The 72,089-nt window shown below is 34.9% G+C and overlaps 3 protein-coding genes and 1 non-coding gene across 20 annotated transcripts; 3 read left to right on the top strand and 1 right to left on the bottom strand.

Moving 5' to 3' along the window:
• The first annotated feature begins 9,058 nt into the window (after positions 1–9,058).
• On the top strand, positions 9,059–11,465 carry LOC112720625 (uncharacterized protein At4g06744). Its single transcript, XM_025771620.3, has 2 exons — positions 9,059–10,198; positions 10,580–11,465. The coding sequence occupies exons 1-2, from the start codon at positions 9,192–9,194 to the stop codon at positions 11,199–11,201; spliced, it is 1,629 nt and encodes a 542-aa protein (XP_025627405.1). The 5' UTR covers positions 9,059–9,191; the 3' UTR covers positions 11,202–11,465.
• Positions 11,466–14,235: 2,770 nt separating this feature from the next.
• LOC112720626 (microtubule-associated protein 70-5) lies at positions 14,236–18,773 on the top strand. Of its 17 annotated transcripts, none has more exons than XR_011867465.1 (12): positions 14,236–14,472; positions 14,688–14,795; positions 15,078–15,163; positions 15,244–15,309; positions 15,411–15,581; positions 15,649–15,819; positions 15,927–16,048; positions 16,932–17,189; positions 17,295–17,350; positions 17,542–17,576; positions 17,768–17,909; positions 18,453–18,773. XR_011867465.1 is itself a non-coding variant. In XM_072206680.1 (8 exons), exons 2-7 carry the CDS (start codon positions 14,747–14,749, stop codon positions 16,002–16,004), a joined length of 621 nt encoding a protein of 206 aa, XP_072062781.1. In that variant the 5' UTR covers positions 14,236–14,472; positions 14,691–14,746; the 3' UTR covers positions 16,005–16,048; positions 16,932–17,351. The 17 variants fall into 17 exon arrangements, 1 of the variants encoding a protein (XP_072062781.1); XR_011867456.1 differs by having other exon boundaries at positions 14,691–14,795; positions 16,932–17,208; XR_011867459.1 differs by having other exon boundaries at positions 14,691–14,795; positions 16,932–17,194.
• An 8,419-nt stretch (positions 18,774–27,192) lies between these two features.
• On the top strand, positions 27,193–27,300 carry LOC112725016 (small nucleolar RNA R71). The gene has a single exon (XR_003164148.1). It is a non-coding gene; the product is annotated as a small nucleolar RNA R71 (small nucleolar RNA).
• A 20,036-nt stretch (positions 27,301–47,336) lies between these two features.
• Positions 47,337–52,206, bottom strand: LOC112720628 (formin-like protein 6). Its single transcript, XM_025771633.3, has 4 exons — positions 50,488–52,206; positions 50,167–50,369; positions 48,481–48,722; positions 47,337–48,400 (listed from the first exon to the last, which is right to left on the bottom strand). The coding sequence occupies exons 1-4, from the start codon at positions 51,951–51,953 to the stop codon at positions 47,603–47,605; spliced, it is 2,709 nt and encodes a 902-aa protein (XP_025627418.1). The 5' UTR covers positions 51,954–52,206; the 3' UTR covers positions 47,337–47,602.
• Positions 52,207–72,089: the final 19,883 nt, after the last annotated feature.

The raw sequence follows: 72,089 nt of genomic DNA on the forward strand, positions 1-72,089 counted from the left end.
AATTTAAACGTTAACCGAGGATAATTTGTTGGTTTAGAACTATACTTGCAACGTGACATTTTTGTGAAATTCTTTACCGACAATTTTTCTCCATCACACGGCGGAGGGAAGAACAATGGTTTCGCGCCCTTCCAGTTTCCGTTCGCACGCGGGAGCTAAACGGCAGAGGAGCATATCAGTGACGGGGAAGGACGTAGTAGCTGGAGGGGAGCTACACAGTGGCAAGGATTCGAGAGTGTGATTCGCGCCTTTGCTTCCTTTGGGTTCGCACGAAAACGATAAGACCATCTCTCCAATGTTGAAGGCGAGGGTTTTTATTCAGATCGATAAAATGTTATTTGTTGTTGTTGGAATACCAAACCAGCGCTATTTTGATTGATTTATAATGGAGCTTAAAAATGCTAATGGAACCGCTTGTATCCCACCAATTCACAGGGGTTCAGGAAATGGCCGGCAATTTTCTGCCAGAATTTTCCGTGCGTGTTATAGTGAACCTGAGATACTATGAATGTTGGAATTTTAGAATTTCTTAACTTGAATACTATTTATTTTAAATTATTAAGAATGGAAGCATACTTGAATTCATGATCAATATCTTGACTTATTATTTTTTATTCTAATGTGTGGTTCTTTGATCTTTGTCAACCAAAATCTACTGAATTCTTAATTTAAGTTAAAAAGAATTTTAAAATAATTTTTAATATGTTGGAGACGAAAATCCTAAAAATGTATCTATATTTGATTATTGGTTCTTATTAAATCCTAAAAGCTCAAATAAAAATAGAATAGTATTGGTTTTATTTTTACTAAACTCAAACTAACAAATAATTTTGACTTATTCTTTTTCTTTTTAAGAGTCAGTTTGGATTGACTTTTGAAAAAATTATTTATTTTTTATTTTTTTAAAAAATATCTTTTTTTAACAGATAAAAATTATTTTACATTTAAATAGATTTTTTTTAAAAATTTTAAGTATTAAAAACGTCTTTTACTTTTACTTTCTTTAAAAGCAAGGTATTGCTAACTTTTAGAAAAACTAAATAATTTATTTTTGAGTAAAGGACATTTTCGTCCCTGACCTTTTTTTTCACGGACATTTTCGTCCTCAAGCAATGAAAAATACATTAAAGTCCTTGACCCCTGAAAAACGTGGACATTTATTTCCTTCCGTTGAATTCAGCCGTTTGCACTGGACGGAAAAGGCTGAGCTGGCAGAGGTGGCGCTGAGGTGGCAGATAACGGAGGCCAGGTGGCATGGAACATTTCGTAACAGGACATATAAATCCCTGGAGATGGAGCATTTCGTAATAGGACGTATAAGTCCCTCGAGACGAAAACGACGCCGTTTCGTCTCCTCCCCCATCTGCTCTTTTCTTCTTCCTTCGTCCCTTTTCCCTTCCATTCTTCTTCCTCAGCCCCTGCCTCCATCACCGCCACATAGCCACGCCTCCGTCAACCACCATCAACACCGGCGACCTCCTCCTTCCTCTCTTTTTGCGTCTTCTTCCCTTTCGCACTCCCTTACTCCCATTAGTCTCACTCTCCTCACCCTCCTTTCACCCACCATTCATCCGCGACAACCTTCTCGGCGACCCACTATCGTCGCGCCGCCGCCTCTCTGCAAAAATTAGTCTCAAATCTCGAGGGGTTAGGGTTTTCCTCCGCACCAACAATAATGAATAGTATCGGATCGGGATCCTCGAACCTCTGCATAAATGACACTCTCACTGACGACGAGCTTCGTTCGATCCTGGCGATGGTTTCACATGCTTGCTCGAATTGGACCTTGCCCAGTCCGTTTCGCGGTCGTTCTATCCCAACGTCACCGATTCCGACCTCGACGTCATCGCCAATGGTTTCACATGCTTGAGGATCCTCAATTTGCATAATTGTAAAGGTGAACTCTTTTTCCCTTTTGTTTGTTTTGCGAAAAAACCGTTGAAATTGACCTTTGGGATGTTGCTTTTCTTCTGATGGGGAGTGAAAATTTCAATGAGATTCACATGGAATGTTTTTGACTTTTCCCCTTCATAGATCAAGGAGAAGGACACTGCGTGGTTTGTCAAGTTCTGCGTTCCCTGGTGCAAGCATTGGTAATTGATTCATTCATTCTCTTAACTGCTTTTATATTGTTGAGCTAAGAGTGATTTCTAAGCTGTAAAATGATTATGCTTATTATTACAGTAAGAACTTGGGGACATTGTGGGATGATTTGGGAAAAGCAATTGAAGGAACTGATGAAATAGAGATTGGGGAAGTGGATTGCGGTGATCATCAAAGGAGCTTTGTGGCATATGCTTATAATGTAGTGTCGCATGTTTCTTAAAATCTCATGCTATGTTTGAGTCTACTCTGCACTCTGCTTCTACATTTATGAGTTCAATGATTGATATATTTTGTTCTTGTAAAATTCTGAATTGCATTTGACAGTTAATTGAGTATCAACACTGTCAAGACACAAGTGCGTGAATAGAGAAAAATATTTTTGGATGATCTTGGATTATTGGATATAATTTATGTGTGATTCTTTACTGCTTTATCTAATTATCTAAGCAGCCATGAATGAAGAAAGGTATTCTTTAACTCAATGAAAAACATCATGGCTTTTTTCACCATCAATTATTAACTGATTTATCCACTTAATTATTTATTTGTTTTACTTGCTGGATGCATGTATTATCTATTCCCCATTGCACTCTCACCCCATGTGTTAACCAACGTTTGAGGGAGCATTAATAGATCGAATTTTAAGTTTACATGTTTTTTGAGTTGCCAGGTTCAATGGATATTGATTCATTGAAGAACTTTGTTTTGGAAGAAGCTGATAAGGCAGCAACAAATGCACAAGCACAACAACTAGATAGTGATAGAGAACTATAACTACTTTTTGAGGTATATCTTTTGCTTCAGCTTTATTTTTATATTCTCTGTCTGGACCCTCCAGTGTTATCCCTCGACACATGGAATATTTTTTGACAAATTGACCTTTGGTGAAGGCTGGCAAGAGAGAGAGACTAATGGGAGTAAGGGAGTGAGAAAGAGAAGAAGACGCGAAAAGAGAAGAAGGAGGAGGTCGCCGGCGTTGATGGTGGCTGATGGAGGCGCGGCTGTGCAGCGGTGATGGAGGCAGGAGCTGAGGAAGAAGAATGGAAGGGAAAAGGGACGAAGGAAGAAGAAAAGGGCAGATGGGGGAGGAGACGAAACGGCGTCATTTTTGTCCCCAGGGACTTATACGTCTTGTTACGAAATGCTCTGTCTCTAGGGACTTATACGTCCTGTTACGAAATGCTCCATGCCACCTGGCCTCCGTTACGTGCCACCTCAGCGCCACCTCTGCCACCTCAGCTTTTTTCGTCCAGTGCAAACGGCTGAATTCAACGGAAGGACATAAATGTCCACGTTTTTCAAGGGTCAGGGATTTTAATGTATTTTCTATTGCTTGAGGACGAAAATGTTTGCGAAAAAAGTCAAGGACGAAAATATCCTTTACTCTTTATTTTTTTAATAAAAATACTTTTTTTAAAAGACGTATTTGGTTTTAAATTAAATAAAAATATTTTATTTAAAAAAATATTTTTTTACTAAAAATACCTATCCAAACTAGTACTAAATTAATAATAAAATTATTTTGTATAAGTTATAATATAAATAGTTAATATGGTTATACTTATTTTTATATATATGTATTAACTCACAAAATAAACTAAGAAAATAAAATTTCCTAACATACGAAGCCAACAGTCAAGGTATTGACGTAGTATGTAGCCAGCGTGGCAGCGGTAGTGGGTATGTAACTGGATATGAAGAAGATGATACATGGAATGAAGATATTGTGCGTGTGGCTGTGCCCTAAAGCAGTAAAGTGAGTAAATCTAATCCCTCTCTTACTCTCTCAATTGGATTGGTCTATTTTACCTGAGCTATAGACTTGGCTAATTTTTTTAAGGTGTAATTACTCTTTTGGTCCCTATAGTTTTGTGAAATTTTTAATTAGATTCTTATATTTCTTTTCTTTTTAATTGGGTCCTACACAATTTTTTTTTTCAATTAAGTCTATTTTGATAGTAATTGACTTAATTGTATAAAAATTCAATTAAAAAAAATAGTGCAGAGACTCAAATAAAAAAAAGTGTAGGGACTCAATTAAAAAAAAATTGGTGTAAAAACTCAATTAAAAGGAAAAAAAGTATAAGGACCTAATTAAAAATTTTACGAAACTATAAAGACCAACAGAATAATTAAATCTTTTTTAATATTAATTAAATACGTGTAATATGTTGTTATTAAAAGTTTGAAATTTTTTATATAATATTATTTTTTTAAAATTGATATTAATCAAATCAGATAGGATGATCCTATTTGTTTAAAGAGAAAAAATAGAGAAAAGGACAAATCGATTCCTAACTTTTTTGTTCGCGGATATTTAAGTCCCAAAAGATTTAAAAATATATTTAAGTCCTTGACCTTTTCAAAATATGGACATATCAATCCTTGAGTCTAATTTGTTTAATTTTAAAATCTCTCTCATGTATGCATCCGTATCAACCAGGTCAGTACAAAAGGTCCTACTTGTTTCTTTCTTTGTTTTCTTTTTTTAACTTTAATTAAGGTGCTTCTTTTAAAATGGAAAACATATGCCAATCAAACCATCAAAAATTGATTTTGAAAATTTATAATCAATTTTAAATTTTGTATCAATTCATTTTTTCTTTAATTTGTTAAAAATGGAACTGGAATCCATACTAACATTAGCATTAATTCTATTCAATACCGCTTACTAGAAAAAGTAACAAAAAAAAAATTAAAGTCAGAAGTTTGATAAAATAAAAAATTAATTAGCATTAAATTTATCATTCTTATCGTGGGAAGTTTTATTATCTTAATTCAAAATACATATGTTAGTCTACCAATCTTACTTTAAAACACATTTTAGTTAAGTCACACATATGTCTTACATATCTAATTTTATCTAAATAAAAAATAAAAATACTTATTTAAACACGATTTATTTTTTAAAATACGATACATTATTCTTAAATTAAATTTAGAAATAGTATGTACTATTAATTATTAAATAAAAATTATATAATATTTTTATATAATTAAAAAAAAGGTTAAAAATATTTTTTTAAAAAATATGAAAATTAAAACTATAATATTTTTTGTTTAATATATATAGTATGCCCTATATATCTAACAAAAATCTAAAATTAACATATTATATGTTGGGTATATCTAAAACGAGCACAACCATTATGTGCTTATTGAATGCGCTACATTTATATGGACCATTAGATTTGATTAGATGAAAATCAAAGGTTAATATGAAAGAAGAGCATTGATGGACTCTAATAAATACAGAATATCTTAGTACATAAATAAATACTTTAAATGATAATACTTTAATACACAATACTTTAAATGGTAACAGAATCTTTTATTCTTAAATAATTAAATATAAAACATAAATACAAAAATATGAGTATTCTTTATTTAATAAGATTAATTATTATACAAAAATTTTTTATGATATTAAAAAATCATATTAAAATAAAATTTTAAACTGTAACATAAAAATATAAAATAATTAAAATTTTATTTTATATTACTTGACAAATAATTAGATTATTATATTCAAAATTTATTAATTAACTAATTTTGTTAAAAATATTATTATATAAAATAATTTTTTATCAAAATATTTTAAAAATATAATTTATTTAAAATATTATATATAATACATAAAAATATTAACCCTTTTTATTTTTTTTAATTTTTTTTAGAAAAACGGAATGAAAATAATATAATTCTAAATACATGTCTATTACATTATATATTTACTTATATTAGTAAGACCTAAACTAATCAAACTTACATAATTAAAAATATAAAATATATAAATATAAAAAATAAATATTTTTTATTTATTAAAATTAACATTTAAAGTTTCATATATATAATATTTAAAATTATATATTTATAATAAGATCATTTTTTATTTTTATTATTTTCAAGTATTTTTTTATTGTTTTAGTTAAATTTTTTATTCTCTATTTCGACCAAATGTATATATATATAGGTAAATTCTACCCAACACTCTCTAAAACAACATGTAAATTAGCTTCTATGACATGACACATTTTAATTAGATGTTTAATTTTAATTTGAGTTAATTTAACTCAATGAGAGTAAATATCTTAACTAAAGTAGGACCATTTTATAATTAAATATTTTTTTTAAGATGGATAATTATATAATTTTTGTAAATATTAAAAAGTAAATTTATATTCTTTTACCAAATCATTATTACTTAAATTCGTTCCACCCTTCTATTGAAAAACACATTTTCTGTTGACTGAAGTATATTTCCTCCCTTCCACTATTCCTTCATAACCCAAGCACGTTGAAGGAACATACACTGTAACTCGAAGCAGGACGGAGAGTAAAGATATAAGTATCCTTTGAATATCTAATGCAACGGATCTTATGTACGATCCAATGATCCATAACCATTCCAAAGAACGGCTTTGATCTAATTGATATAGTCCAATTTAAATTCTAATAGACGGATGGATCAAATGCATATCTAATTCAAGCATCACTTTAATATATGTAATAATTATCTATCATAACCCTAAATCATAGATTAATGTATCCTGATAATCAAGAATTTATATGTGACACGAAATTATGTGAACTAAAGAGTAAAAGACAACTACAAAATAGCAGCATGACCAAATACATTCTCTTCAACTAATCGCAGATCCACTACAAATTGAAATCAATACAAAAAAGCAATCAGAGAGAGAAACAACGAGGTTGCAGAGAGCAAAGATTTAGCTTTTAGTATTTTATCAAATTATACATTTATTCTTTTAAATAATTTTTTAATTAGAAAATAGTTTAATCATAGTTAACATAACAACCAATTAGAAAGTGACATATCATATAGGATAATTTACATGTTAAAATATAAAGAATAGAGTAGAATTTACCATATATATATATATATATATATATATATATATATATATATATATATATATATATATATATATATATATATATATATATATATATATATATATATATATATATATGAAAAATTAGTATACAAATGTCATAATATTTCTAAAATACTTTTATTTTTTTTTATATTTATATGTTTTATATTTTTAATTACGTAAGCTTGATTACTTTAGGTCTTACTAATATAAGTAAATATATAATATATGATATGCATGTTTTTAAAATTATATTATTTATTCCTTTTTAAAAAAAATAAAAAGGTTAATATTTTCATGTATTATATATAATATTTTAAATAAATTATATTTTTAAAATATTTTGATGAAAAATTATATTATATAATAATATCTTTAATAAAATTAGTTAGTTAATAAATTTTAAATATAATAATCTAATTATTTGTCAAGTAATATAAAATAAAATTTTAATTATTTTATATTTTTATGTTATAGTTTAAAATTTTATTTTACTATGATTTTTTAATATCATAAAAATTTCTTACATAATAATTAATCTTATTGAATAAAGAAGACTCATATTTTTGTATTTATATGTTTTATATTTAATTATTTAAAAATAAAAGATTCTGTTAGTATTTAAAGTATTAAATTACTATTTTTAATTATTTAAAAATAAAAGATTCTCTATTTAAATCATATTTTAATATAATTTTTTAATATCATAAAAATATTTAATTATAAAATGGTCCTACTTTTGTTAAGATGTTAACTCTCATTGAGTTAAATTAACTCAAATTAAAATTAAACATCTAATTAAAATGTGTCACGTCGTAGAGACTAATTTACATGTTATTTTAGAGAGGGTTGGATAGAATTTACCTATATATATAAATTTGGTCGAGTTAGAGAATAAAAAATTTAACTAAAACAATAAAAAAATACTTAAAAATAATAAAAATAAAAAATGATCTTATTATAAATATATAATTTTAAATATTATATATATGAAACTTTAAATGTTAATTTTAATAAATAAAAAATATTTATTTTTTATATTTATATATTTTATATTTTTAATTATGTAAGTTTGATTAGTTTAGGTCTTACTAATATAAGTAAATATATAATGTAATAGGCATGTATTTAGAATTATATTATTTTTATTCCGTTTTCTTAAAAAAAATTGAAAAAAATAAAAAAGATTAATATTTTCATGTATTATATATAATATTTTAAATAAATTATATTTTCAAAATATTTTGATGAAAAATTATTTTATATAATAATATCTTTAACAAAATTAGTTAATTAATAAATTTTAAATATAATAATCTAATTATTTGTTAAGTAATATAAAATAAAATTTTAATTATTTTATATTTTTATGTTACAGTTTAAAATTTTATTTTAATATAATTTTTTAATATCATAAAAAATTTTTGCATAATAATTAATCTTATTGAATAAAGAATACTCATATTTTTGTATTTATGTTTTATATTTAATTATTTAAGAATAAAAGATTCTCTTACCATTTACCATTTAAAGTATTATGTATTAAAGTATTGTCATTTAAAGTATTTATTTATGTATTAAGATATTCTGTATTTATTAGAGTCCATCAATACTCTTCTTTTATATTAGCCTTTGATTTTCAACTAATCAAATCTAATAGTCGATATAAATGTGGCGCATTCAATAAGCATATAATGGTTGTGCTCGTTTTAGACATACCTTTATGGGAAAGTATAGGTTACCAACATATTATCTGTCAACTTCTGTTAACTCTTATTTACAATTATGTTTCATGGAAGTGTGTTCGTGGATGTGTCTAATAATGAATATATTTTAAATATATATATAAAAAGACACATCTAGAAAATATATCTATAAAAATACTTCTATTAAACACAGCTATAAAAAATACATTTTTATTAGACACATCCATGAACACACTTCTATAAAACACAATTATAAATAAGAGTTGGCAGAAGTTGGCAGATATACTGTTGGTAACGTAGCGGAACCGTACCTTTATATGTTCAATATCATGTACATATCCATTTTGTATGGTTAATAGGTGTACGGGATTATTTTTGGTGATGCATAATTGCATATATATAGTACAGTTTATAGGACCAAAGTTGATTATTTAGTGCCATAACTACATTGCATGTGGCACAGTTGTGTCGAGAGAGAAAGATGGGCACCATCACATCCATTAACGCCTTGCTCTTATTCATGCTATCTACTTTCTTGCTTTTTTACTTCCCATATTTCGCCATCGGCAAAGATGAGGCCGGGCGGCAAAGACAAGCATTGGAGATTATCATAGGACCAGGCGGCCCCGGTTATTATTATCCTGGCCCTGCTCCTTCACCCCAATGTCCCCCTCCTCTTCCTCCTCCTCCTCCCGAACCGGCATGTCCTCCTCCTCTTCCTCCACCGCCGCCGCCACCACCACCACCTCCTCCTCCTCCTCCACCTCCACCTCCACCACCAGCAGCGTGTCCCACATCATCTCCACCTCCGCCGCCGCCTCCACTTCCGACGTGTCCCCCTCCATTACCACCACCACCACCACCTCCTCCACCTACTTGTCCCCCTCCATCACCACCGCCGCGTCCTCCTCCACCACCACCACCACGACCACCACCTCCTCGTCCTCCTCCACAGACACGGTTGATAAGAGCACGAGGAGTACTTCTAAAATTCAAGAAATTTGAAATCGTTGACAAAACAGGGTACACTAATAACTGGAAAGGCTCAGATCCATGCAAGTACAAGGGGATAAGGTGCGCCACATATCCAAACACAAAGGAGAAAGCTGTGGCCGGAATAGACCTCAACCAAGCCAAGATCACCGGTGTTAAAAACGGAACATTGAAGCTTTCCGATGTCTTGGGCGAAATTCCAGAGCTCACATTCTTCCACGTTAACTCTAACGGCTTCGGCGGCAACCTCCCAGACTTATCCGTTAATAAGTTCAAGTATTTCTACGAACTTGACCTCAGCAACAACAAGCTCTCAGGTGCGTTCCCAATACAAGTTCTTCAGGCTACCAATCTAACATTCCTGGACATTAGGTTCAACCAACTCTCCGGCCCAATTCCACCGGAACTCTTCGTCCAAGATCTCGATGTTATCTTCATCAACAATAACTTGTTCTCCGGCAACCTCCCTAGTAATTTCGGCTCAACTCCTGCCAGGTAAGACAGAAAATATTTTGGTTCAAAATATGGTATTCAACTCTCGTTCTTACCATGAATAAACACTTAAAAATAGTTTCTAAAATATTTTGACTCAATATTCCCAATAAATTTTTTTATATGGTCTGAGAGTTATTTTTATCACATAAATTGATTCTTTCATTCTTTAGTTATTTTAGAGAAAAATTAATTTATCTTATAATAATATTTTTGAGATTAAATTGTTAAATAACAAAATTTATTAAAAAATTAATTGAAAATTATTAATGGATTAATATGTTCTATGGAAATAATTTTTGAGTATTTTTTAAAGATGAATTTTCGTGTTTATTCTGTTACGATTTCCCGATCAAATTTCCTTAAGTTCCTCCCTCCCTCCAGGTACCTCACGTTCGCCAACAATCAATTTAGCGGCACGATCCCAAGCAGCATTGGTAAAGCTTCGAAGACGCTAACCGAAGTGCTGTTCTTGGGGAACAACCTTGACGGGTGCCTGCCCTACGAGATAGGCTTGCTCGGCAAGGCGACAGTCTTTGATGCGAGCAAAAACATCATTACGGGTCCCATTCCTCACTCTTTCGGATGCTTAAAAAGCATTCAGTTCCTCAACCTTGCAAGCAACCAGCTGTATGGTCCAGTTCCGGAGATCGTCTGCATTCTCCCGGGGCTCCGCAACAACGGCAACTTGTCGTTGTCGGACAACTACTTTACCCAAGTTGGTCCTGAGTGCTTGAAGCTGATAGAGAGCAAGGTTCTTGACGTCAACAATAACTGCATCTTGGGGCTTCCTAATCAAAGATCACCGGAAGAATGCCACATGTTCTTTTCCAATGCGAAACCATGCTCTAACCCCAAATCTTTCCATTACATCCCTTGCAAACCGTACTACTCGCAGTTACACTCCCAAGCCGTGGCGCCGCCGCTGCTTCAAGAAGATAGTTCTTTCTATTCTTCACCGCCTGAGCCGGTAACCTATAAGACTCTCAGACCTCATCGCTTATGATTGTGATCGCAATTAATGCGCCTTTTTCACCTACATAGTACACTATACACTGTAGTATATAGTCAAGCATTATTGTCCACTAAGTCAACAAAAGATTGTGGTCAATTTTCATTTTATTTAACTATCATGTATATCTGCTTAATTTGCTCCCAACTGCACCTGCATGTGCACTTGCTTTTCTTTTTATAAATATCTGTGTATTCGTATCTACATTATGCAATATGTGTGTGGTGAATAATGAATAAAAATAAGTGTATTCAAGTACTTTCATCGAAGCTAAACCTAATAAATTTGGTTTCAGCTTTTTCGGAGACACAAGTCTACCTGCAAGTTCATGAGTCGTTAGATTCAAATTTGTTTGGATTTTTATTTTTTACTTTTTCTTTTCAACTATTACCAATAATAATAATAATAATAATTTGTGATCTTAAATTTTAACTATACTTTTTATGTGTTATTAAAATTTCATAACTATAATAATCTCGTGACAATAATTATCATAAAATAAATTGATCATATTAAAAATATTATTTTTATTGACTACAAGATTATTTTCTTTATAGCTGTGATATGCCAATTTTAATGCAGATAGAAGATGATGGGAAGTTAGGATAATGTAAAATTATTTGATTCTGTAGGTCCCATGACCCATGTACGTAATCATTGGATTCTTGTCTTTACTATTAGTTAAAAAAAAATAATAATTTTGTTAAGTAGAGAATATCTTTTACGAATAATGTGAATAATAAATTTTAAAATTAGTTTAATAAAATAAAAATATATTACATTTTAAATTATTTATCTAAATTTTAATATTAAAATAATTATTTATATACTTAATAAATTAAACATTCAATATATTAATTATTCATATTATTTAATATTTTTATTATTTATCAATACTTTTTCAAAAGTAAAAGAAAGCAAAAGAAGCATAAAATAATGATACGTACTTCTGCACTGGTACTAATAAATTCACTTGTTTTCCACAAACACAAAAAGATGCACCGACAGACAACCGAGGACCCAAAAATGTGTCCCAAAATACTAAATACTGAAAATACTTACATCTAACAAAGACAATATTGTTGTCAAATAAATACTATTGAGAAAATAGGTATTACTACTCATATTAATGTTATATAATCACAAATAATTACTCATCCATCACCTATGCAAAAAGTAGCCATTAAAATACGAAAAGACCAAATATTTACATTTACAATTAAATTTTATAAATAATATAATATGATTACTTTTGATTCACACTTATAATCAAATTTTCTAAATAAAATAATTAAATTGTATTTATATTTATTATTGAAATTAAAATAAAAGTATAAAAATAAAGTTATAGTTATTTGCTATATTTATAACAAAATTGAGTATATTGTTGATTATTCTACTATAAAGAATTTGATTATTTTATTATAAAATATGCGAAAAAAATATATATAAATATTAGTCATTAGTAATTTCTGATGTTAATGAAATATTTTCATTTAAAATAAAAAATAAAATCTCAATATTTTTAGTATATTGATTCCACCTTCTTAATTTTAGCATCTCTCCTCTCATGAAAATCAACAAATGAAAAACTTATTTTGGAATTGAAACTGGGGAGGATTATGGCGTAAGAAAGTTTAGCAGAGAGAAAAAAATTAAAAAAAAAATTAGAGAAGACAGAATTTTAGTGAATATATGGTGAATTTCATCACTATAACTATATAATTCTGTATTTAAACTACTATTTATATACAAAATAGTTGGCTTGCTATATTTAGCTATGAGTAGTTTGTCACTCTTAACAAAGTAACAAAACAACCTTAATTAGCTAACTAACAAATCTAGATTAGTTATTCTAGCTGAGTTAGTCTTAGCTTTCCTAACTAGCAACATTTAATCCTAGATAAGTTGGAAAAGTTATTCACACACACACACACTATATATATATATATATATATATATATATATATATATATATATATATATATATATATATATATATATATATTTGTGGGTATTTTTTAAGGAAAATTTTTAAAAACTTCCATAATATATTTTATCTATGATATTTTAATAAATTCCCATAAAATAATTAACAATAAAATTCCACTGTTACCTACACATAATTAAAATTCTTTTAAAATTTTAGAAAACACTCAAAGAGAAAGAATAGAAGGGTGAGAGCTCACCAAAATCCTAAGCTCGCAATAGACATTTCCACTGACATATCCATCGCACTTCTGCTGCCATTGTCGCCCTCGCCGCCGCTAGAGTTCACCTCCTTTCTGCTTTTGTCATAAATCTACTGAGATCGAGTCAAGGCACCTCTTTCATCAATGTGTTTTTAGATCTAATCGCAACGCCCAAGCGTTTGAGATCGAGAGAAATCACCTCTTCGGTCAACTCTCCTCCGCTAATGACTCTCGTGTTCTCCATCGGCATTCTATCCCTTCTGTATGCTCTTTTCCATTTATTATCAGTTTCTGGTTCTCTTTCTCTTTTTCTTTTTTATTCGTTTTCTTTGTTTTTCATTCTCAAATTTTAAATGTTTTACTACATGATATAACATTCGATAAGTTTTATTATCTCTTAGTTGATAACATTCGATAAGTGTTTGATGAATTATTTATTCTCTTAATTATTTTATTAATTCTTATTTGGTGAATGACATTGCACTTTACTTGTTCCTTGTAAATTAAATCTGATCATATAATAGATTACTAATTGAATTAAGTAATTATATGTAAGGAATTAGTGATTTTTGCTAATTTTTGAATTTTGATTTTACGACACTTTTTTACTTTGATACTAAAGTATATATTTGAAATCCTGATAAATTGATTTTATTTAGAAATAACTATGTTGCATCACTACTACATTTCACATATTTAGTAACATTTATCTTGTAACATTTATTAAAATTTTAGTAATTATAATAAAATTAAATATTAAGTAACATTTTTAATAAAATGTTAGTAAATGGGTTTAATTTTTATAAAAAGTTTACAAAAACGGTTACCTATTCCTAATTTCATAAATAAAAAAATTCTTACTACTCTGAAATCGAATCCACCATCACTCTCAGTCTCACTCTCAGTGCTCTGAATTTTTCAATCTCGCTCTGCCTCCTCAATCTCTCAGTTCTCTGAATCTCTCGATCTTGTTCTGCCTCTTCAATTTTTGGTTTTGTCTCTTCACAATCTCTTGCTCTGCCTCGTCGATCTCATGCATGATTCAATCGCAGACTCAATCTCATTCCAGTAAGGTAAGATTTGAAATCATAGGTGATTCTCTTCAAATTCCTAGGGTTTGATTTTCATAGTTGTTGCTGATTCTTCAAATCTCTTCAAATCGGAAGAGTCTGAGTTTAGTAAAAATGAACTAATTCTCTCTTTAAATTTGTAGAAGTTTTAATCCAATTAGTTCCGTGAGAATTGAATAGCTAATTGATCTTAATGAATTTGTTGACTCGTGATCTAGCAGGTCAAATTAAAGGAGATGTTTAATTTGAGGAGGTAGGAACTCTAAAATTGATTGCGATGAGCGAGGAAAGATTGCGATTCGAAGGATCGACAATTCAACGAGCCGGCAAGTAACATTTTCGAAGAGAAGGAATGGATTGCTGAAGAAAGCTAAAGAATTATCCATTCTCTCTTATGCTAAAGTTGGATTGATTGTAACAAAAAATACTTTTGTTTGTTCATCATAGGAATCATTAACTTCAATTATATAATAAATGAGTCACAACATAGGAAAATGATTGCCTATACTTTTGTTCACTCTAAATGAAAATGAATATGGTATGAGAATTTCATATCTCAATGTGTATTCATCTATTAACATGATAACTAAGTTGTGAAACCATTGCAGAAAAGAGTAAGGAACTTGCAACTTGCCAGGGTGAAGTCAAGGCCTTAAGGGCAACTAAAGCTCTGAAGGATAAGGCCATAGAAGAGGTACTTTTAATGCTTAGTTTATTTATTTATTTATGCTTACACTATCAGTAGATTGAAACTTAATTTTTCTCCAATTCCAGCTGAGAAATGAAGTTAGTAAACTGGATCAGAAACTTAGAACAACTGAGAATCATCTTAAGGACAAGGTACACTGATATAGTAATAGTATAGATTGTAACATAGATAGAAGCATGTCAAACAATGCTAAGTTCTAAAATCCATTTACTTCAAATCTGTTCTTGTGAAGAATCTAGAAATAAAGAAACTGACAGAAGAAAAGAAAGATGCTTTGGCTGCGCAATATGCAGCAGAAGCAGCTCTTAGAAGGGTACATTTAGATCAGAAGGATGATGATTATATTCCATTTGAGAGTGTGATCACTCCTCTTGAGGATGAGATCAAGTTGTATAAAAATGAGGTATGATTATATTGAAAAGTAGGAGAATTATATAAAATGATAGTCCTAACACCCATCTTTGCTTCAGATTAAAGCACTGCAAGAAGATAAGAAGGCATTGGAACGGCTCACAAAGTCGAAAGAATTTGCATTGCTCGAAGCAGAGAGGATATTAAGAAGTGCACTAGAGAGGGCTCTAATAGTTGAGGAAGTTCAGAATGAAAACTTTGATCTGAAGAGACAGATTGAGATTTGCCAGGCATGAGTTTCTATGATTCTTGTTCACAATTGGTTTCTATAGTGAAACTATTATGCTGTTCAATCAATTTTCATCTTACCATTGACTGGAGGAGAACAAAATCTTAGAGAAAACGCATCACCAAAAGATCATGGAAGTTGAAAAGCTTAGCCAAACCATTCATGAACTTGATGAGGTCATCTTAGCTAGTGGAACAACTGCTGACGCCATTCGAGCCGGCAAGCACCAGGTAATTAATTAATTAATTAACTCTTTATAATTACTTAGTCTCCTTCTTTTCTCTTTGATTTGTGGATTGAGTGTGCTTAGTTATTTTATAGTTGATCAGCTTTTTCTTCTTTTTTATTTTCTTTTCTTTTTTTTTACTGAGGAAAAATATCTATTCTTAATTAAAGTGAATAATTAATTAAATATGAACACATTGATTGTGTTTCAAAGATATATTTACATAGACTTAATGGTTGGGGGTCAGTTGTGCTAGCTGTATGGAACATTTTTATATATTGCCACTTGCATTTAGAAAAATGGTAGAACGAGTCCAGATTCCCTTGCCTTGCTAGAGTTTGATGACAGCCCACCAAGAAAGAAAAATAAGGAAATGGCTTCTACAATGATTGAAATAATGGATTATAAAAGCATTCGTTCCTTCATTTGTTGGCAATCTAATACCGGATGATGAAGCTCATAAAAGATGGAGATGGCATTACGAATTGAAAGTTAATAATCCAATGCTTTTGAGATTCTTTTCATGACTTTCTTTTTTATCTAATTTTTTCTGCTCAAGCATGCAGAACAAAAATAAAGGCCAAAAGTTTAAAATAAAGTAAGTTTGAACTACTAATTCACAAGCTCATATGTTATTTCCTTGCATGAAGTTGCTGTTGTAAATTAATAAGTTGAATTGCTGAGTCTTCTGTATCTGGAAATTAAATTATTTTTGCAGAGGCTTAGGAAAAAAAGTAGCAAACAAAAACGAAGATGAATTTTACTTTAAGATGATCAAGACAAAAACTGTTGATGGAGTTTATAAACTAGAGTATTAACTTTTTGTGCTTTTTTATTTGTCTATTGCTAGTTCAGTGATTGTAACTAATTGTAATTAATTGTTTCAGGAGAGGTTCCTTACAGAGAAGGACAATCAATTAGAGTAATTCCAGATGGCATTGACAAGAATGGAAAGCCTCACAAGCTCGGATTGTATTCTGTTGCTAGCAGTGCTCTTAGTGATCTTGGTATTGTATTCTATTACAGAGAAGGACAATCAATTAACTTATTCTTTTCATTGTTTGCTAGAGTTGCAGGAGTCAAGCAAGTACCAGTACCATGAGCAACTTTGGGATTGTCCTTTCAGCCATGCCTTACCCAGCTGAGTTAGGTTGCTTTAGACATGTAAACTTGCATATTAGTATGAGGAACCCTTCATTATTTAAAATTTCCATAGGAACTTCCATTATTTATTTATTTGGTGATTTCAGGATCCAGTGACAAGAATTCTGACTTGGCATCAAAGGCCACAATCTCCTCTAGTAATGTAAGCGCGAACACAATTCAAAATTTGTCTATCAATTAGCTTTTGATACATAATACTTGAGTTTTGATACAACTTGATGATAAAACACCTTTAAATTGTATATTTGTGTGATACATACATTTAAGTGTCTTTTGAACGGCTGTGCAATACTAGATCTAGTTTTTGTGCTGACTGGGTACATTGTTCAACAGGTATGGGTTTAGTAAAAAAGTTGTTGAATGCCCTGGTATGTTTTGTGGTCTTTGATAAAAGCTTCTCTTTCACTGCATGACATATATATATATATTCATGATGTTGCCTATTAATTCATGCTTTACTCTTCTTCTGCCTGCATCTATACCCTTTCTTTAATTTTATATCCATTCGTAGCAAATATCCTGTATTAAACCATAACGTTAAGACGGTTTCATATGACAGCTGCCATAACTTTCTGAGAGGTGAAGAGTAGATCTCTGATAAATGCTCATAATAGTTTCATCTGAAATCTATTTTGAGTTTACTAGGTAGGAGAGATTGGAAGAATGAAAATGAGGAATGTATCAAGAGTTCAAGACCCGTGGTGGGTTTAAATAAGTATCTTTATAATTTTGTTTCAACCAAGTATTCTCATACCAAAAAGATCTTTAACCTTTTAAGAGAAAAAATATTGTGATTAATTCTTCATTATTTTGTTATTGAGAAATGCAATGTACTTAAATCTATTTCCTTATTGTTTTATTGACATGTTCTTGAGAAAATTTGTGTTCTTGATTGGTTTATAGTTCCTCTAGTGTTTTTTTTTTTTGGTAAATTATTTATTTCTTATAGGTTTTATGTTTCAACACTTGACTAATGTTAGCTCATTGATAGCATACTGGCCATCGAAAGTACGGGTTTGTGGATTTAATAGTGTAACTTAGGAAGATATTAAAAAAGTTGAGTAATTTAAGTTAGAAAAATAATATATGTATCCTCCTAAACCATGCGATATCTTAGACATTAAATTTCCAAACAAGAAATATACCAAGTGCTATATATGATATAGTGTTATGTTATGTATATGGTTTTACTTTTACTGTTTTAGTAAGGAGGTAGTTTACAGTTTTTTTCGTAATTTTTTCAGGAAGAAACTCCAAAGGATATTCATAAGGATTCAGAAGATAGATATCGAACATGGTATTTTCCTAAGCATAACTTCACACTGATGATGCTGTGGAGCAGGTTTATAATAGTTGGCGAGGAACAAATGATAAATGGTTCAGCGTCTGAAACCTTTGATGATAAATTCCAGTTTTAAAATTGTAAATAGGTTACTTGAATTTGTATATAGGACAATTGTTTATGCTGTTGTCATCCTAAAATGTGTTCTGTTCCATAGTGCTTCATTGGAGCAGGAACAATTTTCACAGTTTTTGCAATATTGAGGAATGTTTATAAAGTTTAAGTGCTATAAGTATTTTTTTCTTTTTCCATTTTATTTGCATCACGAAGCAAATTTGTATAATGATTATTGATTAATGAAAGTGACTATAAAAATTTCATTTTGTAAATTTGTGAATTTAATGAAATATTTCATGTTGTAGTAATTAATTTTAGTATATTTATATTATGTATAATATAAAATAAAAAATAAAAAATAGTATAATATAACTAAAAAAATGTTACTAAAGATCTTTTGTAACATTTTTTAAGTGTTACAAAAAATATCTATGGTAATATTTTTTGAAGTGTTACAAAAAAAATCTATGATAACATTTTTCTAAGTGTTACATAAAATATCTATTGTAATATTTTTTAAGTGTTACAAAAAATATCTATGATAACATTTTTCTAAGTGTTACAAAATATATCTATTGTAATATTTTTTTAAGTGTTACTAAGAAAGGTCTATTGTAACATTTCTCATAATATTACTATAGAAGATCTATTGTAACATTTTTATTAAATGTTATTAAATCTTTAAAAAAATGTTAGTAAAACTCTTTAGTAACATAGGGTATATTTAACATTTGTTAAAATATTACTAATATACATTAGCTAACATTTTAATATGATTTGGTAACATTTTTTAAATATTAGTAAGTCAATTATGTAGTAGTGCATGAGGTATTTGTTAAATTGACTATTATTATTACTATCTCCCAGTATGTTATTCATCTTTGGTATTCTTTTTGATGCTATAAGCATCTTTTGTTCATCACTTATCAAAGACTATTTTTTTTACTTGAAAAAGTTATATTTTTTTTCTCATTTTTATTAATTTGACAGGTACTTGATGTTTTGGTGTTGCTGTGGAGTTTAATGAAGCAAGTTAATCTAAAGCTAATAGTAAAAATTTTCATGGTTTCATGTAAGTTAATTTTAGGTCAATTTCGTTGATATAATGTAATAATAAAGTTTTATAAAGCATGTGTTCTTTAACGTGTTATAGTACTCTTTTTTTTTCTTTTGTTTTTTCTTTCTCCAATTAATTCTTGCACTTTTATAATACCTAATTTGTAGGAAGGAAGTTATATTCTGCAGATAGCAATACAATAGGAAAGTTGGAAGCTCTTGTGAGCTTTGTGAACTAGGTAATATACCACTTTTTTTTTATAGCAACTGTAAAAAAAATTGGTAAAAACGGCAATTTTTTTGTATTGATAGCGGTTTGAACTGTCATTATTATTAAGAATGGCGGTTTCAGAAAGCAATGTAATTCTAGGCGTCATTCTAGTTATTATGGTAGTTTTCTGAAAACCGTCACAATTTTTTGATTAAAATGGCGGTTTTTGGATTGGTTAAAACGGTGGTTTGAACTACCGTTATTTCTAGAGTAAAAATGATGTTTTTGGTTGGTTAAAACGATATTTTTGAACCGTCGTTTTTACTCTAACAGTGACATTTTTATTGGTTAAAATAGTATTTGAAACCGCCGTTTTTACCGGGTTAAAATGACGTTTCATGTTGTTTAAAATGACAGTTACAAACTGCCTTTTTAATTTTACCAGATAAAAGTAATATTTTTTATCTTTTAAAAAGGTAATTTTTACTGTTGTTTTTATCGTGCTAAACAAATATTTTTTATTAAAGTTTCATAATAACAAAATCATAATCCATAGACAAAATATTATATAACTCAAACAAAGTATTAAACATAATATATGATTTTTTAGTATTGCAAATCAAAAGTAATAACTCCTGTACAAAGTATCAAACTAAGAAATATTGTTAGTTCTATTACATTGGAAGTTTTCATAGAGATGTCCAAAAAGTTTGCTATAGGCCCTTCCAACATTTTCATTGTTCATGTCCGTGTGAATAAATATTACTTGCAAAAGAAAATTGAACGTTAGAAATGAATAGTTGCTCAAATAAATAGCAAATTACCAGCATTTTAAAGAAGAGAAAATTAAACTAGCAGTCTCACAAGAAATATACTATTTAATAATAACTCATTATTAATTAGGAGTAGCTATCTTTTTAACCTCTTTGGTCCATCTTGTTTATGTGTATCTATCCTTTTCTTAGCTTTTTCAAAATTCAGAAACTCACTCTGCAAGGCACTCAATTACTATCTATTCCACTAACAATATTAATAATAAATCAAATACAACTAATTAGCTCTCTAGAGAGAGATAAAAGAGTTGAAAAAAAAGATGAAAAATAGGTCATAATAAGAATGCAACCATGAAAAAAGGAGGGAATGAGCCTTATCTTCTTCTAATTAATGGTTGAATAAAAGGGTGATAGAATAGACCAAATTGATCTGATGCAGCTCCTGTAGCTCCTGTGACAAAGAATTTCAATTTATGCAAAAGCAAAATAGAATACATATAACGAAAGAGTTATAACATGAATTTCACCTATAAGCATGGATCAAGGTTAACACAAGTTCATAGAGTAATAATGAAGTTCACTGTTATAAGTAGAGACATTTCTATCTCTAGTATTTAAAAAGAAGAGAACTAGTTTGTGGATCTACTATCTAATCTCAAGAATGACTTGTGCACAAGGAATGCAGTTATAATCATTGATAAGGAATAATATACTATCAACTTAGGTTACTCAATAACCTCAACGGATCATAATTTGCAATAAAGACAGTTCTCTCTTCTTATTTTCTCAATTTTCAACGTAGAAGAAAAGCATAGTGCAATGCTTCTATACTATTATGCTATGTTATTAATATGTACAAACCATAGTTAGAAAGCTCCTTGGTGCGCAGAAATTGCGATTACACTTTGATTATGTAAAATTCATCGCTCTTTCTTTCCCTGGTAATGGCGCCAAAAACATGATTCCAATACCATGGTTCACAACTTCGCACAACTAACCAGCAAGTGCACTGGGTCATCCAAGTAATACCTTACGTGAGTAAGGGTCGAATCCCACGGAGATTGTTGGTATGAAGCAAGCTATGGTCACCTTGTAAATCTCAGTCAGGCAGATATAAATTGATAATGGTGTTTTCGAATAATACTTAAATAAACATAAAATAAAGGATAGAAACACTTATGTAAATCATTGGTGAGAATTTCAGATAAGCGAATAGAGATGCTTTCGTTCCTCTGAACCTCTGCTTTCCTGCTATCTTTATCCAATCAGTCTTACTCCTTTCCATGGCTGGCTTTATGTGATACATCACCACTGTCAATGGCTACTTTCGGTCTTCTCTCGGGAAAATGATCCAAATGCCCTGTCACGGCACGGCTAATCGTCTGGAGGCATCACCCTTGTCAATGGTTTCATCCTATCCTCTCAGTGAAAATGGTCAACGCACCCTGTCACGGCATGGCTATTCATCTGTCGGTTCTCGATCATGCTGGAATAGGATTTACTATCCTTTTGCGTCTGTCATTACGCCCGGCAATCGCGAGTTTGAAGCTCGTCACAGTCATTCAATCATTGAATCCTACTCGGAATACCACAGACAAGGTTTAGACCTTCCGGATTCTCCTGAATGCCGCCATCATTCTAGCTTATACCACGAAGATTCCGATTAAGAGATCTAAGAGATACTCATTCAATCTAATGTAGAACGGGAGTGGTTGTCAGGCACGCGTTCATAGGGAATGATGATTATTGTCACGTTCATCACATTTAGGTTGAAGTGCGAATGAATATCTTAGAAGCGAAATAAGATGAATTGAATAGAAAACAGTAGTACTTTGCATTAATCTTTGAGGAACAGCAGAGCTCCACACCTTAATCTATGGAGTGTAGAAACTCTACCGTTAAAAATACATAAGTGAATAGAGGGTAGGCATGGCCGAGTGGCCAGCCCCCAAAACGAGATCACAGGATCAAAATACAATCCAGGATGTCTAATACAATAGTAAAAGGTCCTATTTATAATAAACTAGCTACTAGGGTTTATAGAAGTAAGTAATTGATGCATAAATCCACTTCCGGGGCCCACTTGGTGTGTGCTTGGGCTGAGCTTTAACTTTCCACGTGCAGAGGCCATTTGTGGAGTTGAACGCCAGTATTTGTGCCAGTTTGGGCGTTCAACTCTGGTTTTTGATCCTTTTCTGGCGCTGGACGCCAGAATTGGGCAGAGAGCGGGCGTTGACGCCAGTTTGCGTCATCTATTCTTGGCTAAAGTATGAACTATTATATATTTCTAGAAAGCCCTGGATGTCTACTTTCCAACGCAATTGGAAGCGCGCCATTTTGAGTTCTGTAGCTCCAGAAAATCCACTTTGAGTGCAGGGAGGTCAGAATCCAACAGCATCAGCAGTCCTTCTTCAACCTCTGAATCTGATTTTTGCTCAAGTCCCTCAATTTCAGTCAGAAAATACCTGAAATCACAGAAAAACACACAAACTCATAGTAAAGTCCAGAAATGTGAATTTAACATAAAAACTAATGAAAACATCCCTAAAAGTAACTAGATCCTACTAAAAACATACTAAAAACAATGCCAAAAAGCGTATAAATTATCCGCTCATCACAACACCAAACTTAAATTGTTGCTTGTCCCCAAGCAACTAAAAATCAAATAGGATAAAAAGAAGAGAATATACTATAAATTCCAAACTATCAATGAAACATAGCTCCAATCAGATGAGCGGGACTTATAGATTTTTGCCTCTTGAATAGTTTTGGCATCTCACTTTATCCATTGAGGTTCAGAATGATTGGCATCTATAGGAACTCAGAGTTCAGATAGTGTTATTGATTCTCCTAGTTCAGTATGATGATTCTTGAACACAGCTATTTTATGAGTCTTGGCCGTGGCCCTAAGCACTTTATTTTCCAGTATTACCACCGGATACATAAATGCCACAGACACATAATTGGGTGAACCTTTTCAGATTGTGACTCAGCTTTGCTAAAGTCCCCAATTAGAGGTGTCCAGGGTTCTTAAGCACACTCTTTTTTTTGCTTTGGACCTTGACTTTAACCGCTCAGTCTCAAGTTTTCACTTGACACCTTCACGCCACAAGCACATGGTTAGGGACAGCTTGGTTTAGCCGCTTAGACCAGGATTTTATTCCTTTAGGCCCTCCTATCCACTGATGCTCAAAGCCTTGGGATCCTTTTCATTTGCCCTTGCCTTTTGGTTTTAAGGGTTACTGGCTTTTTGCTCTTGCCTCTTGGTTTTAAGAGCTTTTGGCTTTTTCTGCTTGCTTTTTCTTTTTCTTTCTATTTTTTTTCGCCTATTTTCTTTTTCTGCAAGCTTTGTTCTTTGCTGCTTTTTCTTGCTTCAAGAATAATTTTTATGATTTTTTAGATTATCAAATAACATGTCTCCTTGTCATCATTCTTTCAAGAGCCAACATATTTAACATTCTTAAACAACAACTTCAAAAGACATATGCACTGTTCAAGCATTCATTCAGAAAACAAGAAGCATTGTCACCACATCAATATAATTAAACTAAGTTCAAGGATAAATTCGAAACTCATGTACTTCTTGTTCTTTTGAATTAAAACATTTTTCATTTAAGAGAGGTGATGGATTCATAGGACATTCATAACTTTAAGACAAAGTTATTAACTACTAATGATCATGTAATGAAGACACAAACATAGATAAGCACATAATATAGAAAACGAAAAACAGAAGAAATAAGAACAAGGAATGAATCCACCTTAGTGATGGTGGCGTTTCCTTCTTGAGGAACCAATGATGTCCTTGAGCTCTTCTATGTCTCTTCCTTGTCTTTGTTGCTCCTTCTTTATTGCTTTTTGATCTTCTCTAATTTCATGAAGGATGATGGAGTGCTCTTGATGTTCCACCCTTAATTGTCCCATGTTGGAACTTAATTCTCCTAGGGAGGTGTTGATTTGCTCCTAATATTTATGTGGAGGGAAGTGCATCCCCTGAGGTATCTCAGGGATCTCTTGATTTGCAGCCACATGTTCTACCACTGAGCTATAGACCCTTGAGCTGAATCTTTCCATCTCCCATGACTCGGAGGTGGAAGCCTTTGTCTTCCCTTTCCCTCTTTTAGAGGTTTAGGTGCCATCAATGGTAATGGAAAAATAAAAAGCTTATGCTTTTACCACACCAAACTTAGAATGTTGCTCGCCCTCGAGCAAAAGAAGAAAGAATAGAAGAAGAAGAAGATATAGAGGAGATGGAGGGATGTGTGTATGCATGTGAGTGGTGAATGGAAAACAGAAGGGATGGTCATGAATGGAGAGAGAGAGTGTGAGGTGGGTGGGGATCCTGTGGGATTCACAGATCCTAAGATGATCCTGTAGTGTCCACAGATCTTGAGGTGATCCTGTGGTGTCCACAGATCCGGAGGTGTCAAGGATTAACATCCCTGCACCCATTAGGCATGTAAAATGCCCTTGCACACAACTCTGGGCGTTCAGCGCCAGGTTGGTGCCCATTTTGGGCGTTCAACGCCCATTTGTTGCCATTTCTGGAGTTGAGCACCAGAACCATGCTTGTTCTGGGCGTTCAGCGCCAGGATGCTGCCCATTTTGGGCGTTCAGCACCAGAACCATGCTCTGTTCTGGCGTTGAACGCCAGACAGGTGCTTCCTCCAGGGTGTGATTTTTCTTCTGCTGTTTTTGATTCCGTTTTCAATTTTTTTCGTTTATTTTGTGACTCCACATGATCATGAACCTAAGAAAACATGAAAAACAAAAGTAAAATTAGATAGATAAACATTGGGTTGCCTCCCAACAAGTGCTTATTTAATGTCAATAGCTTGACAGTGGGCTCTCATGGAGCCTCACAGATGTGCAGAACTTTGTTGAGACTCTCCAACACCAAACTTAGAGTTTGGATATGGGAGTTCAACACCAAACTTAGAGTTTGGTTGTGGCCTCCCAACACCAAACTTAGAGTCTGACTGTGGGGGCTTTGGTTGACTCTGTTTTGAGAGAAGCTTTTTCTGCTTCCTCTTCATGGATGCAGAGAGAGATCCTTGAGTTGTAAACACAAGGTTGTCCTTATTTAATTGAAGGATCAATTCTCCTCTGTCCACATCAATCACAGCTCTTGCTGTGGCTAGGAAAGGTCTTCCTAGGATGATGGATTCATCCTCTTCCTTTTCAGTATCCAGGACTATGAAATCAGCAGGGATGTAAAGGCCTTCAACCTTTACTAACACGTCCTCTACTTGTCCAAAAGCCTATTTTCTTGAATTATCTGCCATCTCTAATGAGATTCTAGCAGCTTACACCCCATAGATTCCCAGTTTCTCTATTACAGAAAGGGACATGAGGTTTATTCCTGAACCAAGGTCACACAGAGCCTTAAAGATCATGGTGCCTATGGTACAAGGTATTATGAACTTTTCAGGATCCTGTCTCTTCTGAGGCAATGTCAGTTGATCCAGATCACTTAGTTCATTGGTGAACAAGGGACGTTCATCTTCCCAAGTTTCAATACCAAATAATTTAGCATTCAGCTTCATGATTGCACCAAGAAACTTGGCAGTTTGCTCTTCAGTAACATCCTCATTCTCTTCAGAAGAGGAATACTCATCAGAGCTCATGAAGGGCATAAGGAGGTTCAATGGAATCTCTATGGTCTCTAGATGAGCCTCAGAGTCCTTTGGTTCCTCAGAGGGAAGCTCCTTATTGATCACTGGACGTCCCAGGAGGTCTTCCTCCTTGGGATTCACGTCCTCTCCTTCCCTTACAGGTTCGGCCATGGTACTTATGTCAATGGCCTTGCACTCTCCTTTTGGGTTCTCTTCTGTATTGCTTGGGAGAGTACTAGGAGGGATTTCAGTGATCCTCTTACTCAGCTGGCCCACTTGTGCTTCCAAATTTCTAATGGAAGACCTTGTTTCATTCATGAAACTTACAGTGGCCTTGGACAGATCAGAGACTAAGTTTGCCAAATTAGAGGTATTTTATTCAGAATTCTCTGTCTGTTGCTGAGTGGATGATGGAAAAGGCTTGCTATTGCTAAACCTGTTTCTTCCACCATTATTAAAGCCTTGTTGAGGCCTTTGATCCTTCCATGAGAGATTTGGATGATTTCTCCATGATGGATCATAGGTGTTTCCATAAGGTTCACCCATGTAATTTACCTCTGCTATTGCAGGGTTTTCAGGATCATAAGCTTCTTCTTCAGAAGATGCCTCTTGAGTACTGTTGGATGCAGCTTGCATTCCATTCAGACTCTGAGAAATCATATTGACTTGCTGAGTCAATATTTTGTTCTGAGCCAATATGGCATTCAGAGTATCAACTTCAAGAACTCCCTTCTTCATAGGCGTCCCATTACTCACAGGATTCCTCTCAGAAGTGTACACAAACTGGTTATTGGCAACCATGTCAATGAGTTCTTGAGCTTCTGCAGGTATTTTCTTTAGGTGAATGGATCCACCTGCAGAAGTATCCAATGACATCTTTGATAACTCAGACAAACCATCATAGAATATATTCAGGATGGTCCATTCTGAAAGCATGTCAGAGGGACACTTTTTGGTCAGCTACTTGTATCTTTCCCAAGCTTCATAGAGGGATTCACCATCTTTTTGTTTGAAGGTTTGAACATCCACTCTAAGCTTGCTCAGCTTTTGAGGAGGAAATAACTTGGCTAAGAAAGCCGTGACCAGCTTATCCCAAGAGTTCAGGCTATCTTTAGGTTGAGAGTCCAACCATATTCTAGCTCTGTCTCTTACAGCAAATGGGAAAAGCATGAGCCTGTAGACTTCAGGATCTACTCCATTAGTCTTAACAGTATCACAGATCTGCAAGAATTTAGTTAAGAACTGAAAAGGATCTTCAGATGGAAGTCCATGAAACTTGCAGTTCTGCTGCATCAGAGAAACTAGCTGAGGTTTCAGCTCAAAATTGTTTGCTCCAATGGTAGGAATGGAGATGCTTCTTCCATGTAAATTGGAATTTGGTGCATTAAAGTCACCAAGCATTCTCCTTGCATTGTTGTTGGGTTCGGCTGCCATCTCCTTTACTTGTTCGAAATTTTCAATCAAGTTGTCTCTGGATTGTTGTAATTTAGCTTCTCTTAGTTTCCTCTTCAGAGTCCTTTCAGGTTCTGGATCAGCTTCAACAAGAATGCCTTTTTCTCTGTCCCTGCTCATAAGAAAGAGAAGAGAAAAAGAAAAGAAGAGGAATCCTCTATGTCACAGTAAAGAGGTTCCTTATTGTTAGTAGAAAAAGAAGAAGAAGAAAAATTCGAACACAGATAGAAGAGGGGGTTCAAATTTGGTGAGTGTTAGTAGATGAATAAATAAATAGAATAAGAGTAGAGAGGGAGAGGATTTTCGAAAATAATTTTTGAAAAAGAGTTAGTGGTTTTCGAAAAATAGTTTTTGAAAAAGGTTAGTAATTTTCAAAAATTAAAATTAAGAATTAAAATAATTAATTAATTAAAAAGAAATTTTGAAAAAGGGGGGAGATATTTTCGAAAATTAGAGAGAGAGAGAGTTAGTTAGGTGGTTTTGAAAAAGATAAGAAACAAACAAAAAATTAGTTAGTTAGTTGAAACAAATTTTGAAAAGATAAGAAGTTAGGAGGTTAGAAAAGATATTTTGAAATCAAATTTTTTGAAAAAGATAAGATAAGAAGATATTTTTGAAAAGATATGATTGAAATTAGTTTTGAAAAAGATTTGATTTTTAAAATCATAATTAATGACTTGATTCACAAGAAATCACAAGATATGATTCTAGAACTTGAAGTTTGAATCTTTCTTAACAAGTAAGTAACAAACTTGAAATTTTTGAATCAAAACATTAATTGTTATTGTTATTTTCGAAAATTTGATATAAAAATAAGAAAAAGATTTTTGAAAAATATTTTTGGAATTTTCGAAAATAACTAAGAAATTTGAAAAAGATTTGATTTTTGAAAAAGATTTTGAAAAAGATGAGATTTTTAAATTGGAAATTTGATTTGACTCATAAAAACAACTAGATTTTTAAAAATTTTTGAAAAAGTCAAATCTAATTTTCAAAATTTTGAGAGAGAAAAAAAGAAAGATATTTTTTATTTTTGAATTTTTATGATGAGAGAGAAAAATTAAAACATCATTTTCATGTTTTTCTCTTTTATTTTTGAATCAAAACAAGGAATGCATGCAAGAACACTATGAATGTCAAGATGAACACCAAGAACACTATGAAGATCATGATGAACATCAAGAACACATTTTTGAAAAATTTTTTTAATGCAAAGAAAACATGCAAGACACCAAACTTAGAATTCTTTAATGCTTAGACACTAAGAATTCAAGAATGCATATGAAAAACAAGAAAAGACACAAAACATGCAAATGCAAAGATCAAACGAGAAGACTTACCAAGAACAACTTGAAGATCATGAAGAACACTATGAATGCATGAGAATTTTCGAAAAATGCAAGATGCACATGCAATTGACACCAAACTTATAACATGACTCAAGACTCAAACAAGAAACACAAAAATATTTTTGATTTTTATGATTTTCTAATTTTTTTGGATTTTTTTTCAAAAATTATATGAAAAAGAAAAATAAGGATTCCAAAATTTTTAATATGAATTCCAGGAATCTTGCATTCTTAGTCTAAAGCTTCAGTCCAGGAATTAGACATGGCTCACTAGCCAGCCAAGCTTTCAATGAAAGCTCCGGTCCAAAACACTAGACATGGCCAATGGCCAGCCAAGCTTCAGCATGTAAATCAGGAACAGCAGCAGGTGGATTAGCAACAACTAGCTTGCTCTTGATAACAAATTGCAAGCCTCAGTCCAAATGAATTTAGACATGGCTTTACAGCCAGCCAGGCTTCACATGCTTCATGAAACACTATAATTCATTCTTTAAAAATTTTGAATAATTTTTTTTTTTCGAAAACAAAAGAAAAATTTTTGAGAGGTTTTTTTGAAAAAAATTTTTTGAAAACAAAACAAAAAGAAAATTACCTAATCTGAGCAATAGGATGAACCGTCAGTTGTCCAAACTCGAACAATCCCCGGCAACGGCGCCAAAAACTTGGTGCGCAGAAATTGTGATTACACTTTGATTATGTAAAATTCATCGCTCTTTCTTTCCCTGGTAATGGCGCCAAAAACATGATGCCAATACCATGGTTCACAACTTCGCATAACTAACCAGCAAGTGCACTGGGTCGTCCAAGTAATACCTTACGTGAGTAAGGGTCGAATCCCACGGAGATTGTTGGTATGAAGCAAGCTATGGTCACCTTGTAAATCTCAGTTAGGCAGATATAAATTGATAATGGTGTTTTCGAATAATACTTAAATAAACATAAAATAAAGGATAGAAACACTTATGTAAATCATTGGTGAGAATTTCAGATAAGCGAATAGAGATGCTTTTGTTCCTCTGAACCTCTGCTTTCCTGCTATCTTCATCCAATCAGTCTTACTCTTTTCCATGGCTGGCTTTATGTGATACATCACCACTGTCAATGGCTACTTTCGGTCTTCTCTCGGGAAAATGATCCAAATGCCCTGTCACGGCACGGCTAATCGTCTGGAGGCATCACCCTTGTCAATGGTTTCATCCTACCCTCTCAGTGAAAATGGTCAACGCACCCTGTCACGGCACAGCTATTCATCTGTCGGTTCTCGATCATGCTGGAATAGGATTTACTATCCTTTTGCGTCTGTCACTACGCCCGGCAATCGCGAGTTTGAAGCTCGTCACAGTCATTCAATCATTGAATCCTACTCGGAATACCACAGACAAGGTTTAGACCTTCCGGATTCTCCTGAATGCCGCCATCATTCTAGCTTATACCACGAAGATTCCGATTAAGAGATCTAAGAGATACTCATTCAATCTAATGTAGAACGGGAGTGGTTGTCAGGTACGCGTTCATAGGGAATGATGATGATTGTCACGTTCATCACATTCAGGTTGAAGTGTGAATGAATATCTTAGAAGCGAAATAAGATGAATTGAATAGAAAACAGTAGTACTTTGCATAAATCTTTGAGGAACAGCAGAGCTCCACACCTTAATCTATGGAGTGTAGAAACTCTACCGTTAAAAATACATAAGTGAATAGAGGGTAGGCATGGCCGAGTGGCCAGCCCCCAAAACGAGATCACAGGATCAAAATACAATCCAGGATGTCTAATACAATAGTAAAAGGTCCTATTTATAATAAACTAGCTACTAGGGTTTACAGAAGTAAGTAATTGATGCATAAATCCACTTCCGGGGCCCACTTGGTGTGTGCTTGGGCTGAGCTTTAACTTTCCACGTGCAGAGGCCATTTGTGGAGTTGAACGCCAGTATTTGTGCCAGTTTGGGCGTTCAACTCTGGTTTTTTATCCTTTTCTGGCGCTGGACGCCAGAATTGGGCAGAGAGCGGGCGTTGAACGCCAGTTTGCATCGTCTATTCTTGGCCAAAGTATGAACTATTATATATTTCTGGAAATCCCTGGATGTCTACTTTCCAACGCAATTGGAAGCACGCCATTTTGAGTTCTGTAGCTCCAGAAAATCTACTTTGAGTGAATGGAGGTCAGAATCCAACAGCATCAGCAGTCCTTCTTCAACCTCTGAATCTGATTTTTGCTCAAGTCCCTCAATTTCAGCCAGAAAATACCTGAAATCGCAGAAAAACACACAAACTCATAGTAAAGTCCAGAAATGTGAATTTAACATAAAAACTAATGAAAACATCCCTAAAAGTAACTAGATCCTACTAAAAACATACTAAAAACAATGCCAAAAAGCGTATAAATTATCCGCTCATCACTCCTCCAATCCATTCATCAATAAATAACCCATCTTCTCACATTAATGAAGACTTTTCCACATTTCTCTTTCCACTTAACAAGTTTAACTGAGACAATTCAATATACAATTTAAGTACGTATATAAAAAAAAGACTAACCCTCACACAACACACATGCACATTCATAAACAAAATAATATTTAGAGAGAGAAAGTAGCACGTGTGTGTTTGAGAGAGAGAGAGATGTCTTGGCAACCGGCAATGCATTCATAAGTGATTTCAAGAAGTTAGTCACTAATGAACATCCTAAGCCTTTTTTATAGTTGACAACCAGTTAGAAAAATACAAAATTAAAAACTAAAGCATATGAATCATAAATTAAAAATCATAAACACAAAATTAAAAACTAAAAAAAGAACTGTTATCCTTTGTTAATGAAATCATAAATTATTTTATGAAAAATAATAAAATGTCATAGATCAGGCTTCAAAAATCGTTTATATTAAAACACAATGATAATTTTTTTTATGGAACCTAATGAAAAAAGAAGTAATGAGGTAATAAGGTGCACGAAGAAAAGAAATTAGAGAAGTGAAAGAAATTGATACCCATCCTGAGTGCATAGAGAGCAACGTCATTGTTCTGCTAAAAAGTTGATTCAAATTTTCAGAACTTTGAGCAAAATTAGCTAGGTCCTCTTTTAGGCTTTTTACCTCTTTATGCAACCTTTTATTTTCTTCAAAACAATTTAAGTATGCAATCAGAGAATGTTGTTTCTCACAGCCCTTAATTTCAGCCTTTAACCGCTTGTTTTCTTCAACAAAATCAACAGCAGTTTCAGCTTCCCTTAATTTATATTTGAGAAAACCATTTGAAGGTTGTGGTAGGCTTAGAGAATGGGGGTTGAATATATACCTATCTTTTAAGTTACTGAAACAACCCTTTAAAGCAAACTTTGAATTATGAATCTGTTTGAAGTTAGCAGTGGAAATTTATGAGACAATTTATTTTTGTCTCATGAATATTAGAAAACAGAACATTACAGAGAAGAGAGAAGCTAACACCAGCATGTATCCTAGTTCGGTTGCCTTATGCCATGCAACCTACATCCAGTCTCCTCCACAACAATGGAGGAATTTTCACTATAGTTAAAAGTATTACATACACCAATTTCACAGGATTGACCCAATCCTTTCACACTCAAGTTCTAACCTAACTTGACATTGGCTATGCTAATACCTAACTCTTCACTCTTAGTGCTAACCCAACTAAGAAAGGGATACCTCATAGGTACAAGATACAAGACATTGACAAACCTAAAGAAATCTGAAAATAACTCTAGGGTTTTCTCTCAAATGTATCTCTCAGCCTTTTTCCACTCATGGCTTTTACTTAAACTCTCTCAATATGCCTTTTCACTCAAGAAATTATAGAAAGATAAACATAGAAAAGTAAATTACAATCTGTAAAACATGAAGGAGATTGACTTCATCAACAGCCTCTTTGCTATGTGATAAACCAGATTTGCATATCTCTGATCCAGTTCTTCATTTTTGGCGGAATGCTTCTTTGAACGAAAGCACTGTCCAAGTAGAGGAACTTATTCAGAGAACTTCTCCACAGAACAAAGCCTCAATACTCTGGATTATCTCTCCTTACATCTGAATGAACAGAAAATCTTCTTTTATCTCCTTGCATGTTGCTGGGTTCTTCTTTCTAGGTCAACTTCTTGAGCCTTGTGCTTCACCAACCCACAAGCTCACTTTTTCACATTCATCCTCAGAGTAGAAACTTTGCTTTTGACCTTCTCTTGTTGACCGAAAGCCAGAAAATAGCAACCACAAAAGTCTTCTAATGGTAAAATGGATCTGAGCCATTAATAAGCTACTTGGTCCCCAAGACTTGCTTGTGACTGTAGATACACAGCAGATTAGGGCAGAAATCAACTTTTCCTTGTATGCTATTTTCAGACTTGTAGAGAGTTGGGAAGAAGAGAAGAAAGCAGTTTGCATGTAATAGGAAATGGGTTACCTTTAACCTTTACCTAAGCTTGATTTGGTTTGAAATGGTTGATTTGACCTCAGACTTTCTTGCCTAACCTTCTCTTTCTTTCCTCTTCTTTGAACAGCTTAAGAACTAAGCACTTTCTCTTGCTTCTGTGATTTGACTGAGACAGAGAAAAAGAACGTTACTTTGGAAGCAAGATGGAGGAATTTGCTGAAATCAAATCGGGCTTGCATTGGGTTCTACTCAAGTTCAGCCCGTTGGTTCCTTGCCTTTGCTTCTTGAAGAATTTTGCTTGAGATGGATGACTTAGGCTTGGTTTATTTTCACTTACCATTCAGCCCACCAGCAGATTTCTTTTGTTTAACATTGGGCTGCTACATCACTTATTTTTGGCCTACATCACTTAACCAAAATAATCAAAACCAATTGGGTAATTAGCCCAATAATCAAATATTTGTCATCATTAATTATATTAGTTAATTTCTTAACTCAACAATCTTCCCCTTGATGACAAACATATTTAAGCAGTAACCAAAAGGAATTAAATTTTAGTAAATTTAGAGAACTTCCCTTTGATTAATGTTTTTTGCTTTAGTGTTGCTCCCCCTTTTCTTTTCAAGAGCAGCTCCCCCTGAATTTATGCTCTTCTCTTCTTTTCTGTTTATATATACTTATTTGGAACCAAATAAATACCATATACAAGCCAAAGATGCGGCAGACAGTGATAGTTTTTAATAGCTCATGACAGATCATACTTGAGTCAAAGCAGAGCATTAAAACTTCAGGGTTAGGGTTAAAACAGCAACCTATCATAAAGCAAGTTTCCAAACTCATTCCAAAATGATTACAACAGTAGCAAACATTTGCAAATTCATGCCAACAACATTCAACAACATTGTAGCAGCATCAATTAACTAAAAACGATCAAGTAACAATATTGCAATTAACTAAAAACGATCAAGTATATCACTATTACTCCCCCTTTTGTCATCAAGGGCGGAAAATAGGCAAACCTAATCAAAACATCACTTAAAACTTGCAAGAAGGTGTTAGAACACAGTTCAAAATATCAAATAAATTAAAAAGTAACTGCAGCAGTAGTTAAGGTATTACAATCATCCAGAAATAAGAGACATAAGTTCTAAAGTAGCAAAATGAACAAAATTCATGAGACAAAAAGAGCAGACAGTAGCAGCTTCATGAAACAATCCTAGGTATCTGAACCATTTTTCTCCGAATCAGCTTTCTCTTCAACATCAGTGGCAGGTTCTTCATCTTGATTAAGGTTATCAATGAACTTGATAAATACAGCCACTCTATCCCTTGATTTTTGGAGGAAATTCTCATGTTTGCTGGCTAGCTTTCTTTGCTCTTTGCTTATAGTAATCATGTGATTAGATTGGGAGATAAATTCCTGAACAACATCCTTGACAACATTCAGCAGAGTAGATTTTTGGCCAGTAGAGATGGAGGTACCCTCGGTGGAAGGAGGAGGAGATTCATCGGGAATGAACTCATCATCATCATCATCATCATCTAGAACCACTCTCTCAGATCGAGTAGGTCCTTTTTGCTGTTTCACTACACCACCTCTCTTTAGATATGAATGTCTATTTTCATAATCCTCATTGGTCAAGTCAACACCAAAATGCTCAAATATGCAGGTTAGAAACATGCCACAAGGAAGTGCTTTGTCTTTTTCACTCCTAACAGAGTCAAACATGTATCTAACCATCAAATATGCAAATAAAATTTCTGTTTTGGTGAGAAGGGCATATAAAACAAGAGTGTCAGTATAGAAAACCCTTTGATATGAACCACTTTGAGGAAGTATGATGTGGTTGACGATTCTGTGCAACTGAGCACGTTCATATCCTAGGGCTTTGTGAGTGGGTGTAATGCCATCAATCAAGGAGACATGTTCACAAATATTAGCCAAAGCATCATTGTAAGAAACACCAATTCCTTCATCTCACTTAACCGAAACATAAGCACAAGGCCCAACATCAGTACACTTCAACAAATCACTGATAGTTTCATTATTCAAAACTATGTCTCGGCCCTTTACATATGAGTGAACAGTGCCTTCATGATAGGTCATGTTGGCATAAAACTCTTTGACCAAAAGAGGATAAAATGGATTTTTTATGTTAAAAAGATGATTCCAGTCCAGAAATTCCAAGTTTTCAACAAAAGAAAAGCCTTTATTTTTCAAAGTTGGTAAATCAGCAAGAAAAGAGGGACACAGGGTACGGTACTTAATAACTCCATCATAAAAGTCATTATTCATGGCAGACCTAAATCTACAAGGATTGTAGTTGGAGTGAGAAGTCATGAAGTGGGATTTATGAGTAAAAGGATCAATATCAGGTTCTCTAACAGATTTGAGAGGAGGATGAGGTTTACCTCTTTGAGAACGCAAGGGAACCGACTTTGACTTAGGTCGTGTAGGCTCAGAGGTAGGTTCAGGCGCTGTCGGTCGCTTCCCTTTCAATGTGCTAGGCTTCGATGACCCAGGTTTAGATGGTGGTTCCTTTGGAGGTTGAGGGTTTGGCGTCGACTTGGCTGAAGAAGGGAACCTTGAAGGGTTCTTGGTGCGAGCCATGGGATCGGTTCATGGAGGAGAGGTAGGAGGAGAAGGTGAGGGAGTGAATGTTGGGTCCTGAGAGCATGTTAAGGGTCTTGGATTTGTAGGAAGCTTATGAATCCTTTCACGTTGTGGCCTTTTAGCAATAACTTTCTTCCTTATTTGGTAGATTTTAGATTTTTGAGGGAAGAGAAGCAATAAAGATAGTGGGAAGAAACCGAAAGATTTGAGGAGGAGTTACGGAGGGAAGAGAAGGAGTGTTGGTAACTGTACCCAAAAGAAAGTTTCTCAAACCATGCAACTGCATCACCTCTTGATATGACTTGAAATACTTGACATCACAAAAGAGAAAGATTTGATTTTATTTTAAGATAAAACAGGAAATTAATTTTAAATTTTGAAAAACTTTTTGAACAGAAAATTAAATCATCCTGAAAGCCTTTTTGGACAAAAATCTGAAACACACAAGCTAACAAAAACAAATATTAAAAAATGTAACATTCATATTGGGCCCAGAGGTGGTTTGAATTAACGAAACACATATGACCACCCATGATCTTGATTTTTGAGGTTGGCGCAGATCAACTTTCACTTGCAACAAGCCCAGAACACGCTGATTGAAGGGAAAGTTCTTCACATGCCCAGAATTGTCTCATACCTGCTTATGAGACAAAAATTCTAACAAACACATCAGCAATTATTAAACAATGAATCATAGCTCAGGATTCCTAGGCTAGTCCTAAGCATGCAGAATCTGTCCTCAGCAAGTGGTTTTGTAAAAATATCTACTAATTGCTCCTCCGATTTAACAAATTGAATGCTAATATCCCCTTTTTGGACATGTTCTCTTATTGAATGAAATTTCACTTCAATATGTTTAGTCCTAGAGTGTAAAACTGGGTTTTTAGAAATATTTATGGCACTCATATTATCACACAACAAGGGAATATTTTCAGCATGTAACTTGTAATCAGCAAGCTGAGTTTTTAACCACATAAGCTGAGAACAACAAGAAGAAGCAGCTATATACTCAGCCTCTGCAATGGATAAAGCCACTGTTGGCTGCTTCTTACTTGACCAAACATTTAAGGACCTTCCAAGGAAGCAACATAAGCCTGAAGTACTTCTCCTATCAACTCTATCACCGGCAAAATCTGCATCACAATAACCAACTGCAGAAAAATCATCAATCTTAGGATACCAAAGACCAAAATTAGATGTGCCATGAACATATCTAATGATTCTCTTAACTGCAGAAAGATGTGACTCTTTTGGTTTGGATTGGAACCTTGAACACAATCCAACACTTTGCACAATATCGGGTCTAGAGGAAGTTAAGTACATAAGAAAACCAATCATTCCTCTATACCTAGTTTCATCTACATCTTTCTCAGTTTCTCCCTTATCTAATTTTGAATTAGGGTGCATGGAAGTTCCCGTGGGTTTGGCATTTTCCATACCAAATTTCTTAACTAATTCCTTGGCATACTTTTCTTGATGAATGAAAATACCTTTTTCAGTTTGTTTAATTTGTAGCCCAAAAAAAAAATGAAGTTCACCCATCATACTCATGTCAAATTCACTTGTCACGAGTTTTCCAAATTCAGTACAAAGGGATTCATTGGCTGGTCCAAAAATAATGTCATCAACATATATTTGGACTAGAATGAAAGAATCATTAGAATTCTTGATAAATAGAGTTGTGTCTGTGGTGCCTCTTTGAAAACCATTTTTCAAAAGAAAAGAGCTAAGTCTCTCATACCAAGCTCTAGGAGCTTGTCTTAAACCATAGAGAGCTTTTGATAATTTGAAAACATGGTTGGAATGCTCTTTGTTTTCAAAACTAGGTGGCTGCTCCACATACACTTCTCTATCTATCACACCATTCAAAAATACACATTTCACATCCATTTGATATAATTTAAAACCACAAAATGCAGCATAAGCTAAGACAAGTCTTATGGCTTCCATTCGAGCAACAGGGGTAAAGGATTCATCAAAGTCTATTCCTTCTTCTTGGTCATATTCTTGTGCCACTAGCCTTGCCTTGTTTTTGCAATGTTACCATCCTCTCCTAGCTTGTTCGAAAAAATCCATTTGGTTCTGGTCACTTTCTTTCCATTTGGTCTAAGAGCCAATGTCCAAACTTGGTTCTTCTCAAACTCTTGGAGCTCATCTTCTATTGCCTTTACCCAAGAAGGGTCACCAAGGGCTTCCTTAGCATTTTGAGGCTCCATTTGAGAGAGAAGGGCAATGTTTGTTCCTTCATTTTCTTTTCTTGTTGAAGACCGAGTTCTAACTCCATGAGAGACATCCCCAATGACAAATTCCTCAGGATAATTTTTCAAGAATCTCCATTCACAAGGTCTGGTGGACTTGGAGGCAGATTCAGATACCAAAGGATTCTGGGTGCCGCTGGCTTTAGGATTTACTTCAGATTCATGAGACGAAATGGAATTGTCTCTTGAATTTTCAGCAACTGCAGTTTCTGGTTCAGTTTGAACAGAATTTCCATTTTCTTGATTTTACACAGTTTCAACGTCCTTTTAAGCTTGATTTCCTGCATCACAATCTTCCAAAATACTTTGCACCAAGTTAGTATCACAAAATGTAACATGTATGGACTTCTCAATAATCCTAGCATCTTGATGATAAACTCTATATGCTTTACTAGTTGTGAAATATCCTACAAACAAACACTCATACGTCTTTGGATCAAATTTATCCAAATTATCCTTGTTATTTAAAACAAAACATTTGCATCCAAAGATGTGCAAGTAGTCTAAGTTTGGTGGGTAACCTTTCCAAAGTTCATAAGGGGTTTTCTTCAAAAATTTTCTTATGATTGTTCTATTCAAAATGTGGCAAGCTGTGTTAACGGCTTCAGTCCAAAGGAATTTTGGAACATTACTCTCACAAAGCATAGCTCTTGTCATTTCTTGTATGCTTCTATTTCTTCTTTCCACCACACCATTTTGTTGTGGTGTCCTTGGACAAGAGAAGTTGTGAGATATTCCAAATTCCTCACAAAAGGATTCAAATAAATTATTTTCAAATTCAGTTCAATGATCACTTCTTATAGAAGAGATCTTCAAATCCTTTTCATTTTGAATTTTCTTGCAAAAAGGTTCAAAGGCCGAAAAGGCTTCATTTTTGTGTGCAAAAAATAAAACCCAACTAAACCTAGTATAGTCATCCACAATCACTAAACCATAATGTTTACCACCTAGGCTTTGAGTTCTTGTTGGACCAAATAAATCAATGTGTAGCAACTCAAGTGGTCTTTTAGTAGAGATGTCTTCCTTTGGTTTAAAAGAACTTTTTGTTTGTTTTCCCATTTAGCAAGCATCACAAGTAATGTCTTTGTCAAACTTTATCAAAGGAAGACCTCTTACTAATTCTTTCTTTACAAGTTTGTTTATTTGAAACATACTTGCATGGCCCAATCTCTTGTGCCATAACCACTTTTCAGATTCTTTAGAATGAAAACAAGCTACATTTTAATCCTTTAGTTCATCAAGAGTAAGTCCATACACATTATTAAAACGCTTGGCAATAAAAAGCACTTCATTTATCTTTTCATTTATAACACAGCATTCAAGCCTTTTGAAAGTCACTAAATATCCTAAGTCACACAGCTGACTTATACTCAAAAGATTGTGCTTTAAACCACATACCAAAAATACATCCTCAATGAAAGTAGATTGTTCATTACCTACTTTTCCAACAGCAATTATTTTACCTTTACCATCATCTCCAAAGGTCACAAAACCTCTATCATACTTGTTTAGTTTGATGAAGTACATTGACCTTCCAGTTATGTGCCTTGAGCATCCACTATCCAAGTACCACATATCTTTTTTGTTCTTGGATGCTAGGCAAATCTGCATGAAAAGCTTCAAATAACCTTAGGTATCCAAATTAATTTGGATCCTTTGAAGTTAATCCATCTTTGTTGCCCAAGTGCATTAAAATCACAAATAACATTGTAAATTTTGTTTCCCACAACTCTCTTTTCAATGAAACATTGTGCATATGAGTGACCAAGTTTCTTGCAATTTACACAATGATTTTCTTATGTGTATTGCTGAAATTGAGGTGAGTTATATTGCTGGAAATGATCAAAGGGTTGAAATTTTCGGGTTTTTAGAAGAAGTACATTTCTTTTGACAAATTGATTTTTATTAAAGTTGTTCCTCTTTGCAAAAACTTTTTCACCAGAATTTTTTTGAAACTTTTGGACTTTTCAAATATGAGGTTTGTTGTAAAATAGTGGTTTCTTGAAAGCAACCTCATTTTTTGAAATGTACCCCAAACCTAGCCTGTTTGAACTAGGTTCGATTCTTGGTGAAGGCTCAGTTTCACTTGTGTATACTTCATCAAATTTTTCTTCAAATGTTGGAACATATCCAATACCAGATTCGTTTGGTGTGGATTTAGTATTTGATGAAGAAGCCACAAATTTCATAGAAGAATCATTGAAAACTGCACTTTCCTTGGCTATGTAACCTAAACCAGATTTTTCAAATAATGGTCTTTGGCTTGCAAGTAATCTATCCAAGTTACTAGAACTTTGAGCAAATTTTGCTAAGTCACCATTCAGTCTTTTAATCATGTCATTTAATCTTTCATTTTCAACAATTAACTCATGAGAAGGATCCACAATGTGCTTTCCTTTTAATTTTTCAAGTTCAGATTTTAGAAATCTGTTTTCTTCAATAATGTCCAAAGCACATTCAGTTTTCTTCACTTTTTTCTTTTAAAAATTTATTTTAAACTCTTAACACATCTCTTTCAGATCTACACTCATTGTACTTGTCAAGTAATTTTGAGGTGTTTAAAGTGAGATCATCAATAATAGCATGTAAATCATCTATAGACAAGTCAAAGTAATTTACCTCATCAAAATTATTGTTTCCAGCCATGAAACAGTCTTTGTCTTCACCTTCCAAATGTTCTTCCTCATTGGAGTCGTTCTCGAGATCCTCCCAAGCTGCCATGAGCACTCTCTTCTTTTCCTTCTTTCTTTTGTTCTCTTTCTTGAGCTTTGGATAGTTTAGCTTGAAGTGTCCAGCCTCCTTGCAATGATGACACGTCACCTTGCTCAAGTCCATCTTGTGTTCCTTTGAGCTTGAACTCTTGTATTTGCCCTTGTTTTTCATCATCCTTCTAAATCTCCTAGCAAAAAACATAAGCTCATCATCTGAAATACCATCACTAGACTCACTCTCTTTTGGTTCTATTTTTGACTTGAGGGTTATTCCCTTTTTCTTTGAGTCCGAGTTTGTGTATGTGGTTTTCATAGGCAAGGAGTTTTCCTCTCAGCTCATCATAGGTTATAGGACTTAGGTTATTACTCTCGGTTAGGACAGTGGCAGTGGTTTCCCATTCTTTTGTGAGGCTTCTAAGGAGTTTTCTCACTAGAGTTTATTCTGAGTAGTTTGTACCCATAGCATCAAGGTTGTTGATTATGATTGAGAATCTCTCAAACGCTTCATCAATGCTTTCTCGATCCTTCATGTTGAATATCTCGTATTGTTTTCGCAGCATATCAATCCTCATTTCTTTGACCTGTTTAGTACCTTCGTGTGTAACCTGGAGTTTTTCCCAGATTTCTTTGGCTGTCTTGCATCTAGACACCTTTCGGTACTCTTCAAAGCTGATAGCACAATGAAGAAGGTTGATGGCTTTAGCATTCAGCTCCATCTTCTTCTTGTCATCCTCATTCCATTCAGCTTCTTCTTTTGGAGTCACCACTCCATCAGCACTTGTTTTTGTTGAAATCTTGGGACCGCTCATAACAATCTTCCATATGTTGTAGTCAATGGATTGGATGAAGATCCTCATCCTCTTTTTCCAGTAGGCATAGTTCTTCCCGTTGAAGAAGGCAGGCATATTGTTTGAATGGCCTTTACTGAGAGTGTAGGCGACTGTGGTTGTGCCCAAGTTGTTTGCCATTGGATCTTTGCTCCAAGCGATTAAGCTTGATTCTTGAGACCATAGCTCCTGATACCAATTGAAGGTTGTAGTAGGCTTAGAGAAGGGGGTTGAATCTATGCCTATCTTTTAAGTTACTGAAACGACCCTTTAAAGCAAACTTTGAATTCTGAATTTGTTTGAACTTAGCAGCGAAAATTTATGAGACAATTTATTTTTGTCTCATGAATATCAGAAAATAGAACATTGCAGAGAAGAAAGAAGCTAACACCAGCATGTATCCTGGTTCGGTCGCCTTGTGCCATGCAACCTACATCCAGTCTCCTCCACAACAATGATGAAATTTCCACTATAGTTAAAAGTATTACATATACCAATTTCACAGGATTGACCCAATCCTTTCACACTCAAGTTCTAACCTAAGTTGACATTGGCTATGCTAATACCTAACTCTTCACTCTTAGTGCTAACCCAACTAAGAAAGGGATACCTCACAGGTACAAGATACAAGACATTGACAAACCTAAAGAAATCTGAAAATAACTCTAGGCTTTTCTCTCAAGTGTATCTCTCAGCCTTTTTCCACTCATGGCTTTTACTTAAGCTCTCTCAATATGCCTTTTCACTCAAGAAATTACAGAAAGATAAATATAGAAAAGTAAATTACAATTTGTAAAACATGAAGGAGATTGACTTCATCAACAGCCTCTTTGCTATGTGATAAACCAGATTTGCATGTCTCTGATTCAGTTCTTCATTTTTGGTGGAATGCTTCTTTAAATGAAAGCACTGTCCAAGTAAAGGAACTTCTTCAGAGAACTTCTTCACAAAACAAAGCCTCAATACTCTGGATTATCTCTCCTTACCTCTGAATGAACAGAAAATCTTCTTTTATCTCATTGCATGTTGCTGGGTTCTTCTTCCTAGGTCAACTTCTTGAGTCTTGTGCTTCACCACCCCACAAGCTCACTTTTTCTCATTAATCCTTAGAGTAGAAAATTTGCTTCTGACCTTCTCTTGTTGACCGAAAGCCAGAAAACAGTAACCACAAAAGTCTTCCAATGGTAAAACGGATCTGAGCCATTGATAAGCTACTTGGTCCCCAAGACTTACTTGTGACCGTAGATACACAGAAGATTAGGGCAAAAATCAATTTTCCCTTGTATTCCATTTTCGGACTTGCAGAGAGTTAGGAAGAAGAGAAGAAAGCAGTTTGCATGTAATAGGAAATGGTTACCTTTAACCTTTACCTAAGCTTGATTTGGTTTGAAATGGTTGATTTGACCTCAAACTTTCTTGCCTAACCTTCTCTTTCTTTCCTCTTCTTTGAACAGCTTAAGAACTAAGCACTTTCTCTTGCTTCTGTGATTTGACTGAGACAGAGAAAAAGAACGTTTCTTTGGAAGCAAGATGGAGGGATTTGCTGAAATCAAATCGGGCTTGGATCGGGTTCTACTCAAGTTCAGCCCGTTGGTTCCTTGCCTTTGCTTCTTGAAGAATTTTGCTTGAGATGGATGACTTGGGCTTGGTTTATTTTCACTTACCATTCAGCCCACCATTATTGGGTAATTAGCCCAATAATCAAATGTTTGTCATCATTAATTATATTAGTTAATTTCTTAACTCAACACCATTTTCTGCCTTTAGAACGGTAACTTGAGATTCAAGTTCATAGTTTTCATTTAAGAAGCATATGATTTTTCATTGAGATGATCTATCATAAGATGAAGGTCTTCAGTAGTAGGTTCAATGAGACGTAACTCATCAGTTTGATTGGCCATGAGACAGGTTTGAGATTTTCTATCTGATTCTTCCTCATCTTCAAAGTCGTTCTCCAAGTCTTCCCAAGATGCCATGAGTCCCTTCTTCTTTTTCCTTTTCGGCTTGTCTTCTTTTTTCAGTTTTGGACAGTCAAACTTGTAATGTCCAGCTTCTCTGCAGTTGTGTCAAATGACCTTGCTTAAATCCCTCTTAAGTTTCCTTGAACTGCTTCCTTTGTTTCGTTCCTTTTGCTTCATCATTCTCTTGAATCTCTTAGCAAACAAAACAAAATCATCGTTAGATAAATCATCGCTGGATTCTTCATCTAGAGATTCAGTGGCTGATTTGAGAGCAACTCCTTTCTTTTTTGTATCTTTTTTCAAATAGGTGTTTTCAGCAGTTTCCTCTCAGATTATCGTAGGTCATTTCATCAATGCCACTACTCTCAGCTATTACAATAGCCTTGGTTTCTCACTCTTTAGCAAGACATCTCAATCTTTTTCTCACAATCACAGATTCTGGATGTTTAATTCCCATAACATCCAAGCCAGTGATAATAACGTTGAATCTTTCAAACATTTTATCAATTGTTTCTTCTTCTTTCATTAAGAACATTTCGTATTCTCTGTTTAGCATGTCTATTCTGGATCTTTTGACTTGGATTGTGCCTTCATGAGTAACTTGGAGCTTGTCCCAGATTTTCTTTGCTGTTGTGCATCTTGATACCCGTCGGTATTCCTCGAAGCTGACAGCACAGTTAAGCAGGTTGACAGCTTTAGCGTTGAGCTCTATTTTCTTCCTGTCATCGTCATTCCAATCTACCTCAACTTTGAGAACAACCACACCATCAGCTCCTGTTGTGGTTGGAAATTGTGGTCTTTCCAGGATTATCTTCTAAAGTCTGTAGTCTACAGACTGAACAAAAATATTCATTCTTTCTTTCTAGTAACTGTAGTTCTTCTCATTGAAAAATGGGAGTCTGTTACTTGATTGCCCTTCCGCCAGAGTATAGGCCACCAGATTTGAACCACCGTTGTTTGCCATCAGGATCTTTCCTCCAAGCTGCAAAGCTTGATCTCTTTGAGACCAAGCTCTGATACCAATTGATGGTAATCAGTGGCTAAGAGAAGGAGGGATTGAATATTATCTTCCTTTTTCACAGGGTATTACTTTTACTTTTTCAACAGACTTCAGGAGATATTTTCACTTTTGTCTCGTAACAAGTTGAGAGACATTTTAATTTTGTCTCGTAACAAGATGAGAGATATTTTTCATATTGTCTCCTGAGATCCAGAAACAGAAAAGAAGCAGGGAAGGAGAATTGACACCAGATATATCCTAGTTCAGCTACTAGGTGCAATGTAGCCTACATTCAGTCTCCATCACAATAATGATGGAATTTTACTATCTTTTTCAAGATTACAAACACCAATTCTTCCCTAGGATCTATCCAATCCTATCTGGGACAAATCCATATTCTAACCCCAATATGAGTTTGACTTGGACTTCAAACCAAGCTTTCAACAGCAAAGTGCTAACCCAACTTGCAAGGAAATTCCCACAGGATCATGACACACAACAGAAAGATGTACAAAGAAACTCTGAGACATCTTATGGCTTTTTCTCTAATTTTGCTCACTGTCTTTTTTCTCTTATTGGCTTTTTCTTACAAATCTCACCATGTTTGCCTTTTTACCATGAGACTCAGACAGACAAAACTAAGAAAAAGAAACTAAATAAACTTCATTGAAGGAGAAGAACTCAGACAGCTTTAGGGTAGCTATGAGAACTATGTGCTTTTTTACTTTTTCTCCTTACCTCAACCCTTGGCCGTTCACCCTTAATATAGAGGGGTGAAGCTTCTAAGGTTGAAATCAGTTGCACCCTCACAGCATTTTTCTTCTCCAACATCAGAGTAGCGGTGGCTTGAACAGATGAGAGAGAGAGAAACCGAATCTGTTTGCATGCACCTCTCATCCTTTTTCATCCATCTTCTTCAATATTAGCCATTGATTTTGACTTTGGCCCCAAGAATTGATTTTGAGCGTTGATAAGCTTCTGACCCAAGATGGCTTCACGTTTTTCATTTTTGCTTCTTCCAGCTAGAGACTCTGATGCTTACCTCTTCTTTGTAGCACAAAAGAGGAAATAATCTTTGTGCCTTTACCAAGATAGATTTGCTTCATGAACTGAAGCCTTTCCTTTTCTTGGCTAAGAAATCTTTTGGCCTTTCTTTACAAACTTCCTTCTGTGGCAAAAATCTTCTTAGCTTTTTTTCATAGGCTTTTCTTTTGTGGCTTCCATTTTTCTTCTTTCTTCTTCTTTGAATGAAAGATGTGACCGAAACAAGAAAGATGAGAGAGAAGAGAAAAACTTTTGGTGAAAGCTTTCGATGCAAATTAAATTGAATTGAATTTGGAGTTACGGTTACCAAAGAATGTAGTAACCGAAGTATGCTTTAATGACCTTGGGTCATTTTCATCTTTTCTTTTATTTTGAATTATCATTCTTAACTCTTGGGTTGTTTCTTTTGATTGGGTTGGTTCCATATGTTTGGCACATTTTGATCTTTCTTTGTTTCTTTAGCCACTTGATTTAAGCAATTGGTAATGGATTTAAACTTGTTTAGGAACTAAAACAGACTTTTATTGACTAGTCCAATAAAAGATTAATTTTTCTTTCTGCACACTAATAATACCATCAAACAACCAATTAAAATGAATTTAAACACTTAATATTTTAATAATTTTTTAATTTACATTTTAATAATATTTGATCATCATTTCAGTTTCAAACTCAACAAAATTTATTATCATAGTACCAACTTACTAGAACAAACCACGTTAGAAAATTGTTATTTGACTTATTTCTTACTAATAACATTAACGTGACCAGGGTTACGAATTCAAAATAATAATGCTTAATTACTAGTAGAGAGAGCGCGCGTTATGGCCAACGTTTTGAAGAACAAAACATGTCACAACTGCAACCACCGAAAAAAAAAATCTGTATTCTCTTTCTATAAATTTTGTTCTGTACCATAGTGGGATCCTAGTTATACATATGCACCTATTTGAATTCTGACCTCTGATATGGATCACATTGTGTGTGTCCAAAGGTCAATTCTCTGATTATGTAACTGCAGTCTAAAATGAGATCCTACTTAATGGAACTCAATTACTCACTTGAAATGTAACAATGCCTGTCATTTCAGGAAGTTCAAACAGCATATATCAAACTCAAAACAGAGAAAGAAAGACAATATTAAATGGAAAATATTGGGTGAGAAGATCTTGAGAACAAGGGTCACTGAGGCAGCACCATGCTTTGGGAAGTGATAACCATTTTCTTGTGTGGAAATAAATCGCTTTTGATATAGAACTAACACCACTTTCTAATTGTAAAGTTTGTGCATGTAAATGTGTTAGTGGGAAGTTGCCAAGTTGAATTAAAAGTAGTTTTACATGTGCATTTAATTACGTAACGTCACGTTAATAAAAATAACTACTTTACCAAAGGAACACTTTGGTAAGTGTTAACAATTTCTTGGTCATTGCAACACCAATTTTAACTTGCTTTTTTCTCCCAACAGAAAGGAATTACTGCAAAACTGATATTTATTATTAGAATTGATCCAAAAAAAATACATATAAAATATATATTTAAAAAGAAAAGTCTATCATATGAAAATGCGTGGGATTCTCATCTTATAAAACCTATATTAAAAACGGCATGTGAAACGAGATTTTCATTATGAACTTTATACCTATGATGGAACTATTGGTGAAATTCTAGCAATGAACACATAAATTTGCTAAAACATTCATTTTCACTATTTTTCTTTCATATTCACAAATCACGAACACTAGGGAGATGAGCTCTCTTCATCTGAACTGGTTGTATCTTGCCTTGCATGGTACCTGTTGAGAACTGGTAACGACGCGCTCGCGGCTATCCTGAAGGATCTCGCGGAGCTAATCACAGTTTTGTCCTGCATCTTCCCCACTTCTTTGCAGACCTGATCCAAAATATTGAGAAAGTCTCTCACAATCATGAAAATTCTAAAAGGATGCGCTTCTTCCTTTGCCATATTCCCATGAAAGTACTCTGTTACTTCTTTCACAAGGAACAAAGCCTTTCTCTCATCAGACTTAATCGTAACGATTTTCGCTTCGGCAACTTTCAGGAATAGCTTCATTGAGTTGAAGAAATTCCCCTGCATACCCGGCTTTTCATGCTGCAGAACCAATCTCACTTTATCAAGACCCGATTCGAGCTTAGAGACATAACTACTTAAGACTTCGGAGTCCATTCCTGCAGCATTTTTCACGTTTCCAAGGTCTCTACTCAGTCCAGCCACAACCTGCAATCCTTTCTTTCTGAACTCATCATCATTAAATTGAGAATTCATTTCTGCCTGTGCATTTTTGCTGGACGATTCGCCACTTGAACCTTCCGTTCTAATGATTTCTTGGACAACAAAGTGAAGCAATGTGGTCTTTCCATCTGTTCCCTTTATATCTACAAGTTTTAGGAGTGTGTCTAGCTTGAACGCCTTGGCATCGCCACGGTAGGTTCCAACATTCATTCTGTTCCCTGTCCTAAGAACAGCTTCAAGGAGTTTGAGGAACAACCGGCTGTTCTTCAATTCCTCACTCGCTGTCTGAAAAATGCCAACAAAACAAAATGTTACTGAAAGAAGACATTAAAGATAATAATATAAAGCATATAAGTCATAGATACCTCGAGGGTTTGAAAGGATTTCCTAAGGTAGTTAACTTCTGTGTCAAAATTCGCTCTGTACAACATGGCTTCCACTCTTTTGAAGGCTAATGGTATGTCAAGGACAGTTTTAAGGAATCTCTCTGCAGAGCCTAGTTTTGAAACACCAGCATCATAGCTTTTGAGTTTTATTTCTTCCTCTTTAGTTGGTGCCATCTTTACAAGAGTTTCCAATAGCTCAGCACCCAAACCTTCAGGATTCCCTGTATCATACCAATAATAATAAAATCCAACCATTACGTTTGCAAAGTGCTTTGTTGAGTGGTTGTGGTCTTGTGGATAAGCAAATGACTCAAGGTGAAAAATAATAGAAAAAAGTTCAAGCAAGACTTGAGATATTCACAACGTTATGCATTTATTACTTATTTAGTAGAGTAATTTAAACTGGAACCTCAAAAAGTTTAATATGATGGCTAAAATGTAGTAGTATACGGTAATCATACATTATATTGAAATTCTTGGTGTCATGACATCTACTATCAAAAGTTGATACCTGGAGAACAGAAATTACATGATATAAATTATTTTCTTCTTTATCATACTTATTTATTATTTATTTCTTTTTTTCTTTTTTTTTTTTTTTACCTTTTTACTTTACAAGAATTAATTATTAAGTTCTTTTTTCAGAATACAAAAAGTTTACTTCATGGAATATGAAAGAATGTTTCACCAATAAATTAGAAATCATTTATCTATGTTCAAAACAAGGGCGCACTGCACTTTTAGAGGCAGCTTGAAAGTCAATATTCAGAAACGAAGGAATCAAAGGGTGTGGAGAATGATTAAGTTGATCATATCATTTTAATATTCGCAAATTCCAACTAACTTTTCATGAGTCATGATGATGTTCTTTCATACTTAATTACGGATGTAATTATGACGATTCTTGTTAAGTTCTTAAGCTATATATGCATTCTGTTCATAAATAATTGACAATGTTCAATTTGATTTGCCTAAACAGCTTTGCCTCAATTACACGCCGAAGAACAAGGTATAATCATTTGTAGTGTGTGCATATGAACCCGTGAATCAACACTGTCATAAACAAGAAAACAAGGCCAACTACTTTTCTCCCATAAACACAATCATTAGGAATCACCAACTACTAACATAACAAAATTGGATAAAGTAATCTCCTACGTGATGAGATTAACAAGCATGAGTTACGTGAGTTTATCCGCGAATTGCTTCAAGTTTATGGAGTTTATCCGAATTTATTTTAGTTTACTCAAATATAAATTAATTAACGATTTAACTCCTTCAGCTATCTATACTCAGTGAACTCAACCATCATCGTTGGTAATCGCTAACTAGTAACTAACATTGTTTTATGAGTAAAAAGATAAAAATACATAAAAAAAAATCATGATGTCTTAAAATACATATTAAGATTTATAAATATCTAAGTATATCCAAAGATTTTTTTTTAAATAAAAATATATATCAAAGATTCGTAAATATCAAATTTTTACTAACTTAAACTTTTTAAGTGTACTTTTATTGATGTATTCTTGTTTTAATAAAAAAAATTTAAAAAATATTATTACTATGTGGTAAGATTAACTAGTATCCAAAAAAGGAAAAGCAAGTGAGAACAAATATAATAATGATAAAAAAAAGTGAGAACAAATAAGAAGTGAAAATTACCGTCCAAGAGAGCTTCGGAGACCTCATCTCTAGTAACATTGAGTGCCCTGAGCATTATAGCAATGTTTTGGGACTTCTTGGGATCTAACACTCTGTTCTCCTGTTCAACGGGCGGAATAACTGATTTCCTTGTAACCGTTTCTTTAGGTGTAGAACTGGTGGCACCGCAGCCAAAGAGAGATTCCATCATGCCCTCATTTAATCTAGCAAGGAAAATTAAACAAAACAAAAACAGACTTTTATTAGAAGAAGAAGAAAGGAATAATACTGTTATGATTTATTAACTGGAAGCAGTAAAGCACTGCTTATAGTTTCACTTACTGAAACGAACTTGACTTTAACTGGTCCCACACAGTGGCACGCTCAGATGTAGCACGCACTTTATCCCAATGCAGAGCCTTCAGCTTGGGTCTTCCTCCTTCCACGTCATCACCGTCCAACTTCTCAGATGATGCCACGCTCTTCATCTTGTTTAACTCCTCTGAAGCCTTTGCAATGCTCTTTGCAGCGGATGCTGCAACTTGGCTCCGAGACCAAGACTCCTGCTGAATTCTTGAAGCAGGGAGGGAGGACGACGTCGATGACGAGGTCAAATTTATTGCTGGAGACTGAACCTTCCGGGGCGCTGCTCGCATTGGCGGAGGAGGAGGTGGTGGCGGTGGCGGAGGATTGATTGAATTCTTGGACATATTTGAATGAATATGAGTTAAATTTGGTGCTGGAGGAGGTGCCGAGAATGTCGGCCGTCTGGAAGGACCGGAGGTAGATTCTTGCTGTGTCGGGGATGGTGACCGTGGCGGAGCATGCTTAATTGGTGGCATCATGGCGATTCTGGTATCCGACGAAGCTGAAATCCGAGACTTCGGAGAAGTTCTCTTCGAGAAAGGAACTGGCGGTGCCGCCGCAGTACCGCTACCGTTGGAGAGATAACTATGGCGCGAAACCGGCGTGTGGTAACCGTCATCGAGGCTGAGAGATGAGGCCTGTGGCGAGTGAAACGCCGTGTCTCGGCTATCCACTTCGTCATCGGACGAAGATGACGAGGAGGCAGCCGGTGGCGGATGGCTGCCGTCGGCGACGGTTTTGCTTAGCGGCGGCAATGGCTGAAGCTCGGGGCTGGGACGGTACCTTTCTGAAACCTTCATCGAATTCAGTTTTCGATATGAAGAACGGTTCATTTCACTCGAAGTGGCTTCTTCACTCGGTTCGCTCACCGACGCTCTGCTTGGATCCACCGTCCCAATGTAGTACAAACTAGACGGTGGCGCCGCCGCCGCCGGTGGTGGCAACTCGTTTCGTGACCCTACGGCCACCAGCTTCTGCGTCGTCTCCGCCGGCTGCTGCTTCGCCGTTTGCTTATACAAGAAGAACGCCAGCACAAACAGCATTGCAAACGTAACGAACGCGACAGATACCACAATCGCCACTGTCTTAACCGGCTTCGCCGGCTGCGTTGCCGTCGGGTTTGCAATTCGGCCGTTGGTGGTGTCCACCGCTGCCGGCTGCTGGTTCAGGTCCGCCTGCGGTGGACCTGGTGGATTCTCGTTGAAGAAAGGAATTTCCGGAGGGGAAGGAGTGTCCAGTGACGGCGAAGGCGGAGGTAACGCCGGAGCTGATGCTGCCGGAAAAAGCGGCTGGTGTAGAATTCTTCTTGAGTTGGATTTTGAAGCATTATTACATAATTGAAATGCCTTGAGGGCTTTTGCGGAGGGAAAGGCGAAGAAGAGGATGGTCCAAAACTCTATTGATAAGATAATAAAGAAGCAGCTCCAATTATGAGTTTTCATGGTGTTTGTGAATTTCTTCTTTTTTCTGCTCTAATCTCTTTGTTTTTCACTTTTGTTTTGCCCAATACATAACTAGCTTTTGTTCTCTCAAATTCTTCCTTAGCGCCATACACGAAACACTGAAAATAAAGATAGAGATACTAAAATGAAAAACTACCTAAGAAAGCCAAGTAAAGAAAAGAGGGAGCAACTTCTTTGGGTCTTGTTGTAAGATCTGGGTGCTATACTGAATCCGGCTTTCGTCATCGTCATTGTCTTAGTTTTTTATACTCTTTCTTTTATATAATTTTATTTGATTTTTTCTACCTTTAGTTTACACGTCGTTTTAGTGACATTCTTAGATTTCAATTACCATGTTTTAAATTGCATGTTTTAATTTAGTGTGGGGCAATGTGCAATAATGAGAATAATAATAGATGGATGATAGAGTGAATTGTGAGTGATGATAATGAGACGTGGCAGAGATTTTTGGCTATTTCTTTTTCATATTTGTTTAAGGGTAACTGAGGAAGATTGTCCAATGATGATGATGACCCTGAGATTTTAATATATTATTGTTGTTTTATAAATATCTCTACATAAGTTAGTAGAAAGGTAGTTACTAGATCGGATGTTAAATACTCCTAAATCCAAATATAAACAAAATCATTATATTGAGAGGACCAAAAAAATAGCCCGAATTTATTTTATTTAATATTTATTAATTATTATTATAATTAATAAATATTAAATAAATAAGTTATAATTATTTTTTGTTGATTTTTTAGTTATTAAATATTTTCGTAATCTAAAATAGAATTTATGAACCTAATTTAAGATGTGTGTGTTTTATTGACATTTAATTTAATAATAAATAAAATTAAATGGATAAATTGTCCTTCGCCATGAAATACAAAAATATTTAACGAATAGTTTAGTTTATATTTTTAATCATAATTTATTTTATTTTACACTCTTTTATGATTATTGAAATAAATTGAATAATATTAAAATTATAATAAATATATAATTATAAATATTATATATATTAAATTATAAATATTAAATAAAATAAAATAAAATAAATTTAAATTATTATCTCAATAAACATAACCACATGAGATCAGGGACGGACATACAGGGCGAGTGGAGGCTTCGCCTCCCCCCAACTTTTTTAAAAAAAGATTAATAGTAATAATTTATTAAGTATGATTTAATTTTTTTAAAAATTTATTTAGTATTTAGTCTAATATAAATAAAAGTCCAGCCTAACCTAAATATTAATGATTTCTAATAGCTAAAAATGTAAGTAACAATATTAAAAAAATTTGAAAAGATATTATTACTAATATTTTTTAATTAAATAAAATTTTTTAAATTCCATAAAGTAGATTTTTTTTTTCTTCTTGTGAGCGTCCTTTTTGATTCATTTGGTATTAATTCTTTCTGTTTCAACTATTACAACTGAGAGATCTTTTTCAGCGATGAATATTGTAAAGAATAACTCATAAACAAAATGAAAGGTTAATTTCTTACTAATTGTCTTTTAATTATATTGAAAAAAAAATTGCTGTAAAATTTGACACATATTCTATTATCGATAAATTTATGATACGAAAAATCAACCATTTCGTTAATAAAAAGTACATACATATTTTTTATACTTTAAAATATATTCTCTATCGATATATTTTTGTAATACATTTTACATTATATAATTTTTTAATATTATATATATTATTGGCCTCTCTAAAATAATATTTTTGGATCCGTCCCTACATGAAATATATCACATATAGCTAGACTGCTAGCATTTTTTATATTAAAGCTGATAAGTTCATGTTCTGTATATATTTATTATGTTGTATACGTATATGATGTTTTCTTTTGTTGGTATCGAGAATTCGAGGGTAAAGCACAAACTCTATCTTTTAGATGCCATTAATGTCCTCTGTCCAATGGTTATTATAAGCCACTTTGCGGCTTTATCTTTTCCAACATTCTGTTCCGTGGTTGTTTGGCACTTCCCGCTTCAAAAAGCTCATGTATTCTCTATATAAAATAAAATAAAGAAATACGAACATTATTTCTAAGTTGGGATTTTTTATTTTAATAAATAAATTAATTATAATAATTATTAAAATAAATATTTTAAAAAATTATTATCAAAATAAATATTTTTCTCTTATCTCGTTTATACTGTAAACGAGATAATTCTGTATATATCTCGTTTACACTGTAAACGAGATACGATAGGACAAATTTTCAGCAGCTATAAAAAAGATGTGTAACCCTTGGCATTCTCCACACAGATTTTATATTTTTTTCTGTCCCGTTTTTCTCACAAAAACAAGGCAACAATGGCCAGGAACAGCGTGTACATAGTTGTGTGTGTTTACCCCAATTGTCATATGAGAAATGGCGACAACAGGATGATATTTGAGTGTGACAATCTGATACTGTTGCGGACTCAGCGTGTAAGTACGTTGTCGGAATTGAAGAATTTGATATTAAGCAACTTCGGTAGAACATTTGCAAGGGACGTCGGAAGGGTGGGGTATAGGTTGCTGGCACCCATGGGTAATGAAGTTTTCCGGTTTCGACTATTTTGGCTTCTAGAGGAGAGCATGTGTGGCTCATGTTCGACATCCATGAGAGAATCATGGTGGAACAAGTGATGGAGCTTTCTGCCGAGGTTAGAGATGTTGGTCGTGTTGGTTTTGTACACTCGACCTATGTACAAGACGACCGACCTCTCGCACTACCACCCATTTATGTCGTCATTCCAGTGGAAGAGGTGGAGGAGGGTGACGAAGAGTCAGACGAAGAATACGTGGCGGATAGTGCCGATAGTGATTCTTCTGAAGAGGGTGAGGAGGAAGAGTTTGTACCGGAGACGCCCGCTGAGACTGCGGCGCGCCATGTTGATCAAAACGCTTACGCCAGCCTTCGTACCAATCAGAATGTTGATCAGGCCACCACACATCCTCACCTCGCCCACTGGACGTGAGGAACCTATCAGAAAAAACAAGAAGAATTTAATCTGATGTGGTTGACTGATACACATGTGATGATTTTAACACAACTGAAATCTAAACTCAGGTAACAAAGATAAATAAGACATCACATATACCTGTCAAGGTTCACTGGAGGGCCAGGGACCTGCTGCTCTCCATTGAACTGCCTATTCACCCAGTCAACCTGGTGAAACTGTACAATATTGAAGCAGATGAGGGGGACGACTGACATCCATGTCCCCCACTCCTCCTCCTCGAAGAACCAAGGAGGGCACAGAGCTTGCAGAGCAGGGTCATCGTACGATCTCCATACAAACTGAAAGACCCATAATAGAGCTAATAGTCAGGATGACAAAAATAAGGCAACATAAATGACTAAAATGAAAACGTCATTGTCGTAAACGTTGTACTAACCTCATCGAATCGTAATTGGTCGATCGATACCCGCCATCGCAGGATCCTGGCCTCATGCTGATCTCTGCTCTGCTGCTACAATCCAACCAACCTGACACCAAACAAAAGAATAAAAGAAGGTCGTTATGCAACAGGTCGTAGGAAGTTACAAATTGATAACTAAAAATAAAAATAAACATTTTTTACTGCACAGCCATAGGATACTGGTAGATCCCTCTATCTGCTGGACACCACTGAGAAAATCTCTGGTAGATCCAAGACATCAACAGCGGAGTGCAGCCAGAAATGTCCGTGACGCCTCGGTGTGTCACCAAACACAGTGACTGGTACATCCAGGCAAGCACGGCCGAGCCCCAAGACAATGCCTCGCACCGCCCAAAGTCCTCCAAAAGTGGGAGCCAACGCAAGTGGACGCAAGTGGACCGAAGTCCTCCTTCCTCTGCGCGGCCTGCTATGGAGCCACCGGAAACCTGGCACCCACCAGCCACTCCACGAACTGCCACGTCTCCGTGTGGTACCACCTGCCAAAGTCACGGAAGCACCCCCGACTGGGTCCCCGTGTGCGCGTAGTCCTAGGTGGTACGCCACGTCTTGCAGGGTGATAGTGGCCTCACCCCATGGAATATGAAACATATGCGTCTCCAGACGCCATCGCTCCACGAATGCCGTAATCAGAGAATTGTCGAATGTGAAATCCCTGATGGGCATCGTGTCGTCGAATCCAGCCTCAACCAGATACGGGACGATGGCGTCCAGTGGAGGAAGGGTATGACTCACTCGCCAGGACAGTAGAAGGCGAAGCCTCTGAAGAAAAAAAATTCAGAATTATAAAGAAATATTTTTAAAAGTTTAATTGGGTCTTCGACGTTTAACGGTCCTCGTATTTTAAAATTTTTAAACAGGTTTTTATATTTTTCTTATTAAATTCTTACACTGTTTTTAAGTATTTTAAAACTTTTAGGATCTTTGTAGTATAAAAAAGATTAAAGTTAAATAAATATTTCTTTCTAAGTTAAAGATATTTCTAATTAAGAACATATTTACATCTTTAATTATTTGTTTTTTAGACAAATATTACTCTGTCTATTTTAATATATTTGATACTAAACTAAACCTAACTAGAAGATTATAATAAGTAGTAACAACCTACCACAGGTAAAATAGAGTTCCAAACTAATAACTATGTAGTAATAACCTACCACAATTAAATAGAGTTCCAAAATTCTACAAACGAGCTATTCCTAAAACAACAAACTATACTCTAGTTCTTCACGACTACCCTAATCATGGTCTAATACAAAAATATATCTATATGGGATTGCACAAAATTCAACAAAAAAGAACTAACCTCAAAGTCGGCTGCCCCCGGTGTAATGCGAAATCTCATTCAACATGTTGATGTCTCCATCGTTACTAACTACGCGCGCCATCGTCGTATGTATTGATAATATGGTTAGAAGGGGGTAAAAGAAACGAGAAAGTCGTTGAAAAGTTTAAAATGGGACCCGGTCAAAGAATGTGAATGACATCTATTTAAAGACGTCTGCCAGCCATATCTCGTTTATGCGACGACAGCTCTCTCCCCCTCGGTGATCTCTGGCCTGGCCCACGGCTCTTCTCTCCATCCATCTTCTCCTGGCAAAATCGACGGCAACAGCGAGGCATGTGATGACGGCAGCAGTCTCCTTTTCCATCGGCGACATCCCCCTTCTCCTAGCACAGCTCTCACTCGAGCCCTCTCTCTTTCCTCTGTTTTCTGTGTTGTGTGTGTGTTAGGTTAAAAGGGAAAGAGGGGGTTAGGGTTAGGATTTGTAATTGGAAATTAAAGTTTTTGATTTGGAAATTTAGGGTTAGGTTTCTATAAAAAAAAATGGATAAAATAGATATTTTGATAAAATTAAATAATAGAATGATAATTTTAAAATCAAATGTATTTTATTGAAAATATTTAAGAACACAATTTATTAACATATTGTTCAGTTTTAATAATTATTTTTAATTTAAATTATAAAATAAACATATTAATTATACTATATAAAGTACAATTTAAATCCGAAATATCAATTATTTGATTTAAATTATTTAACTCTTCATTATTTCATTACCAAAAGTTTAATTTCAAATATATAAAATAACCAATTATAATAAAATTCACAAAAATATTAATTAACTTAACTCTGTATTCATAAAACTAATTTAATTACTTTAGATTAATTTCTAAAAATAAAGAATTCAAATTAGTGAAAGGATGCGCGCACTCTCCTTCTTAATAGTAGCCGCCCTTTACCTGACTCCTTTGCTAGAGTCACACTCGAGAGCCTCACATTCTTCTTTCTATACGTGACATCTCTTCCTTGTACTTATATACGTAACCATCCCGGAGCACGGAACTCGTTCTTAGCTCACTTACTGAACTCGGCTTCGCCCTTAAATCAGTAGGGGTGAGCAAGGGTGGTGTTAAGTGTCTGGTCTTGGCCCAAGCAGTAAGTAGGGAATGACAAGAAATGCTGCGAAGTGAGCCACATCCGATCTTGAGGCAAAGGAAGTGAAGATCTGAGATTGCATTACACGATCTAAAAGAGCGAAAGGCAGAGGAGGAAGATGAGGTTGCCCGCCCCCGCCCCCTTCCTCAGCTCGACCCGGGCCTGAGGAAGACTAATTGAAATTCCTAATTATGCATAGATTCGTCTTTCTTACTCTTTTCAAGGCCTTACAGCAGCATAGGAAGTTGCAGCCTTAGTAAACTCCTTTAGCAGCTAACATCTCAATAGGCTCGGAGAAAGCGTCCTCTCTTCTCCTCAGGCTGGTACCAGGATTCCCTGGTCATACCAGAATGACCAGGTGAACCGGGCGTACTACTTGACTTGCCAAGCAGCTCTTTCATGAGCTTGTGATATAGCTACGCCTAATTCCAGACCGGTTAATGCAAGAACTAAACTTAAAGGACCAAGACCTAGCTGAATAACTTATCTTAGTCCGCCTTTTAGGTTGTTGTTTTTCCTCATTGAGGCAATTACCAGTCTTAGGTTAATAAAATAAATCATAATTTATTCATAATAGAAATTACTTAAATTAAACTATATAGTTCTTCCATTATTGAATTTTAATCTCTATCATACAAAATATTAAATTATAATAAAATTACATAAGAATCTTGATTAATAAAATTACATTAGAAAAAAGGGCGAGGATTAAGGTTTGGGTTTGGAGAGTGTGTGTAAATTAGGTTACTTTTTATTAGTGAGGGTTAGAATTAGGATTTTTATTTTTTATATTTATTTTTATTTTTAAATTTTAACTATTTTTATTTATGTTTAACAATGAATTTTTTAAATTTAAAAAATTAATTTTTAGTCAACATTTAAGACTTGATTATTTGTAAAAATTATATATTAATTTTATAAAAAAATATAAAATAATATATACTATTTTTAAAAATTAATCATTTAATCTTTAATTTTTATTAAAAATAGTTAATTAAACAAATAATATTTTAAAAAATTAAATTTTTAAAACAAAATAAAATTATCTTAAAGATTTTAACATTTTAAAATATTTTTTTTTAGTTACAAAACTTTTTGTATTTTGTCATAAACAAATAACTTGTTACAAATAATATTGAATTTTGTGACAAATTAATTTTTTGTTACAAAATAATTAGAGTTTTTGAAACAAATGGATATTTTGTTACAAAATATTTTAAACTTTTGCAACAACTTCATCTTTTGTTATAAAATATTATAAAACTTTGCAACAAAACACCTATTCGTTACAAAAGCCAATATAATTTGTAACAAAAAATTAAGTCGTTACAAAATAACAAAACGTTTTGTAACAAATTATATTGTTGTTACAAAACATTATTATTATGTAACAATTACTAATATTTGTTACCAAAAAATAATTTTTTAACAATTTTAAATTTGTTACAAATGTTCCATTTTCTTGTAGTGTTTGTCGGATTTAATCTCATATCGTGCTGTCTTATCGTGTTGAATACCTCCGTAAGGTCGGGCAGCAGATTGTTTCTTTCTTAGTCTTTACAAGAATATCATCCACATAGACCTCCATTAATTTCTCGAGGTGGGATGAGAACACCTTGTTCATTAATCTTTCATATGTGGCTCCAATATTTTTTAACCCAAAGAGGATTACCATATAGCAGTAGTTTGTCCTAGGAGTAATGAAAGAGGTCTTCTCTTGCTCCGACTTGTATATCGGAATTTGGTTGTATCCCAAATATGCGTCCATAAAGGGCAAGTATTAGTAGCCTAAGGTCGGATCTACCAGAGCGATGATACTGGAAAGTGGATAAGGATCCTTGGGACAAGCTTTGTTAAGGTCGGTGTAGTCAACACACATCCTCTACTTCCCGTTTTGTTTCTTCACGAGTACTATGTTGGCAAGCCATAATGGGTATTTCACTGCCCTTATAAAACTGGCTTTTAGCATCGCTTGGACTTGTTTTTCTACGACTTTTACTTTTTCAGGACTGGGCTTTCGTCATTTCTGCTGACCAGGTTATGAGCCCGACTAAACAGCAAGCTTGTGACTCATCAGATCAGCATAGATCCATGGTTTGTTGGAAGCTTTCCAAGCAAATAGGTCAAAGTTTTCTTGTAGGAGTTTAATAAGGTCTTGTTTTAGTTGTTCTTCCAGGTTTACCCATACATTAGTTGTTTTTTCGATCTCGTTCCAAATATGGACCTCCTTAATCTTTCCTTCAGGTTGGGTCTCAGTTCTTCTTGAATTCGGACACCTTCTATGGTGTTGACCTCCTTCCGTATACCCTCGTAGGTTCAGCCTTTCATTGTAGCACTTTTTTGCTAGGTTTTGGTCTTCCCTCACAGTGGCTTTTCCCTTAGGAGTGGGAAATTTCATGTAAAGGTGAGGGGTGGAGACTACTGCAGCAAGTCGGTTTAGTGTTCTTCGACCTATCAAGGCGTTGTAAGCCGATGCCACATCGATCACTATGTAGTCTATGCTCAAGGTTTTTTATTTTCGGCCCTTCCCAAAGGTGGTCCAGAGAGAAATAAATCTTAAAGGTTAGATAGGGGTATCTCCTAGATTGAAGAGGGTATTTGGGTATGCTCTCAAATCTTTTTTCTCTAGGACCAACTTATCAAAATCTAGTTTGAACAGGATGTTTGTCGAGCTCCCTTGATCTACTAGAGTACTGTGTAGATTTGCATTGGCAAGTATCATTGTGATCACGATGGGGTCGTTATGTCCAAGTACTACCCCTTGAGCATCCTCTTTTATGAAGGTGATGATGGGGCGGTCAGGTATCTTAGCTTCCTCACTGACCTGGTATACTTCTTTTAAATGTCTCTTGTAGGAAGATTTTGTTACTTCTCCTCCTGTGAATCCTCCAGCAATCATATGGATATACCTCTCGGGAGTTCGTGATGGTCGATCCCGGCGAACCCTGTCTTCTTTGTCTCTATTCCTCTTGCCTTAATCGTCCGACCTGTTTGCTAAATACCTATCCAACTGACCTTCCCTAGTCAATTTCTCAATTACATTTTTTAAACCATAGCAATCGTTAGTGGAAAGACCATAGATTTTGTGGTATTCACAGTATTCTGACTAACTTTCATCTTTTTTTGTTTTTGATTGGCATGGGAGGTGGAATCTTTTCTGTGTGATAGATCTCTCTATAGACGTCAACAAGAGACACTCGTAACGGGATGTAGTTGTGATATCTTCGAGTTTTGTCCAAGCTGTATTCTTTTTTTTCTTTGATTCCTTTTCTTTGTCTCGAGTTGGATATTGATTGTGTTGTCTTAGGGCAGGTTCTCTTAACTGAGTAATTTTCTCCATATTGATGTACTTCTTATCTTATCCTTGCACCTCGTACAAAGAGGTTGGGTGCCTCTTTGATATGGATTGGGAAAAGGATACTTCTCTGAGGTCGTTGACTAGTCCCATGATGACTGTTTCGGTGGGTAGGTTCTAAATCTCCAAATATGCGTTGTTGAATAATCTTTTCATATAAACTCATAAAGATTCCCCAACTTCTTGCTTTACTCCTATGAGACTTGGAGTATGCTTGACCTTATCCTTTTGGATGAAAAATTGGATAAGAAAACTTCTTGCCAAATCATCAAAGCACGTGACCGATCTAGGTGATAAACTGTCAAACTATTTCATGGCCGCCTTGGTTTACGTAGTCGGGAAGGCTTCATACACTCAAGAATTTGACAAATTAGTAACGAATTTTTGCGAGAAATATTTTTGTCACTAATCCGTCACTAACTTGCGAGAAATTAGTGACACACTAACAGCAAAATTAATGAGCGGTCACAAAATACCCGAACTTGAGAAAAACAACTGATTAGCGAGAGATTTACGAGTAAGTTTGTTTATCACAGATTGACTTTTGTAGCTAAAAAAAGAGCGAAGAAAATTTCCTCGCTAATTTCTCACAAATTAATTAGCGAGTGACAATGTTCTAGCAAATCATTCACTTAAGGGGTTCAATCGAATAAAAGTAAAGTAGCGAGGGATATTGTTGTCACTATTCCGTCGCAAGTGTTTGATATACAATTAGCAAGAAACAATTCACACACTAGTTCATTGCTAAATAAACTTAGTGTAAAAAAGGCTAATTAGTGAGGAACAATGTCCCTAGCTAATCCGTCACAAAGACTTGAAATGCATTCTGTGATGGACAAATTCCTAGCTAATTTGTCGCCAAAGTTTTTATTTTTAGCGAGCAATTCGTTTCTCGCTAATTTGTCGCATAATATTGTAAAAATTCAAAATTAGGGTAGCGACAAAAAATAGTCGTCGCTAACTCATCACAACGGATAAATCATTCAGCTAGGAAAGTGTTCCTTGCTAATTAGTCGCTAAAGTTGAAATACGGATATTGAGCGCCTATGACCTTAAGTAGCGAGAAATTTGCGACCGTTTAACAACTGACACACTTCGTTCGCTAATTTCAAGTCGCTGATTAGCGGGCGAAATACATTTGCCGCTAAGTTGTCGCAAGTTTAACTTAGCGAGCGACTTGGCAACTGCAATCTTATCGCAAGGCAAAAGCTATATCCTACCTATTTTGTAGCAAATTACTTGCTAACCTCGTTGGAAATCAATCGCAAAGTTATAACAAATCCAAAGCTAATCGAGACAATTTCAGAAGTAACTAGTCGCAATTGAGTCACTAATCAAAAGCTTATTTAGTGAGGAATTAGCGACCGTTTAACAACTAATAGGCTTTTCTCGCTTATTTCATGTTGCTACTAATTTGTCAGAAAAAATGTTAGTCCTTATTCTATCCTTGTTTCATGTTGCTACTAATCACTAACCTCTATATAAATCCATGAAAAATTCATGAAAAGTTTGAAGCAAATTTGCCAAGCACGCTAATGTAATTTGTCACAATTTTGTCACTAATCTAAAGCTATTTTAAATGAGACAATAATTAAAGTCTCAAAGTCGTGACGAATAATTAGCTAGCTAATTTTTAATAACTAACAATTTACAATATTCTGGCAAGAAGTCAATTCTCAAAAATTTTACAAACAACTAAAATCAAAAGCTTTTTCTTAAAAAATATTTTTTTCCCTATTAGATCACAAATTTGTCGTTATTTTTAATGGAAAATTTGCTGTTAATTTGAATTGAAGTTTAAAATAATATATTTTAAAAAAAAATAAAAATTCAATATTTTTAGAAAATGAGAGCATAATGTTGATATTTTCAATCACAAAATATAGGGTAAAATACTCAAATAAACCAAATGCATGCAAATATTACTAATATCACCAAAAGCAAGAAATGATACGTGAATCTCCCAAAGGCGTTTTTTATACCAATCAAATTAGGGTAATTAGATTTACAAATTTTAGTAGTAAATCAAATTAGACTAAATAGATTTACTAGGTGAGCTTTAACTACACATAAATCGAAATAGGTAATATCGATTTACACATTCGCAGGGCTTTATATAAATCTAGCTGCCTGTTTCGATTTACATGCCATTGATTTTTTTTTTTTACCGAAAATAGAGAGATTCGAACCCGCAACCTCTTAGATAAGTGTGAAGAGACTATGCCATTTGAGCTATAGCTCGTTCACATGCCATTGATTTATTAGGGTTATTTGCCCAAATAATAATAATAATAATAATAAGAGAATGAGACATAGTTTAAAAGGTAAGGGAGAGAGAATGAAGGAGGGGTGGGAAAACAATGGGCGGGGTAGGTTTAGGCAACTCCATTACCAATGCAAGGATCCAAGGGTTTGGAACCGGAAAGAGTATGTTAGATTGGAACAGGAATCGTTCACCGTTTTTGTGGACAGGTTACCAGGAGATATCTCGAAGCAAGAATTATTTCAAATGTTTTCATGGACCGGGAGGATAAATGACATTTACCTCTCAAGGAAGACGAGACAAGGTGTGGTGTACTTTTTTGCGTTTATTAGGTATACTACAAAGGGAGGAGCGCTGAAAGCAATCGCAGAAATGAATGGAATATGCGTAAGAGGGAAGGAGATTTTTGTGGGGGAGGCTAAGTACAGGAGGGATGATCTCTCTAAAGGAAAGGTGGCGGTGGAGATCGAAGAGGCACGGAGGAGTAAAGTGGTGGTTATGACTGACCGTGATAAACCTCAGGAGCACAATGAGGATCATATGGCTGAAAGGAGGCGTGCAGTTACAAGGGTACATGATCATGGGCTTCTTAACCAGCATAAAGATGAATTGGACAATGCAAAGATTCCAAACGAAACAGGAGTATCGATGGCAAAGGAAATACAGGTCTCCGTGGCTAACCCCAATCTGGACTAGCTGCAGAGGAGTATTATTGGGAGTACAATGAGCACCGTTGACTACCGCTTGTTGAGTGCAACAGCTAGAAAGGACTGGCCTACTGTAGTTAAAATTTGTGAGATGGGGGATTACAGAGCCTTGTTAATCTTTGATAGTATCAGTAGTATGGAAGAGGCGCTCGCTCTAAACATGGATTACCTATTGAAGTTTTTTTTGTAAAGTTGCGCAGTGGAAAGTGAATGCACGGTGTGATAAGAGACGAGTTTGGCTTAAGTACTTCGGAGTCCCGCTGCATGTTTGGTCAAACGCTACGTTCCAGTTGATTGGTGAACAGTGGGGTGAGGTGGTGTCCTGTGATGATGCGACAAATTCATATATGTCATTCAGTGTGGGCCGTGTGCTGGTTGATATGTCTCGATTAGATGTCATTCAGGAAAGAGTGCACCTCTCTGTAGGCACGACTGGTTTTGATGTGCTGGTTAAATAGGCAGGAAGGGATGCTTATCCCTCATCGGGCTGTGTGACGGAGGCTGCCTGGGAAGGTTGCCGTGGAATCATGATCAAAAGGGACTACGCTGCTGGGGGCAATAATAGTAATGGTAGGGGTCATGGCAACCACACTCAGTTGGTGGAATGGGATGCGGCGGTGGAGTTGACAGTGATGACGGTAAGGGAGGAAGAGATGCAGGAGGTTAGAGTTGTAATTTACCCTGAGGATTTGAATGAGTGGGGTAACGAACTTTCGAATACTATAACGGAAAGGCCAACAATTAATGCTTATAATCCCCGTGAGACAAGGGCTGACTTTGCGGGAGTCCAAGCTAACAGTGTGGAAGATGATACGAGCAGGACTTTATCTTGTGAATATGGTAGTGACCGTGTGGATACTGGGCTGAGTTTAGTAGCAGTTACAAGAGAAGGCTGAATGCTAGTGGGCCTTATGTCTTACATACTAGTGTTGGGATGCATAGTGGGCTGACTAAGAGTAGGGTGGATCATTTGGGCCTAATTCATGAAGGCCCACACACTGGACTGGTTGATAGAACCGGGGCGGGTCGGGTTAGCAACATATCGAAGTGGAACAAGATCACGGTTAGGAATGGTGATCAGGCGAGTGGAGATACGCATGGTGCCGATGGCATAAAGCATCCGAGCAGCGCCCACACGGTCGGGGAGATCGCAAGCCAGACAGAGCGAGATCCATGTGACGGGGTTGAGTGCGGCATGGCGGTTTCCTTGATGCCAAACGGTGAAGGGGGCAGGTTGAGTCACGATCCTGTTGGAGAAGGAAGGTCGGTATCTTTGAAGAGGGCCGTCATCCACGTTGTAGGCAGTCTGGCTTCGTGCATGGGTCCGGGGTCTGGGCATGCTGATGCGCCTCGGAAACTGCATGGGGTAGGCGGGTGTGATGACGGGTCTGATGGTTTGGGGGCGGAGGGATCACTATGGAATGGTGGTGGTCGGGCGGACAGGCTGGGAGAGGAGATTTCTGTTGGGTTGGCTGATTGTGGAGAGGTAGATGCTAGGCAGAAGGGCCATTGGGGCTGTGTTACCGTACGGAATGTGTCAAGGGCTAGCTGTGATCAAAGGAAAATATGTTCGACAAAGGTTCAAACAATTGAAGGCTCAGGCGTTATGGAGGAACAAGGTCTGTTGAAAGCGTCGGAGCTAGATAAGGACGGTGCTGGAGGGGAGCCATAGGACCTGAAGGATGTAACAGTCAATGCAGAAAGTGAAGCCGACTCTGAAGCGCCTGAAATTAAATAGGAGAATGAGATGCAAGAAAACAGGGAGGCTTGGGACCTGGCAGTGGAATCTGGGGCTATTCAGTACGATGAGGAAGATGACATTATGGCAATACTACATGCACAAAACAAGGCTGTAGCATTGAAGAAAAGGAAAGCAAAACAGAAGGAGAAGGCTAGAAGAAGTCGTCCAAAAAATCAAAGTAAGGTGTGTTCATCTGTTTTAAAATGATTTTTTGTTGTTAGAATGTTAGGGGGTTGGCGGGAGTTGGTAAATTGAGTATGGTGAAGACCTTTAGGCGAAATTTTAATCTGCATATGCTAGGCTTGATAGAGACTAAAAAAGAGGTAGTGACTAAATTTGAGGTTGTGCAACTGTGGGAAAACGATGCAGTACGGTGGGAGTTTGTGGGGGCGGAAGGTGCTTCAGGCGGGCTGTTGTTGATGTGGGACCAAACAGTATTTAAAATAAGCAACTATTATAAAGGAGATAGATGGCTGTGTGTGGATGGAGAGTTATTAAAAAATCATTTTCATTGTGCTTTCTGTTTAGTGTATGGTGCGCATGATAGGGAAGGAAAGCTTGTTGTGTGGGAAGAGCTGAGCTTCTTAACTGGGTTATGTCAAGTACCTTTCTGTTTTATGGGGGACTTTAATGAAGTTGTTCAAGTGGAGGAGAGAAAAGGAGCTACGTCTTTGACGGTATCGGCAGCAGAATTTAAAGCATGGATCCCAGACATGGAATTAGTGGACCTAGATCTATCCGATCGCAAGTTCATCTGGTTCAAGGGCCAGTCATGTAGTCGTATAGATAGAGTTATGGTTAGTTTGGAATGGTTAGAAGAGTATCCTGAAACAAGGCTACGAGGAAGCCCAAGAGGGTTGTCAGATCATTGCCCTTTGGTTATGGATATTTCAAGGGGAGGGGGCCGAGACCATTTCAAACTCAAAATTTATGGTTCACTCACGAAGGTTTCTTAGGGATGGTGAAGGAGGAGTGGAGAAGCTTAGATGAGGATCAATTACTGGACAAGTTGAAGGCTATGTCGATTCCTTTGGGCAGATGGCATAGAGAGAATTTTGGAAATATGGACATGAGGATTAAAAAGTTTGAGGAGGAGATCAAGAAAGTAGACGATTTGGCCAGTAACAGAGTGTATGATGATACCATAGAAGCAAGAAGAAAGGCCCTGGTTAGCTCATATAAGAGATGGTATATTAGGAAAGAGGTGCATTAGAAGCAGATGTCAAGATCCAGGCATGCTACGGAGATGGACAAGAACACTCGATACTTTCACAATTTAGCCTCAGCTCACAGGAGGAATAACCGAATTGATGCTTTAATGGTTCATGGAAGGTTAGTAAGGAATCAGGACCGAATTAAGGTAGCTATCAGAGATTTTTATAAGGACTTGTATCATCAGGAGAAGTCACCTAATATAGGCTTTCGGGAGGGGCTGGTAAAGCAGTTGGATGAGGGCGAGGCAATAGAGCTAGAGGTAATGCCAACTGTTGAAGAAATAAAGGCAGCAGTTTGGAATTGTGAGTCATCAAAAGCGCCAGGAAGTGACGGTTATAACATGAATTTCATCAAGAAGTGCTGGGAAGAAGTCGGGAGGGAGTTCATTGAAGCAGTCTTGGGTTTTTTCCAGACCTCTATGTTGCCTAGGGACTCGAATGTCACTTGGGTGGCGTTGGCACCGAAGTTCACTGGAGCGAGGGAAATAAAAGACCTTCGGCCGATTAGTATGGTAGGCTGTGTATATAAGGTCATTTCTAAGGTGCTGGTTCGAAGGATGCGGAAGGTTATGCTAGGTCTAGTGGGAGAGACGCAAAGTGCTTTTGTAATGGGCAAGAAAATTCATGATGGGGCGTTGATTGCATGTGAAACGGTGCAGTGGCTGAAGACAAGAAAAAAAAGCGCAGTGATAATTAAACTCGATTTTCAAAAGGCGTATGACAGGGTCAAATGGAGTTTTGTGGATATTGTTTTGCAAAAGATGGGTTTTGGCCATAGGTGGAGGGGGTAGATCAAGGAGTGTGTTTGCACTACGTCGATGTCGGTTCTTATAAATGGGTCTCCCTCTAAGCCATTCAAGATGGAAAGGGGTCTATAGCAAGGAGATCCATTATCTCCTTTTCTGTTTGTGCTGGTTGTTGATGTTTTACATAGGATGGTTGGGGAGGCAGTGAGGAATGGACGTATCTCTCCGCTTTTAGTTGGACGGGATAACATTGAGTTGTCGCACTTACAGTTTGCTATTCTGTTCTGTCCTACGGAGGAAGAAACTATTAGGAACTACAAGTGGTTGCTGCGCTGCTTTGAGATGATGTCTGGGCTAAGTATTAACTTCAAGAAGTCCAGCTTCATTCCGATTAATAGTGATCAACGTTGGGCGCATAAAATGTGTCAGTTGCTGGGTTGTACAGAGGCGTCCTTACCAGTCCGTTATCTTGGTATCTCTTTGGGAGCGAATCCGAGACTTGTTAAGACATGGCAACCAGTGATTGACAAGGTGAAAGAAAGGCTAAGCCTGTGGAAAGCTAAGACGCTCAACAAAGCAGGTAAGCTGGTCCTTATCAAATCTGTTCTGAATAGCCTGCCTGTTTACTATCTTAGCTTATACAAGTTGCCAAAGACAGTAGCGGAGAAGTTGATTTCCCTCCAAAGACGCTCTTGTGGAGTAAGGAGGATGGGAGAAATGGGGTGCCACTAGTAAAATGGGAGGTAGTGATGGCTCCAAAAAAGGCAGGTGGGTTGGAAGTTGGTGATGCAGTGATTCGGAATGCAGCTCTACTGTTTAAGTGGTGGTGGAGGTTTTCGAAAGAAGATTGTCCTTTATGGAAGAAAGCAGTGTGCTCCTGTAATAACATGAGCCCTTCTGAGATGCTGTGTGGTCAGTTACTACCTACAAGAGAGGGTCCTTGGAAGGATATTTGTCAACTACAAATCAGCGAGCCACAAGTCAGAGAGAAAATGATCAGAGGCTTGTCTATGGATGTAGGGAATGGCAGAACAGTCCGGTTCTGGGAGGATATCTGGTTACCTAATGGTTCTCTGAAAGAGTTGTTTCCAAGGCTTTTCTCGATCTCAAACCTTAAAGGATCTGTTATAAGGGATTGCGGGTTTTGGGATGGGCTAGAGTAGATTTGGAGTTTCCAATGGAGGAAAGAGCTATTTCAATAGGAGTTGGAACTCGTAAACCAACTACATGAGGTCTTATAATCAGTTAAGCTAACAACTGAGTGAGAGGATAGAGTGGTCTGAAAATTTGATAGATCTGGTATTTATTCAACTAACTCGTTTGTGCAGGTGTTGCAGGAGGCAGTTCTTCCGGAGAAAATAATAAGCTATAGCTTCACTAGTGCTATTTGGAGGGGTCTCGTTCCTCCAAGGATTGAATTGTTCTCTTGGTTTGTGTTGGTGGGGAGGGTGAACACGAAAGAAAGACTGTGTAGATTAGGTGTGCTTAACCAAAATGATAGTTGGTGTGCCTTATGTTGTAAGTCTGTGGAGTCTGTTTTTCATCTATTTGTTGGTTGCGAGGTTTCTTGGCAGGTGTGGTGTGCTTGGCTGTTTGCTCTTGGAAGGACATGGACCATGCCAGCTACATTAAAGCAACACTTCGAGAGTTGGACGAATGTCGTAACAAAAAAGGATGCGAGGAATAGGTGGTTGGTTGGCTTCTTTTCTGTTATCTGGACAATTTGGCTAGAGCGGAATGAGAGAATCTTCAGGAATCAAGGCTCAAACATGATGGACATCATTAGCAGGTCCTTTACGTTATCCGATGAATGCTATGGTGGTGAACCCTTTGGTTGTTGATGGCTATGCCAAAGATAACTAGGGGTGATTTATGTTTTGAGCAATCAGTTATTTTTCTTGTTTCTATGCTCCACTTTATTGTGTTGAGCTTTTTACTTCAAATAATAATAATAATAATAATAATAATAATAATACGTATTCACGATCATAAAAAAATATTTTCTATAATATTTTTTAAGAAAAAATAATAAATATTTAAAGAATAATTGAATATGTACTCACATTAAAATAATATTGAATATTATATTATTATAATTTTGTTTTTATTATTTAAATATTAAATTTTATAATTTAACATTTTTATTTTATTTAAATTATCATTAAGATATGGACAAAAATAAATATTTAAATGTAAAATTGAAATTAATATCCAAAAACCAATGGTAAAGAGTAACAGTTAAAAAAATACTTAAAAATCTCGTAAAAAAAATTTATACTTATTCAATAGAATTATTATTATTATTATTATTATTAAATACTATAGAGACTGCTGAATAATGATATGTAAATATTAAATAATAATAATTTATTATTATTATTATTATTATTATTATTATTATTATTATTATTATTATTATTATTATTATTATTATTACTTATCACTTATAAATACCAAGTATGTATTTTATAAATATATTTAAAATTAATGTACTAGTACTCAACTTTTTTTAACATATACTCGGTTATTTATATATTAAACATTTGGAGTTTGAATTATTTGAACATACACTCAATTATTTATATAGATTTGAGATAGTAAAATCCAAATGAATCTTTAATTCTAATCTCATATTTACGTATAAGTAAACATTACCATCCAGCAGTTAATAATAATAATAATAATAATAATAATAATAATAATAATAATAATAATAATAATAATAATTCTATCGAATAAGTATAAATTTTTTTATGAGATTTGTAAGTTTTTATTTACTGGTTGTACTCTTTATTATTGATTTTTTTATATTAATTTCAACTTTACATTTAAATATTTATTTTTGTCCATAGCTTAATGATGATAATTTAAGTAAAATAAAAATGTTAAATTATAAAATTTAATATTTAAATAATTAAAACAAAATTATATTAATATAATATTCAATGTTATTTCAATGTGAACTCGTATTCAATTATTCTTTACATATTTATTATTTTTTTTAAAAAATATTATAGAAAATAATTTTTTGTGATTCTAAATACGTATTATTATTATTATTATTATTATTATTATTATTATTATTATTATTATTATTATTATTATTATTAGGACAAATCACCATAATAAATCAATGGCATGTAAATCGAAACAGGGCAGCTAGATTTATATAAATTCTTCCATCCTATATAAATCGAATTAGGCTGGTTAGATTTACTTGGAAACATATGAATGTGTAAATCGATATTACCTGTTTCGATTTATGTGTACTTAAAGCTCACCTAGTAAATCTATTTAGTCTAATTCGATTTACTACTAAAATTTGTAAATCTAATTACCCTAATTCGATTTATATACAAAATGCCTTTGGGATATTCACATACAATTTCTTGGTTTGGATGATTTTGGTAATATTTGCATGCATTTGGTTTATTTAAGTATTTTATCCCAAAATATACTAAAAAAATATATAATAGATAAGATAATTAAATTATTATATATGAGAATTTATTTTTATATCGTATAAGTTTTATTATTAATTAGAATCATTTTGAAATTCATTCAATAAAGATTAATTTGAGCTAGCTCTTGAATTAATTAGGATTGTCAAAATGAGCCAAATCTGTCGGACTAGCTCGTTTACTTGACGTAAATAGATGGATATTTAACTCTAAAATCAAACTCGTAAAAATGCAAGTCTAAACAACTTAGCCATAGTTATCAGAACCAGACCAGTCGGCCAGTTCGACCAGAAAACCAATGAACCGATGTTCTATCCGGTTCGGTTCATTATTAAGAGTAGACTTGTAACTCGGTCAATAGCAGTCAAATAGTTAAAAACCAGACGATTTTGTCACGAACCGGACTCAGTTTAGGCAGTTGATGACCCGCACTTCCTCCTTGACCCGCATACTCCACACGTAGACCAGTGGGGGTGTGGATCACTGTAGGAGCATCTATTTGAATCTCCTTCAAAAGTGGCGTCTCTAAGGTTCGATCCTTGAACCTAAGAGTGGATAAAAGATGGATATTTGACTTTAAAATCAAACTCGTAAAAAATGCAAGTCTAAACGATTTTGTCATAGTTATCAGAACCGAATCGGATCGGACCGATCGGTTCAACTGAAAAAACAGTGAATTAATGTCCTATCTGGTTCGGTTCATTATTAATATCGGACTTGCAATTAACTCAATCAATGCCGGTCAAAAGTTGAAAT

The sequence above is a fragment of the Arachis hypogaea genome, chromosome 11 (assembly GCF_003086295.3).
Source record: "Arachis hypogaea cultivar Tifrunner chromosome 11, arahy.Tifrunner.gnm2.J5K5, whole genome shotgun sequence".
Taxonomy (NCBI): Eukaryota; Viridiplantae; Streptophyta; class Magnoliopsida; order Fabales; family Fabaceae; genus Arachis; species Arachis hypogaea.

Coding starts and splice junctions, on each gene's coding strand:
- LOC112720625 (XM_025771620.3), top strand. CDS start 9,192: ATGGGCACCATCACATCCATTAACGCCTTGCTCTTATTCATGCTATCT. Junction 10,199..10,579: donor TTCGGCTCAACTCCTGCCAG/GTAAGACAGAAA, acceptor CCCTCCCTCCAG/GTACCTCACGTTCGCCAACA.
- LOC112720626 (XM_072206680.1), top strand. CDS start 14,747: ATGAGCGAGGAAAGATTGCGATTCGAAGGATCGACAATTCAACGAGCC. Junction 14,796..15,077: donor ATCGACAATTCAACGAGCCG/GCAAGTAACATT, acceptor AAACCATTGCAG/AAAAGAGTAAGGAACTTGCA. Junction 15,820..15,926: donor GACAGATTGAGATTTGCCAG/GCATGAGTTTCT, acceptor ACAAAATCTTAG/AGAAAACGCATCACCAAAAG.
- LOC112720628 (XM_025771633.3), bottom strand. CDS start 51,953: ATGAAAACTCATAATTGGAGCTGCTTCTTTATTATCTTATCAATAGAG. Junction 50,370..50,487: donor TTAAAGTCAAGTTCGTTTCA/GTAAGTGAAACT, acceptor TTTCCTTGCTAG/ATTAAATGAGGGCATGATGG. Junction 48,401..48,480: donor AATCCTTTCAAACCCTCGAG/GTATCTATGACT, acceptor GGCATTTTTCAG/ACAGCGAGTGAGGAATTGAA.